The sequence below is a fragment of the Salvia splendens genome, chromosome 3 (assembly GCF_004379255.2).
Source record: "Salvia splendens isolate huo1 chromosome 3, SspV2, whole genome shotgun sequence".
In the NCBI taxonomy this organism is placed as follows: domain Eukaryota; kingdom Viridiplantae; phylum Streptophyta; class Magnoliopsida; order Lamiales; family Lamiaceae; genus Salvia; species Salvia splendens.
In genome coordinates this window covers 39,611,391-39,680,900 of record NC_056034.1, presented here as the reverse complement: position 1 = coordinate 39,680,900, position 69,510 = coordinate 39,611,391, and the positions used below count along the sequence as shown (strand labels likewise).

Genomic DNA, 69,510 nt, shown 5'->3' with positions numbered 1-69,510 from the left:
AAGGTGTCACTCATATATATTACCTAGAGACTTCGTGGAGCTCTTCCTTGTGTAGCATTTGCAATAGATTGTAGTCCAATTTAGCAAACCTCAAGAGAGATTCATTCTTGTGTTGATATTGTTCATAGATGGAGATAAAGTTACGGGCTTCGATTCTTGGATTTCCATAGTGCAGAGGTTGAATTAGAGCATGCACAACTTGTTTGGTAAGAGGAGAATCGAGGTGTGGCGCTATGGACTTGAGAGTGGCAGTGGCAAATTCAAGAGCATCGTCGAGTATAGTTTCTCCACGTGTTCTCAGGTACGAAGCTTCATAGAGACTTAGCAAGCCCTTGCCGTCATTCTTAAGGCCTTCATGGAATTTGCCATTCACATCGACCCATCTTGCAAAAATGTCTGCTTCACCAATAGTATGTTAGTACTTGGATTAAATTTAGTTTTCAGGAGAGTAAAAAAGATACGTACGAGAAGATAAACGGTGGCCATGTTGCCTGAATAATCGGAAATGAAGTGCAACAGTGTACAAATCATAGGATTCATCATCGCTATAATCTGTATTTAGATTGAAGAAATGCTGCAGTGTTTCTTCAATCTCCCTTTCAAAGTGATAAGAAATGCCAAGACGTTCGAGCGTGTCAATAAGGTTCATTGCTTCAACCAGATTGTTTCCAGCAGCTGAGATCATATCCAAAACTTCATTCTTACAATCCTCAACTGCATTGGAATGGTTTTCTGCAGCCTATACAGTAAACAATGAATGAAACATTTAGTAGTACTTAATGTACGAAGATTGATAAAGTTTTTAGTATATATATAATGAGGAATGTACGTTGGCTCCAGAATCCTGATTGATGAACTGATCGCCCCACAGGCTCGGGGAGAAATTGGCGAGGGGGCGCTGAATTTCTGCTTGTGTCTGAGACATTTTTTGATGAGGAAGTTTGTATGTTGCAAATTAGTTGAAGCAGAAGGTGATGGTGCAGTGGAAAATGAAGAAGCCGAGTGCTCTATTTATAATACAAAGTTGAGGTTGAATTTTCAACTTTTGGTGGCAGCCAACTTTGCCGATTGCTTTCTTTTGAAATACTCCCTCCGTCCCCGAATAAGAGTCGTTAATTTCCATTTTGGGCCGTCCCCCATTAAGAGTCACTCTTCATTTTTACCATAAATGATAGTAGACTCCATATTCCACTAACTCACTTCACTCACATTTTATTATAAAACCAATATAAAAAAGTGGGTCCCACATTCCACTAACTTTTTCAACCAACTTTTCTCTATATTTCTTAAACTCGTGCCCGGTCAAACAACGACTCCTATTAGGGGACGGAGGGGGTATGTTTTTAAAGATTTTAAGTTTTGTGACAGATGAGAATACTCCACTAAATAAGTATATAAGGCAGAATATTTGGGAGCTCGATAAAATTGACCCTAATAAAAAAATAGCACAACCTCAATATTCATTTACCCACCTTAAAGAACAATATTACTACTTTATACTAGTAATTTATAATTTAAATATTAAATCTAATGCAGTCGAATGAAAAATTATCTCGATCGAAATCGAGTGGATTAATTAATGATCCAAAAACGAATGGACAAGTAAACAGAGTGAAGATTGGACAAGGAAAAGTTGTTTAGCAACAACAAATCTATTTTTATTTGTCTACTGACAGGCATTTGTCTCTACTCATTGATTTTACTTTTTGTAGTTTCATAGCCAGATTACCCTAACATTCTCTACTATACATAGGTGGGGCCCGTTCATCTACCTCCTCTTCTCTATGATGTTTATGAGTATTTTCTCGTGGTGTACATAGTAACTTAATTTATTTGAAGTTTTGAGATTGTAGTAATATTTAAGAAAAACAATTTTCTCATTAATTGTAGGACTAATAATTCATATACAAAATACCCAATAATCAATTTCACGATTTTAAAAAGAAAATTTAAAATTGACTTTTGTTTGGTGGGGTTTGCCCCTTGTCTCCACATGTGCAATTATAGTTATAAATGTTGATATAATTGAGTGAACAATTATATAAACCTCTCTATAATGATTAACCAAGAACGATGAAAAAAGAGCACAAACTGTAAAGCGGAAGCGTACCTTGATCAATCTAGAACAGAATGGATCTAGAACAGAATGGCGGAATTGCATAGCAGCAGCGGCTATGAATCTTTCAAATGATCATAGACGTTCTTCACAATAGTCTGTAGAGGGAGTACAGAGATATCGAATCGTTCTTCTGACGTCTGGGGACCATAACCTAACTTATATTTATAAGTAATATAAGTTCCTTGATTTTTTATTTGGTCCCTCAACAAATAGAAAATCACAAATTGGTATCTACACTTATTTCCATAACAAATAAATACACTTTAGCCCAAACTTTAATCTTTATAGAATCACTTTAATTTAGCAACTGAAAGATAGTCATACACATTAAATTAGTTACGTGGAAGCACAAATTCCTAACAATAAATTCTAATTGTCATTTACAATGTCCGATTTAAATATGATCCTCATGCGTCCTTCAAGTGAAGAATAGTCACTTGCTTTCGTTGATATGTAAAAAAATCTATCGGAATCATTATATAATATGCTTTGACTAGTAGACTTAGACTAATAATTTATTTTTGGATGATGCATCACCTGATACATATTCCCTTCATTCTTTGTGAACAGTAGCTAGAGATTAAGAAAATATGTTTTATATATTAATTTGAGAAATAATAAAATAGTAGAAATAGTAGTATGTAGTAAGTAAATAAAAAACAAAGTAAGAGTAATAATAAAATATAATAAAATAAAAATAGTATGTTAAAAAGTCTCCATAAATTGAAATTACTGAAACATTTAAAAAAATGTACTAATATAACTGTTTAAGTACAGAATGAAAGGAGTCCTATCAAAGTCCATATTTTGTATTGTTTCAAATGCACGTTTTAAATTCTTCGTTCGTTCCGTCTTAATAGATGTGTTTTATTTTCTGCACTCATTTTAAATAAAATAAAAAATAATTAAAATAGAGAAAAAATAAAATAAAAAAGAAAATATTATAGAAAAAACTCTTGTACATATTAATGTAAGATATGCATTAAAAGAAATAATCCATTGTGACTGTTGTTTATTGTTGATGATATTTAAGGTAAAAGAAATTGATAATTAAATGCAAAGACGGATGGAAAAAAAAGTAAATAAACACGAATTCGTCACACGTTATTATCATTATCAGACCCACCCCCATTTTCGACCAATGAAAACTGCGACGTCTATATTCATAGAACTTCACCTAATGCATTGAAAAACATACTTCTCCTTTCATGAAAGTATGTACATTTCTATTTTCATAAATTCCATAAAAGTATACACATTTTTATTCATAAAAAGTCGTCTCTAATTTATTATTCAGATATTGTAGAAATTAGTAATGGGTAATTTCATTCTATTATATTCACTGAAGAGTATTACAGAGACATGCCTTTATAGGCTAATTTCATACTATACAAGGTAAACCTAATTTACAATAAATGTCCATCTATTCTTGACAAGATATTCTCTAAATCAATTACACATTCATGCCTGATTCTAAGGGATATTATTCTAACACTCCCCCTCAAGCTAAGTAACGGAGTTTCCGATACTTAGCTTGTACAGTACTTCTCGAAAAAACTTCGAGTCCACCGCTTTCGTCAAGATGTCGGCCAGTTGATCTTTGGATTTCACATATGGCATCTCCACAATTTTTGCTTCAAGATTCTCCTTTATGAAGTGTCGATCTACCTCCACATGTTTCGTTCTATCATGTTGAACTGGGTTTTCAGAGATACTTATCGCTGCCTTGTTATCACAGAACAATTTGCAAGGATGGACCGACCGAAGGTCCAATTCTGTCATGAGTCGTCGTAACCATAGAACCTCTGTTAATCCACTCTTGATTCCTCTGAATTCCGCCTCTGCACTTGAGAGTGCTACAACCTTTTGCTTCTTGCTTCTCCATGTGACAAGGTTACCTCCTACAAAGGTAAAATACCCTGCAGTCGACTTCCGATCATTCGGATTCCTGCCCAATCTGCATCAGTGAAACCATGTATCTCCAAATGTCCGCGTTTTCCAAATAGAAGTCCATGCTCAGTTGTTCCCTTCAGATACCGAACAATTCTCAAAACTGCTTCCCAATGTTCCTCTTGCGGTGCGTGCATAAACTGGCTGACTACTCCAACTGCATATGCAATGTCTGGTCTAGTATGGGATAAATAAATGAGTTTCCCAACTAACCTCTGATATCTCCCCCTATCGGCCAAGTTTGCTCCTTCCCTTATCTGTAATCCATGGTTCTGTACCATTGGAGTATCTGCGGGCTTGCAGTCAATCATTCCTACTTCTGCTAGTAGATCTAGTATATACTTCCTCTGATTTATAAAGATTCCCCTTTTTGACCTTAGTACCTCTATTCCCAAGAAGTACTTAAGAGGACCTAGGTCTTTCATCTCGAACTCATGAAACAAATTCTTCCTTAGTTCGGCTATCTCCTCCTCGTCATCTCCAGTAATGATCATGTCGTCTACATATATGATTAAGCACGTGATCTTCCCTTTCCTTTTCTTGAGAAACAGAGTATGATCTGAGTTACTCTGCCTATACTCATACTTCTTCATTACTTCTGTAAATCTCCCAAACCATGCTCGTGGAGACTGTTTCAGTCCGTACAACGTCTTCTTAAGCTGACAGACTTCCCCATCAGAAAACTCTCCCGTGAACCCCGGCGGTGGTTCCATGTATACTGGTTTCGTCAACTCACCGTGTAGGAACGCATTTGTCACGTCGAACTGGTAAAGAGGCCAGTCCTTGTTGGCTGCGATGGAGAACAATACTCTCACGGTATTAATCTTGGCAACTGGTGAGAATGTTTCAGCATAGTCCACGCCGTATGTCTGGGTGTATCCCTTCGCCACGACTCGTGCCTTATACCTCTCGATAGTCCCATCTGGTCTTCGTTTGATCGTGAACACCCATCTACATCCGACGGGTTTAGCTCCTTCGGGCAATTTTTCCTTAACCCATGTACTGTTCTTCATCAACGCTTTCATTTCAACGAGCATTGCTTCCCTCCACTTCTTATGCTTCATTGCTTCTTCTGCTGTCTGTGGGATTTCCTCTTCTTCGTATAGTGCAGCTTCAAATGCCCGTGCCATTTTTGTTAAGTTTCCCTGAACAAAGTTCGCCACCCCATAACGACTCTTCTTCCCTATCTTTTCAGGGGAATACTTCTTCGGCGGAACTCCCCTTGTACTTCTATGAGGGAGCACATATCTCCCGGTATCTCCATCCACAGTGTTATCTTCCTCTCCTTGATCTGTTTCCACTGGATTAGTAATAACTGGACTTTCAATAGCACAAGGCTCAGAAATTACCTCGGATATCGTCGGAGAAGGATTGCTAGGGGGCGGATGAGATGGCTCTTGTGGTGAGACTTGCTCGGTAGCAGCGACTGTCACTGGGTCTTGTGGACCCCCAATCGAGGAGCTTGACAATGGCACAACCCAACTTAGATAGTCCTCGGAATTAGAGTTATCTAGACCATTCTCCCCCTGACTACTAAGGTGGGTGTCATAGAAAAATTCGGTTTCAAGGAAGTTACAGTTCATAGTGGTAGTGATTTTTCGAGTGTGAGGATCGAAGCATTTGTACCCTTTTTGGTTCACCCCATACCCTACAAAGACACATTTGGTTGCACAGGGAGACAATTTGGTTCTCTCATGTTTAGGGATATGGGTATAGACGGAACAGCCAAAGACTCTGGGTTGGAGGTTCAAGTGTTCGGGTATCTTGGCTTGTTTGGATAGTGCATCAAGAGGGGTTTTCATGTTCAGGATCTTGGTAGGGAGACGGTTAATGAGGTAGACGGATGTAGCAATTGCTTCAGGCCAGAAATATGTGGGGACTTTAGAGTCAATCATTATAGCTCGGGTCATTTCTAGGATTGTCCTATTTTTCCGCTCCGCCACCCCATTTTGTTCTGGTGTATAGGCACAAGAGGTCTGGTGAATTATGCCTTTTTCTTTGCAAAACTGGGTCATATCATTGTTAACGAATTCCCTCCCATTATCTGACCTAAGGGTTTTAATAGTGGTTTGGAATTGTGTTTGGAATTGTGTATGTACTAAGTTGAAAAAGGAGTTAAATCTATCAAACACATCAGATTTGTTTTTCAAGAAATATATCCATGTCATTCTAGTGCAGTCGTCAATAAAAATCACAAAGTATCGAAAACCATTCCCACCAATAATTGGTGCGGGACCCCAAACATCAGAATGTACTAAAGAAAACATGGATTTCATACGAGTGTTTGTAGGTTTAAAGGACTGTCGGTGGCTCTTGGCCAAAACACAAGTTTCGCAAGGAAAATCAGAAGGAATTGAAAAGTTCGGATAAAGTAATTTAAAGTAACCAGGAGATGGATGTCCTAGTCTTCGGTGCCAGAGCCAAGTTTCCTGTTTCGTGGATCCGTGAGCCAACATTGCACTGCCAGTTTGAGCTATCTCGTCCACATAGTAGAGTCCATGTTTCTCAGTGCCACGCCCAAGAATCCTCCTCGTCAGAATATCCTGCAAGATGCAAAAGTCGGGTTGCATTAGAAGTGTGCAATTCAGTTCTTTAGTCACATGACTAATAAACATCAATCTCTGGGATAATGTGGAAACATATAAACAATTTGTGAGCCGGAGAGTAGGTGATATTTCAATAGTACCCGCCCCCATAACGGTGATAAACTCCCCACTCGCAGTCTTAATATAAGATTTAGTAACATCATGTAGTTCAACAAAATCACTCCGATAGGGTGTCATAGTGTCAGTTGCCCCGTAATCAAATATCCAACCAGTAGCATTTGTATTACTAGAAACATGAAACGTAGCGGAAATATTTCGTAGGGGTGCAAACTGATTAACATGCACAAAATTAGGGCAGTTATGCAATTTCTGGGTATCTGGGGGTCTATTTTCGAATTTCAGGAAGTTGGGTGGATTGACTTGAAAAAGATGGGGTTCTTTTTTTAATTTCAAGTAACTTAAGGCTTTATTCTTAAATTGACAAGAGTGTGTAGGGTTTGGCATAACACCAAACCCGTTACCTCCTCTCCCGCCGCCAGTCGGCTCTGTCCATTCCGCGAAATTGTCGGTGCCCCGTACGTTGCCGCCGGCCGGCGGACTCGCCTGATGCTTCCCAGACCCCGGTCCAGTCGTTTCCCCATGGTTGTCGGTTTCAATTCGTCGCGGTGCTCCGTCACCGTTCACCCCGACGGCCATCTTCGCCTGAGTTTGGGTAGCCCTAGCCTTTTGCCTATCCTCCCACCATTCCGGGTAGCCTAATCGCTTAAAGCAGGTCTCCCATGTATGTTTTTGCCTCCCACAGTGGGAGCACCATAGCTTCGAGGTATCTGGGCAATTTCCCGTCGGTCGGCTGGTGGCTGCGAAGCGTGGTGGTGGCTGGCTGTTGCGGTGTGATGGGCGGTTGCTCTGTGCGACGAAACCGTGGCCAATTTCTCCCCCAAGTGATGAATCGGTGTTTCCACCGTTGGCGTCGGTGGGTGAGGACGACGTCGGTGGCATGATGCGACGTCGAGCCGCCTCCGTCTTCACCCATCCATATGCCGCTTCTACTGATGGGGTTGGGTCTTCTTTGAGGATGTCCCTCCGGATCAAGTCATACTCTTGATTCAATCCGGTTAAGAACTTGATCAGTCGTTTTGAGTTCGAATGGGTTCGAAATTGATCGATCCCCTTGTCACAGCAGTTGATAGGTTGTTTCTGACAGCGATCTATATTGATCCATAGCCCATGAATCCTTCGATAGTATGTTTCCAGATCGAGATCGTCTTGTTTGATATTGATTGCTTTTTCTTCTAGATCATAGATGAGATAGCGGTCTGCCTTGTTTTCGAACGTGACCGCGAGGCTGCCCCACAAAGCCTTTGATGTCAGATGGTGCGCGAAATCAGCGACAATTTCGTTCTCAATATTGTCGACGATCCACGAGAACACCACAAGGTCGTTCTCCTCCCACTCGTCGAACCCCTTGCTGCCCGCTTCCGGAGGTTCGTTCCTAATGTAGGAGTAAGCTCCTCTTCCCCCAATCTTGACTTTCATTAGTCGAGACCATAGAGGGTAATTCTTCCCATTCAATTTGAATGCCACGGTAATACTTTTGCAGTTTCGTAGACTCTTTGTCTGATCTGGATTGGGTTTCTCCTCCTCCGTGTCTGACATGTTTCGATGCAGGTTATGGTTTCTGGACTTGATTTTTGGTTGGAAAGGTCGAGAATTTGGTAATGGCTATGATGAAATTTTTCTGAACCTAGGATCGTTCTTCCTGCTCTGAGGCCATGTAGAAATCAGTAATGGGTAATTTCATTCTATTATATTCACTGAAGAGTATTACAGAGACATGCCTTTATAGGCTAATTTCATACTATACAAGGTAAACCTAATTTACAATAAATGTCCCTCTATTCTTGGCAAGATATTCTCTAAATCAATTACACATTCATGCCTGATTCTAAGGGATATTATTCTAACAGATATAATTTATTTATTACTTACCTCATTATATCTTACCATTATAATTCAATAAACACTAATAATATAATGATTTTACTATCAATTAATATTATATTAAATATTTTTTTTACACTCTCTTACTTTATTAATTATATATTAAAATATGTGTCGATCTAAAATGTATATATTTTTGTGGTTTAGTTGGAAGGAGAGTTGTACTTTTTATAATCAGTTTGGAGAGAAAAGAAAGAACAAACCATTACTACGTACAATCAAATCAATGGGTCTTTATCTATTTTATATTTTGATTTTTTGGCGCGACATTTATAATGATTAAAATAGTTTACATTCGTCTATTATATAATGATATACTATGAATTGAAACTATGAGATAGTATATGCTAAGACCATCTTTAAGATAATACTATAACGTTTGAGATAATTTTGCATGATCCATTTTTCATTAAAATGGTACGGTTGGATTAATTAACTCCCCCGTCCCTACTTAATTAATTGGAGTACAAGAGTATCTCTAAAGCGAGAAACAAGGTAAATGGAGAGTAAAGTCATATAACTATCATATTTATCTTTTTTCTATGAAAAATTATTCTCAAGGAGATAAGAATTTGAGAATGTATTATACATTTTCCTATTTTGAAGAGGTATCTTTACCTCTCCACTTATAACTACCATATTTGCATTCCTTTCATATAAAACCATTCTCCAAAGGGAAATGTATTTTGAGAATGTATTACACTGTATATTTTTTAATGCATTTATACTATTATTTTAATTTTTTAAAAATAATTTACCTTTCTATATACATTTTTCCTTTGGAATGTGTTACTATGAGTATATTTTACTTTTTTAGAGGGTAAATAAGTGATATACCTCTTTCATTTACCTTTCCTTTATTCATTTACCTTTCCTTTTTGGAAATGCTCTAAAAAATAAAAAAAATGTAAAATGTGGATTTTTGAGTTTTTATTAAAAAACTTTGCACACTAATTAAATATATATTTATTTATCTATAAAAAGTATAGGACACGCAATAACAAATTCCTAGTTTTAAGTTACTCCATTAAATACTCTTGCACCATTTTTTATGTGGTGAAGCAAGCAGTTATATTTGATCACCATATATATATTTGAGAATCATAGGAAATCAAATAAGCCTGCATAGAAATTCAGAATAGATTTACTTAGTTCAATTTGAGCCGACAAAATTTTTAACTAGACTTCAAATTTGAACATATATAGTTTAAATTTGAAACATTATATAAGGTCGAGATATACTATAATCTTAGGACCCACATGCGGTTAGGATGCATACAAAAATAAGCGTCTTAAAAATAAGTCTAAACTAGCCGCTAGCTGGCTTAGATGTAATGTAATGTAATGTAATGTATCAATTTCGATGTTAACTTATTTCTAGCATATAATCAAACTAGACCGACCATCTACTATTTTTTAATTTCTAAATATGACGCAGACAACTCTACCGTCTTGACTGCACTGCACCCACCATTACCATATATATTTGGATCGTTATTTTATGGCAACAATTTTATTACATAAATATAATTGAATTTGTATTAAATTAGATTAGTCTAATTAGTTGGCCACTTTAATTAGTTTATATAAATATAAATGAATTTGACCATGGGACTAAACAAGTGGAAAGAGAAGGAAAGAGATGGCCTTATTTAATTAATTAATACAACATGAGATAGAGATAAAGATAGCACATAAATTTAAGTCTGGTAGAGTTGACCAGATGATTTATTTTTGGATGATGCATTTCCATCCATTCTTGTGATAGATCAGAGTCCAAATTGTTTGCTGCTAAAGTTCAAAGAACTCGCATATTAAATTCCTTCATCTAATCAGTAGTACTAATTCAAATAGATACTACAAGATTATGTTGTCTTCTATTGTTGAGTAACTATTTAGTGCTAGTTGCAGTATATATATATATACGGCAATTTCTTAGAGCATCCACAATCGGGACGGACACCAAAAAACACCTCCTGCCACGTCATAAGGACATCCACTGCACAATAGCGGACATCCCTAAGGGCATCCTGACGGACATCCACAATAATAAAAATTCACAAATTCACAAATATGCAATTTACGGAATTAAAATTTCGACACGAATACGGGGAAAATGCAACGATTTTATTTAAATAGTAAAAAACATGCATAATTATTTAAAAAAAATACATAGTTAAAAAAAATACAACTCAAAGCTTCGACAAATGCGGCCCCCGTCTCACTCCTCCTAGGCAGGGGTGGCATCCCCAAATCGCGCATTATATTGTCGATGACATCCTTCAGCATTAACTTGTATAAGGGGTCAGTCGTTGTCTGCCACTTTTCCATGGTGTCTAGCAGACTCTGCTGCAGCTGCATGCGGGCGAGTTGGGTGAGCTCGGGATAGAGCTGGGTAGGAGCTACTGATTGGACCTCGTGGGACCTGCTGGCGCTTCCCCTAGCCATCCGCATCGCGGTCTTTTGCCCAACCGGGCGACGGCGGCGGGAAGACGATTGAGGGGTCAGGATCTCTGCGGCGGCGTCGGGGAGGTCGTGGGAACCGGCACTGCTGCTGTACTCGCCGGAGGAGTTGAGCTTCGTCCTCTTCGGCCAGCCAGCTTCAACACCCGCACAAAACTAGGCGAAATTCTCCACCACAAGATAGACCTCCTAATAGTTGAAGACGTCGAACTTCTTCGACTTTTCGGGTACTACTGCATGGACAAAGTCTTCACATCCTCCATGAACATGCTATTGGTTGTCGTGCGGAGGTTGTTTTGGTAGATGCCGACAAATCGGCTGAGGGCCCTCCTCAGCCGTTCACACTGTTTCTGGCATTACTCTCCACCGTGAGGCTTCCCACTAGGCGGTTTGAATTTGAGGTAGCTCTGGCTAATGCGCCAACATTCTGTCGATATGTTGGTTAGCCTCGATGTAGGGATCCTCGACTATACTGACTTAGGCCTTTACCAGAGCGACACACTCTGCCTCGCTCCAAACGGTCCTCTTTCCCTCTCCGGCCTCCCCCCCTCTCATCCCTCGCTTGCGAGGACGAGGTAGTGCCCTTGCCCTTTCCTTTGCCCTACTTCTTCAACCTCCCTACCACCGGTGATATCTCAGTGGGAGACTCCCTGACCGGAGATATCCCCAACTCCTCAAAAGAGAAAGTCTCAATGCCGGTGAACTGTGTCTCCAGAGGAGTACTCTGAGAATCACTAGACAATAAATCCATGTAGGGTGATAGACATTGTCCCTAGGTGATTGGGGTACCCCCATCCTGTTACCCCCGCAGCGGCAGACATGCCCTGCATCATCCCGGGCATCATTCTCCCATCCCCGCCGCCATTACAGGCATTATTCCCCCTATCATCCCGGGCGCCATCCCCGTCATCGCCGCACTCACCCCGGGCATTTGGGGCACCATCCCACCCATCCCTACACACTAAGGGTACATATTGTAGTACCCGGGCAGCATTCCTGCCATCTGGGGTTGGGGCATCATCGGCGCCATCCCGGGCATCATCCCGGACATCCCTGCAGTTCCTCCGGCATTTCCCTCACCTCCAACGGGAAATGTCTGTGTTTGTGACTCGCTCGTGGCGGGAGAATCACTGTCTTGCTCTATTTATCTTCAAAAGAAATGAAAGTAGAGAGAGAGAAACTAGTTAATACAAGTGGTGCGAATGAAATGAAGTTCAACGAGTCGTATATATAGAGTTTTTTTTTAAAAAAATAAAAAAACGGGACGTCCGTCGTGGCACCACAATGGCGGACGTCCGCCGACGGCCGCGGATACCTCACGTCCGCCTCTTCCAACCCAATGGCAGACTACCGTGCGAACGACCGGCACGCCGGTCCGACGTCCGACGAGAAGTCCGCCATTGCTGATGCTCTTAATACATTAAGAAATCCAAATATTGACTGTTGTTATGAATCCTATCTATTGCTAAAAGCTTCGGCTTCTCCATTTGTTTGATGCAATATATGAAATATAATACATCCGTCTCACAAGAAGTGTCACATTTTGCCATTTCGGTCTATCCCACAATAAGAGTCACATTTCACTTTTACCATAAAAGGTAAGTAGACCCTACGTTCCACCAATCAATTCTACTCACATTTTATTATAAAACTAATATATATAAGTGAGATCCATAATGCACTAACTTATTTAACCCAATTTTCTTTACATTTTTTAAAACTCGTGCCCACACTACATGTGACATTTAAGGTGGGATTGGGGTACTAATATAGACGTGGGCCAAGACGGCTACTCAAATTGATACTATCTTCAAAATTTCTAATTATGTTTTCTTCTCACCTATTGTATTTGTCCTTTGTTATTCCGAGTTAAGTCAACAATTGCCATAAGAATTCACTACGATAATAAGAATATACAAATACAACTTTTTAAAGGTATATATCTGTATTTTACATCTTCATATTTCATTCATTATAATTATAACTTATACTATAAGACTTCCTCTAAAAAACAGCTGTATAAGATTTACTATAATCTTTCATCACATCACTATTCCTATTTTTTATAATATTATTAGAAGAAATATAAAAAAGCTCTAGCTCACACTTTTATTAGAATTTTGTAATTACAGTTAATGACTCATACGTACACTATGCCTCTGTAATAACTCGAATCCCACACTTATTTAATTTGACAATTACCTAGGGGTGTGAATTCGGTTATTCGGTTCGGTTTTTACCCAAACCGAACCGAACCGAAAAACCGAATTTCTTTGAAAATTAAAACCGAACCGAACCGAAAAACCGAAAAATCGAAAACCGAAAAACCGAAAAACCGAATTAAACCGAAAAACCGAAATTTTTAATAAAACCGAAAAACCGAAAAAAAAATATGTAGTATATATTAATATGTATATATATATAATTTATTTTATTTTATATATACTAATATAATATAAATATATAATATAAAATTAATAGAATATATATAATACATATTATATAAAATATATTTAAAGAATATATATTATATATATGATATAATATATTTAAATTAATAGAATAAATATATATAATATTATATTTAAAATATAAATTCGGTTTTTCGGTTATTCGGGTTTTTTCTTCACCCGAACCGAACCGAACCGAAAAACCGAAATTTTTTTATTTTCAAAACCGAACCGAACCGAAAAACCGAAATAACCGAACCGAATTTCAAAATTTCGGTTTGGTTCGGTTCGGATATTCGGTTTCCGGTTTTTTTGCTCACCCCTACAATTACCATCTTACCAAAATTTCCATTACTAATCTAGAAATATCCGAGAATCTAGAAAATTTATAACTAAACCTAAAATAAAATCCAAAATATTCCAAAAGATCCAAATTAATCTATAAATCTGAAATAAAAAAAAGTTATTATTTGCATGAGGTTAGCATTATAGTTAAATAAAATATAATTTGAATAATATATTATACATAAAATATATTAATTAAATAATTTGTTATATTAAATATCATTTGCATTTTTTTTATTTAGAAAATCAGTCTGAAAGGAAGACAAAATTCAAATTTCTGAACAAAATAAAAAAATCGATATGATCATAAAATTTAAAATATCGAAACCGCATTTAATAATTTCATTTAATTAGTTTTATTATTGGGATTATAGATATTTTATACGCTTCTATGTCTAACTTGTAGTATATCCACATAATATCTAGAGACATAGACCAACTGTATTGTATCTCATTCCATGTAAAGATGTACTTCATGTCCATAAAAAATAATTTATTTTATTATTGTAGGATGTCTGCATAATTACTTTTATTTTAAAAAGAGATATTGACACCTAATATCATGGAATTTTTAAAAAGTTGATTTTTTCCCACGAACTTTATCACGAATTTGTTATTTTTCGAAAAATAATATCATGATATGGATTTTTTTCATAATTTCTCAACAACAACTTTGAGAGCTTCGAGTTTTTCAATCTTTGAGGATAGTTTTTCTTGAAGCACACCTCCAAAATTGTTCTTCAATCTATTAATATAGCCAGAATTTTCTTTATTGGTGGGAAATAACAAACTCAGGGTAAAGTTCGTGATATTATTTGTCAATTTCAAAGTTCGTGGGAAAAACACAACGTTTTGAAAGTTTCATGATATCAGGTGTCAATATCCCTTTTAAAAATGTAAACTCTTCATACTTTATCCACTTTTCATTTTTCTCTTTCTTATTTTTTCTCCTACTTTTTTTTCACCTTTCCTACATCATCTACTTTTTTTCATCTTTCTTATTTACCAACTTCATATTAAAACCCGTGTCGTCAATAAATTAAACTATTTTCTATAGACATGGAGAGTATAAAAATTATAGTTCATTAATGAATAAATATTAATTTTATCTCACTAGCATAGCAAAAAAAGTGATTCTATCATCGTCTCACAAACCACTACCTTCAGATTACAAGCGTATCAAATGTATGGTTGAAGTTAGATAAAAGGTCTTAACTTGTTTTAAGAATATTTGAAGAATATGTACGAGCTTAGTAAGCTTATGTGGTTACAAAAACCCGAAAAAAAATTAATGGGCCTCAATTCAGTAAATGTGATGCATCAAACATGAAAATAACCAAAGAAAAAAACTTTTTAATAAGCATTACCTACCAATCAAAGCCCGTATAAAACAGAAAATATTCAATGGTCAAGACATACCAATGTATCAATCCTACTTGGTATATCCTACCAATAGATCTTTGACAAATGTTAATATATATATATATATATATATATATATATTCATGTTTCCAATTAGATATATTAACAATGGAACACTGTAAATTATATGGAAAGCTTCTACCCATTCCATATATAGTTCATACACTATTATGTATTTCAATATTTAACCATTTTCACAATTATTGTCAAAGTCATTTTACACATGATACAGAAAATGATCACGTTATCCATTTTTAGATTTTAGGAGATTACTTTTTTTTCTCTTTATATATATTAAAAAATCTAAATAAATAAAATATATAATTATAACTGCAAGTTTATTAGCACTGAATACAAAAAATTAAATTAACAAAATAAATAATTCTAAAGTGTATAAATTTAATTAATTATATGACTATTTATATAGTGTAGTTTTTGTATAATTTTTTCATTGCACATTAATTGTATGAATATTATATACACGTATTATATTAAATTAAAAATAATTAAATAATAATAAGATGATCTTAAAACCACATTTTATACTTTTCAATATACCATCAAAAAATTCCATAAATAGATAGATGATATATTGTTTCATGAATAACATTTAAATTTAAAATTATAAAAAACTAAAACAACTAAGTATTATAAAAGTGATAGTGATCTCCAATAAAAAAATTTTATTCTTATCAAAATTACTTGATAGTAGTTAAAGCATGAAATATCTCCCAGTTTCATAATAAAATAAACAACTAATAGTTCTAATATAAAGCTATCGTGTTTTATAGGAGTGGTATTTACGTATAAAATGATTAACGATAGTTGTGAGTGATGATTAAATATTTAAATAAATAGAATAATGAATATCTCTTTCCTATATAGTGCATTTATTGTAATATATATGGAATACGGAGAAACTTTCTATATAATTTATTGTTTCCATTGTTTATATATCTAATTGGTAGTGTGACATATATATTTCCACTTGTCAAATATGTATTAGTAGGGTATACCAAATAGGATTGACACCTTAGTATGTCTTGACTAGTGATTTTTTTCTCCGTATAAAGTGCCAAAACTTATAAATGTATAAGCGAAGTGAAAGAATCAACGAAGCCAAAAATATGCACAATTAAAAATTTTATAGGAATCAATTATTATTGTTATTATTATTAAAATTTTCGAGACAACATTAAACAAAGACAGAGAGAAAATCATGAATAAGGTGTGGTCTACATCTCAATAGGGTCGACAAACGAAGCAATGATGTGAGGCTTGAGAACCTTCTCAGGTTGAGTGTATCCATCTTCGTTGCCTTTGTAAGTAACATCGATTATGCGTTCAAGATTTAGAATCCGCATCAAAACATCTCTCGAATATGCAGATGGCCTCATACACTCCTCATTTATATCCTTCCATGCGTCTGTTGCTATTTCGAAGAATTTAGCGATCGCTTCTTCTATTGTGGCGTCATTGTCTCTCATATACGATTCTATGCCTGTAGCACTCTGACCTCTTTCCTTTTCCACCTCATAAGTAGCTATGTCATCAATGACTCGACATATGAGGAGCCCTGCCACAAGCATTTTAGGCTTCTCGCTTAGCCATTCCAAGTCTTCCTTGGTGGCAGATTTATCCCCCAGCAACGCCGTTGTTGTGTGGTAACAGTAAGTGCAAGTGATGAGGGCATTCTTCAAATACTCCTCAAAAGATGGTAAATATCCTTGTATGAACCACTTGGCCTCAACATGGTAGCTTCTCACCAATTCCTTGAGCTATTTTTGAAATGTAAATAATATTATCAGTTTACATAAATCCATATGATATTTTATAAGCGCATAAAGAATTAATTAATGTTTGAACTCATACAGATTCTATGGCATAGTGTGCCGCCTATGATCTTCCTTCTTTACCCAATTCTTATAAAAATGTGAATGAAATGTGAGATCCATTTTTATACGTTAATTTTATGCTAAAATGTGAATAAAATGAGTTAATAAAATGCGAGATCTATTAACCATTTATTATAAAAAAAGAGGAACCAAGACTTCTAATTATAGATGGATTAAAATGGTAAATCGAAACTCCTAATGACCAAAGGACCGAATACTACCGATAATCAATTTCACCAAGATAAAGAAGAAAATTTAGACTTGAAATTCTAGTAATTGGCAATTTACTAAGTCAATTTTAATATGATTCTCATGCGTTATTAAGTGAAGAGTCACTTGATTTCCTAGACATGTGAAAATTCTACCTGTGCTTTGACTAGTAGACTTAGACCTAACGATTTATTTTTTGGATGATGCATTGACCTCGTACTAATGTTTTATCATAGTCCAAATTTTTGCTTCTAATTGAAGTTGGAATACACATTTTAAATTCCTTATTATAGATGCAAATTTTGACTTTTGATTTGAAACCTATCTATTACCAAATTGCCTTATGTTTGAGAACAGAGGATATACATATAGATAGAATTTTAGTATAAAATGCGAATTTATAAACTTAAAATCATATAAGTGTTCGGATATATGAATATCAGTTGATATCACAAAATATATTAATTACTGATATTGAGACGGTAACTAACTCGTGCTAATTTAGCAATCAAAAGCGTCACCCGCTAGTGTACGGGACATGTAGCACGTGGCAAGTTAAAATTATCGATCCTCGAAGACTAAATGCTGGAATGAATACTATGATGCAATGTCAACCATTATTTAGACTAATGAAGGGGGTTTTTGGTTTTTGTTATCTAAAGACAATAATAAACTAAGTAACAAATACAATTAAGATCAAATAATCATAGAAAGCAAATAAAGAAAGATTTTCAAACAATATAAGAAAGATAGGGATATGGATTCGTTGGTATGGATCACGGGTGTCACCTAGGGAGTATGCTCATCTATTGGGTCTCATGCATGATTAGGAAGGTCGGGACGATTGGATAGACCCCCTCTCGGGTGCATCTAACACGTTGATCCGACTCTAATGTTGGAGTCTCCTCCCAACACTTCAATTCTGACTCCCTAATCTACAGACTCAAGCCCTCTCTCTACCTATGCATCTCTCGATCACATAAAACGCACAGAGTTGTTGATTATTTAACAATCTAATCAAGCATTTCTCAATGACAATAATTAGAACAAGATATATCAAATTAGTAGCTAAGCAATTGAATAATAAGAGCCCAATAACCAACGAAACCACATAAAGAGATAGATAAACACAAATCAAGGTTCAACCCATGAATTCCATACAAACTTCACCAAATCCCTAAAGAAATCTAGCTACTCATGGTTAAAGACAAAACAAAAAGAAATACAAAGGAAATGGAAAAAAAAACATAATAGGAAGATAAACTAGAACTCCATATAGGTGGGATTGATGGTGGGGAGTCTTCTCCTTCAATCTCTTGAGAGGAGAAGCTCCTTGGCCTTCAAATCCTCTTCATTCTCTTGTTTCAACTCTTGATTTGGTAGTGTGGGAGTTAGGGTTCGAAAAATGTGAAGTCCCTTTTATATTTGGGGTGAAAATGGGCAAAATAAGGAAGCTGTCAAATTTGCCCGACCGGGCGATTTGCAAGTGTCAAAACGCCCGACCGAGAGTTTTGTCTGGAACCCGCAATTCACTTCAAAACGCCCGGGTGGGCGTTTCTTCGGAAGGAAAATGCCCGACCGGGTAAACTCTCTGTATCTTGATGTGCAATTCCAGCCAGAACGCTCGGGCGAGATCTGTATTGTCCCGTTCAACTCTGTTTAAGCTCGTTTTAGACCTGTTTTTGCATCAAAGCTTCGACAAACTTGTTAGCTCTATAAATAGCAAATAAGTGGATGAAACCTAGACTTTATACCTCAAATTAATCAACAACGTGTGTTAATCACCCACCTAAACATCCTAAACTATGAGTTTGTCAACTGATATTCATGAATCAACAAATTGATAAAAAAATGGTATATTTCATAATGTCAACTGATTTGTATCTGTGTTTTGACCGTAAGCAAACATTTTATCATGATCTATCTCCGGTGTGTATATATTATTGAAGTAACAAAATTGGGGACTCTTCTTTTTTATTATGGAATAATTAGTTTCTATTTAGACGGATAGACTCGTTAAAGAGAGTCCATACGACATTGAAGACAGAGTCCAGCCAAAGTAAATAAACTAAAACGATATAGTATTATTAGTTCATACGAATACCATCGAAACAAACATGAAGAGTAAAAACAAATGAAATGGAATTATTAACTTTTAGTGCAAGATGAAAATAAGCAATCTACATCTCAATAGGATCGACAAACAAAGCAATGATGTGAGGTTTGAGAACATTCTCAGGTTGAGTGTATCCATCTTCGTTGCCTTTGTAAGTAACATCAATTATGCGTTCAAGATTTAGAATCCGCATCAAAACATCTCTCGAATATGGAGATGGCCTCATACACTCCTCATTTATATCCTTCCATGCGTCTGTTGCTATTTCGAAGAATTTAGCGACCGCTTCTTCTATTGTGGCACCATTGTCTCTCATATACGATTCTATGCCTGTAGCACTCTGGCCTCTTTCCTTTTCCACCTCATAAGTAGCTATGTCGTCAATGACTCGACATATGAGGAGCCCCGCCACAAGCATTTTAGGCTTCTCGCTTAGCCATTCGAAGTCTTCCTTGGTGGCAGATTTATCCCCCAGCAACGCCGTTGTTGTGTGGTAACAGTAAGTGCAGGTGATGAGGGCATTCTTCAAATACTCCTCAAAAGGTGGTAAATATCCTTGTATGAACCACTTGGCCTCAACATGGTAGCTTCGCACCAATTCCTTGAGCTATTTTAGAAATGTAAATAATATTATCAGTTTACATAAATCCATGTGATATTTTATAAGCGCATAAAGAATTAATTAATGTTTGAACTCATACAGATTCTATGGCATAGTGTGCAGCGTAGGATCTTCCTTCTTTACCCAATTCTTCTTCAAATTGCTCGTACAGTTCCAGAAGAGCTTTGTAGAATGGCTTCACATACTCAGGTAGTTTATCCATCTCTTCAATATTCCACCTGAATAACAGAGCAATTGATCAAGTTATGCACCATCCAAGTCAAGAAGAGCTGAAACACAAAGTGTAGGTCTAAGTTAATTTACCTCTCTATTGCCTCGGTAAAAACGTCGAGTTCTTCAATGACGCCGTAAGCATCATAAGTGTCATCTATGATTGAGGTCATGGCGATGGTTTTAGTGAGCATGACACGAGCACGAGAGAACTGTGGCCCATGGTATACTCCCATAGCCCAAAAGAAGCACTCCACCACTCTATCTCTTGCATATGGAAGTTTGGAGACAAGGTCCAATTCTTTCCACCACCTACACATATATACATGTATATATATGTACAATCAGTATTAAGTATTTATATATAGATAATCAAGGCGTCACTCATATATATTACCTTGAGACTTCGTGGAGCTCCTCCTTGTGTAGCATTTGCAATAGATTGTAGTCCAATTTAGCAAACCTCAAGAGAGATTCATTCTTGTGTTGATATTGTTCATAGATGGAGATAAAGTTACGGGCTTCGATTCTTGGATTTCCGTAGTGCAGAGGTTGAATTAGAGCATGCACAACTTGTTTGGTAAGAGGAGAATCGAGGTGTGGCGCTATGGACTTGAGAGTGGCAGTGGCAAATTCAAGAGCATCGTCGAGTATAGTTTCTCCACGTGTTCTCAGGTACGAAGCTTCATAGAGACTTAGCAAGCCCTTGCCGTCATTCTTAAGGCCTTCATGGAATTTGCCATTCACATCGACCCATCTTGCAAAAATGTCTGCTTCACCAATAGTATGTTAGTACTTGGATTAAATTTAGTTTTCAGGAGAGTAAAAAAGATACGTACGAGAAGATAAACGGTGGCCATGTTGCCTGAATAATCGGAAATGAAGTGCAACAGTGTACAAATCATAGGATTCATCATCGCTATAATCTGTATTTAGATTGAAGAAATGCTGCAGTGTTTCTTCAATCTCCCTTTCAAAGTGATAAGAAATGCCAAGACGTTCGAGCGTGTCAATAAGGTTCATTGCTTCAACCAGATTGTTTTCAGCAGCTGAGATCATATCCAAAACTTGAGTCTTCAGCACTTGAACTGCCTTTGAATGTTGCTCAGGCTCAGCAGCCTAATATATAGATAAAGTTAGAAGTAGATAGTGAAAATTGTGGATTAATGATGAATTATTATGTACCTTAGCACCAGAATCATTGGTGATGAACTGATCGCCCCATAAACTTGGTGAGAAATTGGCGACGGGCCGCTGAATTTCAGCTTGTGGTGCAGCCATTTTATGGATTTTGTATTGCAAACACCTTAAATTAAGCAGAAGATGATGAGTGAGTGTAGTGACAAATACAACTCTATATATAGTGGAAATTAACTAGACTTTTCAATTCAATTGTGCATGCCAACCAACTTTGAATTTTAGAATTTTATTAAGTACTACTAGTAGTACTTACTATTTTCTTTTTCCCTGCTCTTTTTAGTGTTTCTCTCTCAATTGAAATTTTAATTTTCTTTGTCTGGACTTTAGTACTATTTCTCTCTCAAATAGTTACTGCATTAAAACTATATTCTGGAATAGTGATAGACTGATAATTAATTATATGTTTGAGCTCTAAAAAACAAGTCATATTTCTGTAATTCTTTACTTTTAATTTTAATTAGTTAGTTAACTATATTCATGTGCACAAATTAATTATATATAATTCCATAGTTCTAATCCGTAATTATAAGTTCATAAAAACATTTTAAATAAACCTTTAGTTATGGGTTGCTAAACTCTAAACTTAATTATAGAATAAACACTAATAAAATTATAAATTGCATATTCTTGTGGGACGGATTAAAAAATGAAAGAGACATATTCTTATGAGATGGAGGGAGTGTAAAATAATAAATTTCTGTCCAAACTTATATGTTAAATCTATATGGTTGGTTTACATCACTTAGTTCAAGCCATGGATGATGTTCAGTAGTTTAGACCTTCTTTGACTTTATAAGTACCTTTATTTGACTAAGAGTAAATTAATGTGACTGTGAAGACAAAATTGCACTCTTATTGTATCTTTGAGCACAAGTTGATAAGTATTTCGTCAAAATTCTTCTCTGAAATTTCAATTTCCATTCAAACTTCGACAGTTACCTGAACATGTTTTACTTGTAAACCATGATTCATATATGTGTAGGCACGTTTATTATATCGATACAACTTAAAATGACTTATTACAAATGTGGATGAACTAATTAATGTTGGTTTGGATTTGAGAAATGAGATGAATAAGAAAGTTGAGCTGATAAGATGACTTTGTGTTGAGGTCATTTTATTCAATTCTATAACACAAGCTAGCTTCTCAAGATATTAATAGTAATTTAAGAGGAATAATTAGTACAGATTTGAAAATTCAATTATACTCAAATACTCTATAGAAACGTGTTCAACTAAAATGTATGAAAATTTTGAAGCATGACCAAGAAAAGTTACAGCTTATGCGGTTTCTTAATGATTTGATTTAGAATAATTTTGATTTTATATTTGGAACCTCATACAATGAGAGACAGTTTACGTTCAATTAAAAGTTTTTCAGAAAAAAATTTGTGATAGTATATATATTTTTACGATTTATATGTATTGCCTCCTAGGTGGGTTTCGTGTAAAAATCATGATTATAATGAATAATATTTGCATACTATATATATCCTCCTAAAAAAACAGTCGCGTTTTTCATTTTTTTATAGTACTAAGTTTCTATTTCTAATAAAATCGATTTCATTTTTCAGTAACAAATTTCAATTGTTATACACCCAAGTAACTATATACTTACTATTAGTTATTACATTTACATATATACATGTGTACATCCTATCGACTAGTGGTATTAATAAGATATTATACAGTGAAAGATATTACTTTAGGTACACAATATATTATACTATGTTTCTTAAATTCTATTTTGACTGCATAATAAACTAAAGCAGATGTTTTTTATGTTCAATTTGGACTGCATAATAAACTAAAGCAGATGTTTTTTATGTTCAATTTGGACTGCATAATAAACTATAGCAGATCTCACTTATTTACAACTGTAGTTGTTTGAATTGTGAGAAAAGTCAATCAAACTCACTTTACGAAATTAGAGGAGCACCAGGTGGATTCATTTAGTGTGAAGTATTTGGTGTGACGTACATTAAAATAGGATTACTTTCATCCATTGAAAATAGAAAGTATTTTTTTTCTTGGTTCGTCTTTTTAAAATAGGAACTTTTTAATTTTTATTATAGGAAGTGGACCTTTAATCCACTAAGGCCATCTGTAATGGGGCGGACGATGGTACGCCCGATGGCGCGAATCGTCCGCCCCATTGCGGGTGCGTGACATAGGCCGCGGACGATCGTAGCGCTCTATACTAAGGGCGCGGAGTATAGCGCGGACGATGTCCATCATCCGCGCCATCATCCGCCCCTTTGCGGCCTACGCGGACGATGGCCGCGGACGATAGGCCATCGGCCGCGCCATCGTCTGCCCCACTGTGGGCTACGCGGACGATGGTCGCGGACGATGGCACGCGCTTTTGATTTTCTTTTTAAATCTCGTTTCTCATTCATTTGTACATACGAACATATCGACTATCTCTTTACATATTCTCTCTCAACATCCAACCAAAATGAATCTCGGCGACGACACCAATAGTTCTAGTTCGTCTGAGTCCGGTAGTTCGACGTCAGAAGCATTAGATGGAGCCGTTGAAGAGGCCATGGCGGCATGCTATGCAGCAATGCAGCGCGAGGAGGAGGCGGCGGCAGCGGCGGCTGAGCAAGTCAATAGGCCTATTCGACATAGGACGTATGTCCGACGCGACCACCCGGAAGCTCACAGGCGTATGGTTGAAGACTATTTTGCTGATCAACCACGATGGGGCCCGACTGTTTTCCGCCGCCGGTTTAGAATGTCGCGGTACCTTTTTCTCAGCATTGTTCGGACATTGTCTTCACGTGATGAATACTTCACGTTTCGGGAGGACGGCATCGACAAACCCGGCCTTACACCATTGCAAAAGTGCACGACTGCTATTCGTCAGTTGGCATACGGCACCACGGCGGACCTTTTTGATGAGTACCTCCACTGCGGGGATTCTACAGGCCGCGAGTGTCTGAAGCACTTTTGTCGGGGGATAGTAGAGGCCTATGGCGACACATATTTGCGCAAGCCGACTGCCACTGATTGCCAGGGTCTGATGCAGATGCACGAGACGGCGCACGGGTTTCCTGGGATGCTCGGGAGCATCGACTGTATGCACTGGCAGTGGAAGAATTGTCCGACGGCGTGGAGAGGCCAATTCACAAGTGGATACAAGGGCAGCCACCCGACGATGATCCTCGAAGCCGTCGCTGACCATCGACTCTGGATCTGGCATGCTTACTTCGGCGTAGCCGGGTCGAACAACGACATTAACGTCCTCAACTCGTCCACCCTCTTCACCGAGCAATGTAACGGCAACGGCCCGGCCATCGAGTTCACTGCCAACAGATGCCAATACCATATGGGGTACTACTTGGCCGATGGCATCTACCCACGGTGGCCAGTTTTCCAAAAGACGATCAGCTGCCCAATTGGTGAGAAGAGGGTTTTATTTGAGCAAAAGCAGGAGTCGGCGCGGAAGGATGTCGAGCGGGCATTTGGTGTGCTCCAATCACGGTGGGCAATTGTGAAAGGGCCGGCTCGTTCCTGGTACAAGGAAGTCATCGCTGATGTCATATATGCGTGCATAATCATGCACAACATGATAGTCGAGAATGAAGGCGGAAGCATCACCGATTGGAATGAAGATGACCGTGCATCTAGCTCGTCCGGCACGTCGACCGAGACACCCGATAGAGGGTTACCGTTAGGCTTCAATGAGGTTCTATCTAGACAGGCCTCAATGCGCAACCAACAGTATCATGCGCAGCTCATGAGCGACATGATTGAAGAAGTGTGGGCTCGTAACCGCCGTCGCTGAGTTTGCGTTTTTTTTAATTCGCATTGTAATGTATTAATTTTTATTAAATGAAATGAAGTTTTTGAAATTCGTATTTTAATTTATTAGTTTTTTTAAATTCGTATGGATTTTGTAAATATTAAAAAAATGATGATGTGGAGCGCCTTAGGGCGCCCCACTGCAGGTGGGGAGGTAGGAGAATAAAACTGATGACGTGGCGCGCCATAGGGCGCGCCTTAGGGCGCCCCACTGCTGATGCCCTAACATTACTTCCACTATTTGTTTCTCTCTTACTTTACTCATTTTTCTCTCATACTTACCAATTATTATCTCTTAATATTTCAATTATGCATTAAATCTCGTGTTGTTTCAAAGGTTTTACTTCATCCGTCCTGAAAATTTGTCACTTATTTTCATTTTCGTTCGTCCCCAAAAATTTTCATATTTCACTTTTATCATATTTGGTAGTAGACCCCACATTTCACTAACTCATTTTCACCCTCATTTTACTATAAAACTAATACTCCCTCCATCCCCAAAGAATATGCACTTTGGGTTCGACACGAGTTTTAATGTAAAATTGGTGTAGTAAGAGAGATGTAGAGAGAAAATGTAATTAAAGTATTGTGAGTTGAGAATTGATCCCACCATATTAGAGATAAAAGACTTTCCAAAATAAGAAAATGCATATTCTTATGGGACGACTTAAAAGGAAGGAGTTCATATGATCATTATTAACTTCACTCATCTACTAGTCACGTACCCCTATTTTAATCAATGTTGTACTAAATTATTCATGTCATTAAAATTTACAAGTTTGGTAAAATAATACCAAACTCTGTCTCAATTAAATTCAGCTGTATTTTTTCTTTAAAAGTCCATACTAAGTTGAGTCATTTTCTTTTTTAATTAAAAAATAAAACATCAAATCGCTCTTATTTTATTCTCCTACTTTACTCTCTTTTATCTCTCTTACTTTATTCTATCTCCTATTTTTATTTTATCTTCATTTAGTTCATTTAACACAATTTCTTAATCTTCATATCCAAATGCCTAAATTTAGTTGGGATGGAAGGAGTAGATAGTTAAAACTAATATTCACTCTGTGTCTCTGTCTCAATAAACAATGAAACGTTTTCCTTTTTGTGTTATCTCATTTAAAATAAAATGTTTCCTAAAATGTAAATACTATCGTCTCTACTTTTGCCCTCTCTGCTTTAACTCACAAAACAACATTACATTACTGAAAAACAAATGTTTCATATTTAATGGGATGAGAGAGTAATAAGCCACCACTTAAATTAATGTGCGGTACGAGATTTTATACAACTTTATTTTGTGTGTTAAGTGAAGTGAATAAAGTAAAATATATAGAATAAAGTAAAATAAAAGTGTTTCAATTTTTAATAATGGATCATCAGACAAACTAAAAAGAAAAGTGAATCATCTTCAGTAGGACAAATATACTGAACAAATAGAGTAGTTAATTTTTGCACAAAAATAACCTTCAATATATTTCACTTTCTATTTATTTTTCTCTTTTGTCAACTTATTTCTCTTTTCAACTTATTTTTCTCTTCACTTTCTTTGATTATTTTGAGAGACTCCATCCAAAATCATTGACGTCGGTCGATGCACTATCAATAGCGGAGTTCCGAAGTTCACCATGTAAATTTGATTTTAACACTTGGGCCATGTTTGGTTGGCGGAAAAGTAAAGTTAGCAAGGAAAATGATTCCTGGGAAAATGAATCCCGGGAATATGATTTCTAATAACTTTACTTTCTCGTGTTTGGAAAATATCAAGATTTGAAAGTATATATTTGATTTAAACACTAAACTAAAAATATACTTATCATTTTTTATTTATAAAAAATAATAATACATATTATTTAATAAATTATTAATTACAAATGATAATAATTATATTATTTTATTTATTATTACGATGGATAGTTTAAATATGCATTATACTCCCTCCGTCCTCGAATAAGAGTAGCTAATTTCCATTTTGGGACGTCCCCCCGTTAAGAGTCACTCTTCATTTTTACCATAAATGGTAGTAGGCCCTACATTCCACTAACTCACTCCACTCACATTTTATTATAAAACCAATATAAAAATGTGGGTCTCACATTCCACTAACTTTTTCAACCAACTTTTCTCTACATTTCTTAAAACTCGTGCCCGGTCAAAGAGCCACTCCTATTAGAGGACGGAGGGAGTACATCATAATATATAATAATATAATAATAAATAAGATTATTATTATTATCATTATATTTACTTAATTTTTAATTGAATAAATTTTATAATTTAAAATTTCATAACAATTTTATTGTTAATTACTAATTTATAAATTAATAATTATTATATTATTATATTATTATAATTATATTTAATTATTTAATAAATTATTATTATTATTATAAAAATAAATATTAATAATATAGTTATAATTATGATAATTTGAATTATAATTATTTATTATCCTAAAATTAAGTATGATTTTTACTTTTAAATTATTTTAAAACATTGTAATAGATGATGATGATGATAATAAACCGTACTATATTACATTAAATATGTAAGAATCCTAAAACTGGGAAAAAGAATACATAAGAAAAGTTAGGATTCATAATCTTGAAAAGTAGTACTAAATTTATTTGTTTCAGGATTTTGATTACTTTCACAGTTTGATTAAAAACGGAAACAAACACAGGATTTTAAAATTTAAGAAATAAGATTACTTTCCCAGACAGAATCCTGGCAACCAAACATGGCCTTAGTATTTTCCAAATCTGGAATGTGAATGATATTTGTATGATTTAATATGCTTTTCTGTCCCATAATAGTTGGTTGGACATGAATTTTAATGCACAATTGGTAAACTAGGAGAAAGACAGAAAAAAAATTAAAGTATTATTAATAAAGAATGAGTAGAGAGAAAATACATTCTATAATTAGAAATTGCATACTCTTATAGAACAAACTAAAAAGAAAAGAGGGTATACTTTTGCGGGGCTAATAGAGTATTTGGTTAGTATTCATACCATTACATGATATGTACGCTAGTTTTGAAACATCTGCAGACGTGCTAATAATAAAGATATAATGAAAAAACAATTTAGTGATCGAATTGTTAGCAATTTAATCAAATCTAACACAACCTACAAAATTTATCAATTATATCACAGTTCATATATATAGGTAAAAGCTCGAAATATAGGATTTGATATAAATAGGTAAAACTTTAAATATTTTTCTAACGGATGGACATAACCCCAACTAAGTGAAAGTAGAAGGTTTTTATTAGAACTTCACATTATGCACTACCCAGATATAAAAAGAATCTAAGATTTATTTGGCACTTGAAAGCTCATGAAAAAATTGGAAATCTCTGCTCACCTGAGGCGTAAGATATGATGTGTCTCTTTAGCGGTGAAAGATTCTGTACTCCTTGGAATGCAGCGGCACGCAACACGTTTAATGGTCCGAGATCAACAGAGTACGCCTTTTGAAAGCCGTCTAGGATCGCCATCATTGTTAGGTTCGCAGGTTTCCTATCCGATTCATATCTTCTCAGCAACGACACCTGAGGGACATATATGGGCATTAGGAAACCAAGCCGGAGAACAAAATAGCTCATGAACACAACGAGAAAATGAGTTGATTCTGAGCACTTATGACGGATTTCTATCCCCTAAACTGGATATCAAGCATCAATTTCAGAATCAACAACCATTTTGGTTAGGTGGCATCCCCACTGATCAAAATATGCTCTCGAACGGGCAAACCACAAACAACTCATAAGAAAAAGTCTCATCACTGGAGTTGGAACTGAGTAAGAATACGGGCTTACCTCACCGATATTAGATCCAACTGCAATGCCTTCAGCAATAACGTTTGAGAGAGAGAACGCATCTCCAAATCCCATATTAACTCCTTGACCGGCCAAAGGATGAACAGTGTGTGCAGCATCACCAATAAGAGCCACGCGTTTCGTGGCATAAGTGTTTGCATGCTTAAGAGACAAGGGGAACACCATTCTTTCAGAGGCTAGTTTGGTGATCCTTGGTGGGATTTCAAAATAATCATAGGCTGATACTGCTTTTTTGGCAGTTAACCAAGAGAATGGAGATGCACCCCCCGACGATTGAGATTTTGGACGAGGACCATAGCCACTGTCCAGAGCTCGGTTTACTTCTTTCACAAAATCAACCTCAGACATTGATTTGCGATTTAACGACTCTTCAGGGTCCATTGTCCAAACGATATTGCTGAACTTGTCTCCTACTGGGAGAAGGGCAATTGGACCATTAGGGAGAAATCTTTGCCAAGCACATCGGTTTTCCTCCATGTGCTCCACGGTACATATAACTGCATTTTGAGAATACTTCCATCCAGTTGAGCTTATTCCAGCCAACTCCTTGACACGTGATTTGGACCCATCTGCTCCGACCTGAAGTAAGCACAATGGAGAACAGCTATATGAAGCACAACACCACAAATCTAATTTAACTGCTTTTGAGCATAACAGGAATAGAAATATGTATATTTATGCAAGCAAGCAGTTTTACATTGACTATACAAAACATTTACCACTAGTTTTGCATACAAACTATTCCCATCACTAAGTTCCAGTTTCGCTAAAGATCCATGATGGCTTGATGCAGAAGCTGGTTCCAAGTGCATTGAGCTTAATCTGAGAGGGTATAGTTTATGCTGGGAACCTGAATCCTGTCACAAGCATAACATCAACAGAGAATGATGACATCATTAAATACAATCTGCATTATAAGACAGCAAATGATAAGGCTTCATCAAAACAGTACAAGAAAAAGTGATTGGTAAGAGGATACATGTGATCAGAAAAGTGATTGGAATCATAATAAAAAAACACATGTATGAAAAATAGAAAACAAACACCTACTAGTATTATCAATTCAATCCAGTATATACTGAAAAAGCTACAAAACCTTTTATATTTCTACTTTATCTTTTTGTTTGGGGGGGGAGGGGGTGATATGAAAATACATTATAACTTATCAGTCAAAAAGTGTACAGAGTGAGCAAAATCGTGCCTACCATCCACTCCAAGGAGAGACCAATGAACTTAAAGTAATAAACTCCAATCTCAAGTTAAAATATCGTGTCAACTGGTGAAAATTAAAATGACCACCAATCAAACAGATCATTATTGGATTCTATAATCCATGGGAGTGAATACAAATCAATAAAAGGAAACTGCTGGTTGAGAAACATTTCGATTAGTGAGGATAGATAATAAGATAATTAAAAACATTGGGAGTGTTCAAACTTCAAACATACAGAATATGAAATGCTAGCTCAGAAGCGGAAAGGGAGATTACACAGTGATGTAACAAAGAGAATGGTTAAGATAGAAATATTAATCATGTATTGAGCTCTGTTAGCTAAATATCAAACAATGATGACACAATGGGTTAGTTTAATTTGATTCATTAATTTCAACCTATTTTTTTCTCGCAAACATTAAAGAAAACTTAACCAGTTGGGAAAAAATTGATAGAAGATTTGTTAGAGTAAGCTTCCTTCCAGAAACTGAAATGCAATATTCTAGCATCTAAGTACCTGGAGGCATGATAACAGAGATTTAAGAAGCACTTTATTCTCCACCACGCACCTACATAAAATCCAAATAGGCAAGATATTACTGTAGGATCAATGTTGTCAAATAGCGGCTATAGCGGGGATATTGCGCTATAGCATATCAGTTTTTAATGAAAACGCTATCGCCACACCGATATGTAGCATTTTTCTGTGGCGGCCGCCATACCCGTGGCGGCGCCATAGCGCTACCATATCCCGCAATAGCGGTATTTTAGCCCAATTTTGACTTTTTGGTGCTAATTTTGACTTTTATTAGGCTTTTTATTTTTTAATTTAATTTTGCATAGGCCCAATCAGCCCACCCCAATAATTCTAACCCCAATAATTCTAAAACCTAATTCCACAACCCCAATCTGCCGCTTTTCATCTCTACTCCTTCAGTCCTTCCACAATCTGCCACCCACCGTCGCGCCGCCGCCACTGTCCCGCTGCCCCCGCCTGTTGCAGCCTAGCCAGCACCCGCCAGCACCCTCCAGTCCCACTCAGTGACTCAGCCACCGCCCAGCCATACAGCCTCTCCTATTCACAATCTGCACCCTACAGCCCCTCCTATTCACAATCATCCCCACTCAGTGACTCAGCCACCGCCCAGCCACTTGACGCCGCCACCCCCGCGCCGCCGCCACCCTCGCGCCGCCGCCGCCGCCACCTACAGCAGCCGAGCACCTTCCAGCTGGATACTTTCTGAATCCAAGCATCTTCTATGATAACAGGGAGTTGAACTTTGATAGTGTGGAGACTAAAGGGTTATATGCATGTATTAATCGATTGGCGACATCAAAAGCAGAGGAAGATAGGGTGCTTCAACAGTTGAATGTGTACACAAACGCTGCAGGCGACTTCTTTGGTACCGAGGCTGCGCAACGGCAAAGGAAGATTGTACATCCCGGTGAGAAACTTTAAACTTAGTCCTTAAAAATTTTTGAATTCTATTTTCTAATTTGGAAACATATATGATTGTGTAGCTACTTGGTGGTCTATGTTTGGGAAAGACACTAGGCTTTTGCAGAAGTTTGCAATCAAAATCTTAAGTTTGACATGTAGCGCTTCCGGTTGTGAGCGCAATTGGAGTGTCTTTGAGCAGGTTAGTACTTTACTACTTAATGTACTTTTTTTTAAAGATTACTTAATGTACTTATAGTGATTTAGTTTCTAATAATATTTATAAATAACAATTATGTGATTAATTATATTTATTTTGTAGATTCATACAAAAAAGAGAAATATGCTCGAGCATAAGAGGATGCAAGATTTGGTTTATGTGAAATATAACCAAAAATTGCATGATAGGAACAAGCTTAGTGCAACCGATGAATTTGATCCTATTATTCTCGATGATATTGATGAGTGCAATGAGTGGCTAGTTGGGGAGTTGGATGATGATGATGATGATGATATTGATGGTGGTAATCATTTGGTTCATGATGACGATGATACACTTGATTGGAACATGGTGTATAAGGCTTCGGGTGTTGGAGAGCCTAGGACATATACTAGGTCAAAGAAGAGGAAAGAATCTTCTACATCTAGTTCAAGTTGTCTTAGAGTTTCTAAGAAAAAAAGAACCTATCATACCTAGAAAAGGGAAAGGGAAAAGGAAAAGGCTTGCGCTTGTAGATGAAGAATCGGAAGGGGAAGAATTTGAGGATAGTGTAAGTGGAGATCAAGAGGATGAAGCAATGGAGGATGAAGATGAAATGATGTCGATGATAGTGATGATGATGAGCTAGAAGACTATGTTGAGCTTGATGATTGATGTCTATTGAGCTTATCATGGTTTTATGTTTTGTTGAACACTTGAACTAAAGACTTTAATTGCTAGACTTTTATATAATTGTTTTCTATTTTATGCTTTATTACATGTTTTTAGAGTTTTTAATGTTATATTTTTATTATTTTCTAATTTTTTGAATTATATATGAATATATAAATATTATTTTATATATTTAATTAATGACCGCTATATCCCGCCATACCGATACGCTATATCCCTGTGGCATTTTTCGGGTGAACCGCCATGAACCGCTATACTGCTTTGACAACATTGTGTAGGATTATGAAAGGAATCAAAGTGCAGTTTCACTCTTACCCTAGTACTTCTTTATTCACATCTCTTGCATGGTATTTTGTATAGCCAAGACCAGTATAATCCCAAACCTGCAAGGATACAAAAAATGTAGATTTAAGTTGTTTTAAAACCAAGTGTGGGACCTATTTATAGCTACGAGTAGTTTATGAACATTAGGATTCTCCACGTCTAATAAAAAACAAAATGAAAATAGTTACTTACCACCTAACTAATAAGGTATGAGAGGTACAAACAAATAATACCCCCAAAATCACAAGCTTTCAAGTATTGTTACCTGCATCTTATCAAAGTAAGCATGCCTATGCTCTTCCACATATTTCCACGCACCAACATCTAAAAGGAACAGATGAACAGTTATCATGCTTGCATAATCCTTGAAATTAAGCTTTTCAACTCATTCAACCAGTACTGCACCCCATTTGGTTAATGGGCTTTAATAGAAATTGTATATTTGTGAAGAGGCCTACGGTTTGCACCGATTACAAATGATCTCTCTTCAATATATGACTCAAATTCTCTCATAGAATATATAGGAGTATCCCACAAAACTTGCCGTAATTGTAACAATCAATTCCTAGTTTATTTCTAATCAATTCAAATCATGACCCCTAATCAGCCAAGATTTTTTTCTTAATTTAATGATTATTCATGGAATTGATATCAAATACCTTGAAAGAGAGCTCTAGTTGCTGGGGTGACAGTACTAACTCTCGGATCTGGGGGAGCCTCTTTCTTGATAGATTGACCTCTTTGTAGTGCTGGATTGCTATCAATGATGGCAACGTTCAGATGGTTTGTCAATGGTAGCTTTGCTGCAAACATATTACATTAATCTTGTGTTACCCACTTTCAATTTCCACTACGCGATAAGTATAAAGATGAATTTCCTGTCAAAATTAGGCAAGAAAGATTTTCAGTAATTTATGTTTTACTACATTGCATCACCATGCAGAGAGGATTAAGAAATTTTAGGTAGAATATCTTTATGCGTCATCCTACGTGTACACAGGTTCTGTAGCTCTATTTCTCCTCATGTACGTCTAGTAGTGTACGCATTTGGCGATAGGTGATAAGTAACAAAACCCATACATGACTTTGCACACACTCAGTTAAGTTCACAGTGTCCAAATCACTGATTTAGAATAATATATTCAACAATTTGACTTAGAAATTTAGAATACGGATATATCATCAGAGAAATTGTTATAGATAAGGTTCCGAAAATAAGTTGAACTGTGTAACATACTCCATATAATTTGTTCCACAAGGTTATAAGAAAAAACACTTACCTAAAGAGCAAGCCAGAGCCATGCCAACCATGCCACCTCCAACAATAGCAACATCATGCACAGGAAGATTGCTTTCAGATCTTTGTTTGTCTGCTGATCCCTAGGTATAATAATTAAAAAAATTATGAGCCAAATAATCATGCAGACCATCAGGAAAAATAAAGTGTGGTTACTGAATATTCAGGAGATACCAAAAGAACATCAGAATTATCCTGCATTAATCACCCTGCTACAAGGAATCACTTTTCTGATTCTATTTCTCTGGTTATGTTGGAGAGTTCAGTATGGACTAAAGAGCTAAACATTGCAAATTCTTCCCCCCAGTTAAGTATCTTACTGGTCATAATTCTTCCATTTTCAGACAAGGCAAACTCATTTGCATTATATTCCAAAAATAAGTACTAATTCTCTTATATTGTTGTATAAAATCAGGAAGTACTGTATCTGATATCTCTAGAACTGCACTCTTTTTCTTTATGTGGAGCAACCAAATATCTTATTTCTGCCACACGACCAATATATCAGTCTCAAGGGGTATAAAAAGAAAGTCAGAGAGTCATATTATAAAGATATCCCATAGCTCTGACAAGGAAAGGCAGATGTGATGATAGACAAGGATTCATTATCACCAAAAGGAAGCAAACGCTAAATAGCAAGAAAATACCAAAGTAACGATAGCAAAGTAAAAAAGACAGAACATAAACTTATATAGTAGATTCACTATCCTACTAACTTGTTCAATGGGTGCACCAGGGAACTTGGCTTCTGCGCCACTGGATAACGTTCTATTTGCCGATTTCCAGACATGCCTGTGGAAAGCCCATTGTCTTGTACATGTCCTGCTTCAAAATTAACAAAAATTATACTTCATGTTTACGATCATATATCAAGAAGTAATGAAAGTCCAGCATACCAACAAGCTCAATCTCAATATACACCCCACCACCATTTAAAGCCAAAAGCATGAGCAAACGAAAGAAAAAGATTCTTGGGATACTTTTATCACTCCATTATCGAAACATGCAGTGTGTCACTGTCCACATTTTTTTTATCAAAAATAGTTTACGGAGAAGCAGCTCCAAGAACATTGGAATTTAGGCAAGTTATCAGCAATTAGGTGCAAATGTTAATTGTATAAGTCGGCTATTTAAGCAATTGACAAATAGTGCAACTTTAATCCTAGTCTGGTTTCTTACTACCGTTTCTCTCTTCTCTCTAAAAATATTTTAGCATCAGATAGTTCTCTCGTTCCTTCTCTATTTTCTTTATACTCAGTACGAAATGCATTATCATTCATCAATATCACAGATTAAATTTGACAAAGAGCCATAAATATTATCATTTGAATGGGATCATAACAAAATCAAATAAAACTCCCACACCCCACTACAAATCATTTCGATTCCTCCTATTCAAAGCATTTAAACGTGTATATTAAATAGATATAGACACAAGCATCAAAGCATAATCGATGAAGCTCCATCCTGAAAAGTGCGAATCCGCAACATATTTAGCCCGTTTTACAATCAAGCAAAATGGAAAAACGCTTTCCACACATAAAGTTATAATGCAAAAAAGTGCAAATATATATACTACTGCAATTAATTTTCATCCAATTACAGCTCAATTCACACAGCACAAGACAACAAAATCCAAAAGCATCAATAAAAAATGAGTAATTGTAAGGACTTCATTTTTATGATTTTACTGAAAACGAAAGAAAACCCCATACCGTATCATTTTTGTTGAAAGTTTGATTTGGCTGAATCAGAGATGAATATGTGCGCGTAAGGAATGAAATTGAAAATGCAAAGATTTAGGAGGATTAGTAGGGTTTTGTGAGAGCTTGTGGCCGCTTAAAATGGTCAATAGGCAAAAGCAGGTTTTGAATTGTCTGCTTCCTGTGAAGAATGAATGAGAGGAGAGTGGCGATAGTGAGCGACGCGGAGACTGTAGAACGGAAACGCTTGGAATTAGGTGGGAGACGGTCGGCGATGGCGCCACGGCGGCGAAGACGATTGATTCAGCTTGGCCCCTTTGCGAGAGGAACCGTTGTTTGTTTGTTTGTTTTGCAAAACTGAAAATCTCATATGACTGGGTCGAACATACTGGGCCGAACTGTAAACTTCTAGTAGATTGAGATGGTTTACTGGGCCGGCCCAATTGGTTTTGAACCAATATAGACATATTGTCCACCATCATATAAATTTGTGCTTGGTAAATAAATCAAAGCACAAAAGTGGAGAATATATTCTGTTATATTGCCTAATCGACACATTTTGCCTTTCTATTATTTGTAATTAATTGATCACTTGATTGTTATATTATGATTGATAGCTCATAAAATTACATGTAAAATGATTTTCTTATAAATTGTTAAGTTTTAGTTAATGTATAGTAATAAAACCTAAATTATAAAATATATAGTCTAGATTCGATTATGACATTAGACTTAGTAGCATGTGTGCGAATCAAATTTAATAACTGGCACGTATAATGAAGTTGTCAATGTTATTCTACTCATCATGCAAATATTAATATTGAGATGATATAGAGACAACATTATTGTGGCACACTATTATGAATACAAAACTTTATATCAATATTGCACACGCGCGCGTGGTACTTTTTCTAACTTTTTAAGTTTCACTTTATAAAAGTAAAATCATTTATAAATGTAATAGAAATATGAAAATCAGAAAAGAAAAATAAAAGACCAAAGAATATAATGGTCTTACTTACATGTATGGGGTGCATACGGGGATTTTAAGCAGATAATATGATTTATTACAGTTTTAACTAATAAATTATATTTTTCGTTGTGAAATTTATGTTTATTGGGCCAAAGATGATATTGTCATGCTAATCACCTCAAACGCTATATCGTCTATACTAATTAGCGCCACATACTAAAAGTTTACCTATAAGGCAACTCAATTTTTTGGGCTGCAAGCCTGCAACATCAATTATTGGTCGAGCTACATAGTTTTTTCGATGATATAAAGATGCGAACCACATATAAAATGGATGAGCTAATCAAAAGATAATTCAGCTTATGAAGCAAAAACCTATAAAAAAAACACAAAATCTTGACGAAAGCAACACAGGCACTTAAATCAACAAGATCGAACTATAAGAAAAAACAAACGCAACACTTTAACACCCAACGCTCGCGGGTGAAGTAAAAGCAGCAAACTCGAAGGCACGAGTACAAAGAAGAGTCACCTTAGCAACAACCATTAACTTAAGTAGTACGTGCAAGTAAAACGAAAAATCTGGTCGCCAAGCTTTAACCTATAATCCCACATTATAGGTTAGAAATGAATAGCAAGATCACCAACACAATGATATCTAAACAATGTAGACATTTAATCATGTATTAAACCAAGAGAGAAAATATAACACTGGATCTATTGGCAAACATAAGAAAATGTTCCAGCCACTGTAACAAATACTTCCTCCAACCTCCATTTTTTGTCCACTTTTGTAATTTTTCTCCATCCCTCATTTATTTTTCACTTTCACTTTTTATCATAAATGATAAGGGGAATATAGAATCTACTAACTTATTTCACTAATATTTTATTACACAACTACCATATAAAAGGGTGAAAAAATACTACTACATAAAAGTGAGATTTATATTCCACAACTTTTTTAATTTCCTTTTCACTATATTTACTAAAATTGGTGCTCAATAAAAAGGACTAAAAATGGGGGAGTATAGTATCACAAGATATAAACAACTGTTTAAACTCTTGAAAGTCCAACTTTACTAGAAACATTTTGAGGCCAATAATTTAATTTGAGGTGTGCATTCATCGTCATTTAGTTGTTTGTGTTTTAGATATTCTGTCGGCAGCTCTCCAAATTAGTAGTAGTACTTATTTTTTGCGAATTAAACAAAATTTCATGATCCAATCAAAAACATGCAAACCGAATTTATGCTTTGAGAAACTCATTACTCGTAAATCGTAATAAGAAAAGGAACTTTGATTTATATTTTCTTGGACTAGTCGGTAGGGCATGTGAATTTAGAAATTGCTACTCTATGAAAAGATAAAGTAATAACGGTATGACCTTTATTGCATGCTAAAATATTTCCTCTATATTTTATTTGTGTTATCTGTTAGTATTTTATATATATTCGGTTGCTTTTACCAAATTCACCTCATTAATGAGTGAATAGCAAAAAGGAAGAGAAAACAAATGATAGTGGACGCAAGGCATGAGTACTTAGTGCATGAGTGTGTGTTATTACTCAATCTAAAATCCCATCTATTTTTATTTTCCACTATACCATGATTATCTTCGCGCTTCATTTTCTGTTTTCTAAATAGTTGAATTATCTTAAAATATAACCAAACCATATCTACTAAGCTAGTGATCTAAAGTTGCATGTAAACTAAGAATTTCGAACAAATCATACAATTACAAGAATAATCTTAAAATATCAGTTAAGATGTAGTAGTTGAATGGGAAAGTAACTTTATATGGTTTTCGTAATGATAAAATTCTTTAAAGAGCCTTAAGTTTTATTTGGTATAACTAGATGAGCCCTTGAACAATTAAGTAGACTTTATATACCCACCAAGTTCGCCAAGAATATAAATTGGAAAGAAGATGATTGATTCTAATACACTGTCCATCATGCAAATAGACTCATGATCCAAACTTCCTTGATAAATATATCTTTGATTAACTATTTTTATTCTTATTATTGATAAATTTCTCCAATCTCACTCTTGTGATGTAAATCAAACAAAAATATAACAAGTTATCAAGAATATTGGATATTCGAAAAGTCCACTAAGAAATAGCTAGCATGTGGTATTATTATCTATATATCTAAGCTAACTTTCACCTTCCCTTGCAAATATACTTCACTCCAATGATGAGTGGATTGATCCACCACAAAGTCTAGGTAAATAAACAACCAAACCCACTATATATCTTTATTGTGAAGCAAAACCATGCATGTTATATACATAAGAGCCCTTTAAAACTTCACTTCCCATATCCTTCTTCATCAAAACCATGACCAAGGCTACATAAAATTAAGCAAAGAATTTATAGTTACAGTCCAAAAAAAAAAACTTGGATCCTGGCGGCGCCGGCGCATAATAGGTGCAGCTCTCTAGTGTGCTCATGTTATGTGCCATCAAGAAACTCTGATAGCAAGGAAGACGAGAACGGTCGAAAAGAGGCCTATAATGTTGGTGGAGGAAGAGGAGGAAGAAGAAGAGGAAGTAGAGAGAAAGGATTCATGGAGTCATCGAAAGGTGTTGAAATTGAAGCTCACCCTCTTAAGAGTAATCTCAAGAAATCTACATCAATGGTGGAATTCAGGAAAGTTAGCTGGTCTGATGCACATGGCAAAGACATTGCTCATGTTCAAGAATTTGAACCAAGGTATTTTTTTAAAAAAAAAATTTGTGACTTCAGTTTACTTCTATGATTTAATAATTTCAATAATCAAACGAATCAGATTACAATATTATGATTTTGTACATCTAGCTCGATTTTATTTGAAAATATTGGGGTGTGAAAATATGGAACGTTGGGTGAAATATAACTATTTGGTATATAAATTAGCAAACTATACAGTAGTTTTAGGATCTTCGAATTTTCTTTTTTATTCGATATATATGATCATCGATATTTGTGGTATATTAATTAGAATGATATATTCGAATTGTTTTAGATGTTTGATTTTTCATTAGTTTTAATATATAGATTTTGTCAACAATGTAATTGCATGTAAGGGTTCATATTTGCATTTCTCAAATGAGTAGTAGTATTATTTTTTGGAATTTAAGATATTATAATGTGGTCAAAATATGAAGTGAGAATTCGCCAATATTATCATTTATCATTACATATTTATGTTTACCTCATAAAAAATCATTACATATTTATGAATATACGGTAGCAACATATTTTACATTATCACAATAACTTTTACAATTAAAGGGATTTTCAATTAATTACCAACACGTATAAACTACAGTGAAAATCTCCCATAAAGTAGTAGCAATTATTAGCATCAATCGTGATCACTTATGTCAAGATTTATGATTGACAACTTCAAAACACCGATCTTATAATTGATAACTACGAAAAAAAATATAGATTTGAGTACTCGATTTTTCTCTCTTCCTACTCTTGAAATATCTTCTTGGGTAATTTTGTTTTCGTAAATAGAATATAAACATTATGATCACTAACATTTTTATAACATTTTTACAGCGAAGAAGGAGAGCTAGCAGGAGTAGGGAAATCATGTAAATGTTCCATCCAATGATGAAGGTATAAAATTCTCAAGTCCTGAATTTCTAAATTAATTCCACCAAAATGTAAAATTCAGTTCAGATATTCTGTCCTAACAATGTTTTGTACCGGTCTAATATATTTATAAATTTAATAATATTTACCACAAAATTAATAGACTCTAATTCATATTTCTCACTAAAATTTGAAGCTTAAAATTTTTTGTTACCGATCTTAATTATAAACTACCAACTAAAATAGAAAACTGAAATCCCATTGAAACAAATAACGACAATCTGCTGTTCACTTTCTTTAAATAAAAACAGAGCAATTACAGTACTGATTTCTCAAACTGCATGGAAGAAATGATAGTGATAGACTCAACGAATATACAATATCCTTCAATCTGTTAGTAAAGATGCTCAACTGAAAAGTTCATGGATCGAAAAGTCGTGCCAAATGAGAATGGTAGACTGTCCGCCCAAACATGAAACATCGGTCTTTATGGTTACAAGAATCACAGATTCATACTTCTATAAACCCCCCACAATGATATAACAGAGTCAAACTATTAAAACAGCCAACGATGATATTCGTACCCCGATGCAATGCAATGCAATGCAATCTGTTGTCCGTCTAAGTAACTGAACTGGACTTTCAGCAAGATGATCTATCCCGGGATATTGTCAGGAAGGGCTACTTTGGAATTTTCGATTTCTTAGATTTGCTCCTTTCCTGCATCTTTTTCTTCTTTGCTTCAGCGGTGATCCATGAATACTCGGAAGGAATTGCAAAAGGATCTTGAAGATTATCAATCCTGCAGCTAGACCCACCAGCAGAAGAACTGGGCCGTTGATATGGAGATTTTATCCACTGGAACCAAGACGAACTTGAAGATTGCACCATAGGGCTCTCCTTGCCAACACCAGTTGGACTTGAAGGGGGAGTTGAAAACTCATCTAGTGGCTGCAACTCTTCAAACTTTGTAAATGTAACTATCACTCTTACAGTAGGAACTACTGGAATAGCAACCTGAAAATAAGCAGCAATTAGTTAAAAAGAGAAAAAAGTGAAGAGGACATGATAGAGAATCACAGTTACTAAATGCCTCATTAAGCTGTCCTGTAGATCTGAACAGAAGAATACTACTTGTAAGTAAAGAATTGAAGTGTAGAAGTTCATGTTCTCATATGTGTACCACAGCAAAATAATATAAGAAGAGCTTCACAAAATTCATCAAAAGTAAAGCTCTCAAAGCCTAATTAGGTTTTCAAGTGAATTCCAATTTTTCAAAATATAATTATAGTACAAATTGTCAGCATATGCATGTCATGAGGGACTTTAGTTCGCATTATATCAGGAAATCAACACTGTCTTGCTGTAATCATGACGACAACCATGCTTTGGGTAAATCGTAAGGCTGAAATCCCAAGCCATGAATAATAGCAAAGCCAAAACCAAAGCTGTTTGGTAATGTTAAAATAAGACTGATGGTGCAACAAACACATAATAGACAGAAGGCTAATTATGCTAACAACACTCTTCTAAACCAGCCATCTTCACTTATTCATTTACAGATCCTCAATGTAGAAAATTAGAGATGACACAGATAAGCAAAAAGGGTCATACTAAATATAAATTAAAAATGAATGGGAATGCAATAAAGCATATCTATCATTTCAAGGAAGATCTTGTGGAAGAACCATACCTTCACAGGAAAGGTCCCCTTTGGTAGTTTTGTAGTGAATAACTCCCTTAATCGTCTTATAGCTTTGACCTTGTTAGCTAAAATGTCGAGCAGTGGTAAGAGTTCTTCAGTTCGTAATGGAAAATCTGGAGAGAGCCAAAGAACGGGCCTTAAACCTTTTTTATACTCATTTTCCCGACTTGCATCCTTTCTTCGAGTTCCACTGTCAGTACTTGTTGATGAAGAAGCTTTAGAGTCTTTTCCTCTCCGATGATCATCCCGTTTCACGACCACTTTGACAGAGTGCCTACCTGTCCTATTTTGACTTCTAGGAGAGTCCTCTAGAAAATCACTAACTTTATCTTCAACAGACAAAGAGCTTCTAGGGGGAGCAACTTTTTTCTCATCGACCGGCTTATTTTCCCTTCTCCTCCATCCATTGAACCATCCTTTCTTTTCTTGCTTAACTTCTCCATTCCTACAACTGTCTATGTCCTCGATGGATATATCCCTGTGGTCATAACAACTATGACGGTGTGGTATGATGTCATCACCATTTTCGTTGCCCAAATCTGATGAGTCCATCTTAAGAGCAACCTCAAGTTGCCTTCTTTCTTCCTCTGTCAAGACATCATCAAGCTCATTCTCTGTTTCATTCTCATTGCAAGAAGAACTAAATAACTCGTCATCTGTCATGGCCCCTGGCACCTTCCTTGATTTGATACTAACAACCACATTGTGCATATCATAAACTTTAGCTTTCCAAGGTCCCACCATTTCTGTTTTCTCTACTCTCCTCCATGTTGTTTGAGGTAAAAGAACTGCTTGAGTCACATCAATTCCAGGCCTGAATATATTGGTCTGAGACATTGCAGTAACTTCTTGCTGCACTTCTGCATCAGCTGCTGGAGCACCAGCACCATCCAAAGCATTCATTACCTCTTTGTCTTTGTGTGAAATCATGCATAGTGAACCTGGAGGAACTTGACCATCCTCAGAGCCATCACCAAGGAAAAGAATACTCTGATCAGATCGTTGTATTCTGAAACCATCAAAACCAGCCAAAGTCATATCAGCCCTTAAATTTGCACCCCTCTTCCAAATTTTGTAAGTATCAGAAGGGGCAATTCTTGATATGAAAGGGATAACTGAGCTCTCAAAGTGAAATGTGATTTCCATATAAAAATCTCTCATCCTTCGCATTGTCCCAATCAACCGAGGCAGCCTTCTGCACCATTTCGCCCAGGCCAGTGGCTGGTAATGCCTGACTATGATTCTCGCAATCCCTTCTTCTCTATTACAGACTGCTTCCTGTAATGCACTCCAACCCTGATCATTCTGCAAGCTCCAATCTGCACCAGCAAGCATAAGCATCTCCGTCGCAATCTCATCACGATATTTAACAGCCAAATGAAGTGGAGTTTCTCGGCTAGGGACATCACGTCGATCAATCACAGCAGCTATTGCCTCAGCCTTAGCTTCTTCTGCAATTGAAACCGATTCTGTATGTATCTCAGACGGGTCAGCAAGTTTGGGAAGGCCCGCAATAATTCTCCTGAGACCAGCATAATCCTTCAAAATGATGGCCTTATGGACAGGACTATGTTCATATTTGGATATATCAACAGCCGACATGCCTAACGGTGTACTGGAAGTTCTGGAACAAGTATGCTATGGTACTAGCAAAGCCAACTCAATCATCCAAAGTTCCACTATTCCAATAAAACCAAATGCACCACAGCCTGTCGAAGAATAAAAGATGAAACTAAATACCTCTTGAACCTCTAATTCTAAACAAAACAAAAACAGCACATATTTCAATATTACAAGGAGCTGGAACTACGTTACCATTGTTTAATCACAAAATCTAGCCACCTTGAAGACTTCGAATGGATCTATGATCACCTTTTCATTTACTCTTTTGTGCTTTGGCTAGCCGCAAAATCGATCCACTTAAAGGTCTCTCAGCTATAGTGATCCACTACTAGGTCACGTGGTTTATTGATTTTTACTAACTTTTATCATATCAACAGACATGCACATAGAGATGAACCAAATTCAGACATCTGCTCCATATATAAAAATAAAGAACAAAGAAGAAGAAATTCCTTTAAATTAAAGAAAACCTAGTGCATCCATGAAAGAAAGGAAGGAACAGGCAGCGAAACCAGAATCTGAAGAAGGTGGGGGCTTTAGTTACCTGAACACCAAGAAAGGAATTATTTCTAGTAAGGTGAATGAAGCAAAGGTACCAAAACCTAGTCCAATAAACCAAGCAATACTTTTTTGAAATGTTATTGGCAGAGGAGGCTGAAGAAACTTCTTCCAGAATCCAGTCTTCACAAACACTACCAGTTCACTTTTCTAGTTATAGGCATAAATGAGTTTATTTATGTTCATTAACTGTTGTTCAGATTCATTGACATATTTATGGACGGCCCGATAAATAACACAGGCCCGCACTGTTGAGGGCATATATGTGCGATTTTCAAAACTTCCAAAGGAGGTAGTAATTGAAGCAACATAGGAAAATGTGTCAAGAAATGAAGGCCAAATGACGTCTTAATCCCTGAAATTTCATCAATTGTTCCAATCTGTTCATGTGTTGCCAATACCGAGATTTAAGAAATGTTTTAGGGCCATTTTTGTCAGTTTACATGACAAACAGAAAAAATAAATTAATTTTAAAAAGACACCAACTCAAAACAGAGCCCAAGTCTTGCTCACCGAACATGACAGAAAAGTTGTAATTAAGTGGGCCCATCACATGCAATTCTAATCTTGTTTCATTTCTTAAGAACCAATATCAAACATACTGAACAGACCCTTACTCTCCAAATTCAACACTCATTTGTTTCATGGGAAGTGTCAGGAAAAATAAAGAATGTTTGAAAAGGAAGGAAGTGGCAACGACTTAAGCCAAGCAACTCCAGAGATGCCTTTTCATTGTTCAATTGACCATTTAGGAAGAATAAAAGCTCGTCTCCCTTAAATTGTTTGTCTTATATAAACTTGCATCGAAACTATAAATTATCTTTAAACCTAGAAACACATACTATCGAGTTGAAAAGGTCTGCATAAACTCATTACTGCACAAAAGAAAATTTAAACCCACAGAAGTGGAGAATCATCCATGTAAAATGTAGCTTCAATTCAGATCCTATAACCAGTATAATATCTAGTTTATTCATTATTCAAGACTTCAATGCAGCATCAACTATGAGGGATTCGACTTGAAAATGCATATAACTTCATTGTATCATGTCCACAGAGATTTTAACAATTACTACTATAAATCTCCCAAACATCAATTGCATCTGCTATTTCTTCTAGAGCAGCCCAAATCCCCCCATATCAAATCAGCACCAGAAAAAAGGAATCCAATACCTGCCCAAGCATAACCCAAGTTCAACGATGCAATACAATACAGCATTCCCATTTCCCAGAAAGCCCCAATTTTTATCATGTTTTTCGTAATCCCAATATTCCGCAGTAGTTCAATGACTTTAATCAACAAAAATCAGAACCATTCACAAATCGCATTAAAAACAGTATACAATCATTACAGTAACATGAATTAATAGATATCCAATTACTATAAGGAAAGCAAGCACGGATCAGAACAATTGAAGTAAACTGTAGGAAAATCGCATTACCTTGATTCAAGTGGTTGTGTTAAAGCTCACGAAATAGTTCCGTGTAAGAATTTTGTAATTATAAGGAACCACTAAATTTCGGTGAGATCGGACCACGAGAGTAGTTGAGAAATGAGGATTTAACAGAGAAATAGGGGTAGATTATGTAAAATGAGAAGGGGTAAATCAATTAATTGATGTTATGAAGGAAAGATAGCTGACAATCCGGTGTGATTTGTGTCATTTATTGTGCAGAAAGAAAGGAATTATACGAAGAGTATAGTGCGTCAATGAAGGTTGCTGTTGCTATACAGATGGACGATGTGGATGCCATAGCCATCTCATCTCACGGACAGAGTGAAATTTGCGGGTTGATCCGAATAATCCACACCCGAAATTTAATACATTGGTCCTGTAATAAATTCTTTAGTATATATGCATGCGTTAGATTTTTAAGGTGGTCTTCGGTTGCTTTCACAACAAACATTATACCCATATAAATTTGATTCTCAAATTTATAGAATTTGAAAGTTTTCAGGTTTGTGATGTTTCTTTCTTAATTCGTGACTTGATGTTGCAGTGTTTAGACTTCGTTTTGATTTGAGCTTTATTTTTTCATCACAGAAACAATTCAGAACACTAATGGCTTATGAAAAATCCCTGCAAAGTGTTCAAATTCCTAACAAAGTAGAGGATAAAAATGTCCAAAACGTTAATTTGAAGCAAGATTATTTCTGTTGGAGGGGTGCAGCTATTCTAATCGCCATATGTGATACAAATACAATCTTGAGATTGAGTCTTGTCAAGATGATACAGATTTAGCTTTCATCCCTCAAATCGAACGGTGCCTATAAGTCTTTAGCTTTCATCCCTCAAACCGAACGGCGCCTAATAGTACTAATAGTATAATATAATAGTAAAAAAAATTACATTTATTATAAATAAATATAATGAATTACTATAAATTATATAATTAAAATTTGTCAAAATGTATTTATATTTTATTTTAACTACAAATTTTAAATTTAGTTTTGCACATCAAATTTTATCTAAAATGTTCTTATTGTTGAATAATCAAAAAATAAAATACTATTTAGCAAATGTCATTCTTATTTTGTAGTACTACTCCAAGTAATTTATCAGTATTAAAATTCATTATTTTGTGAGAATTCTTCGCAATTAATTGCAGCTTATTTTTTATGAGAATTCTTTTCTCCCACCCATTTGTCACGGCTTCTTCATTCCTTGAAACCACATTGATTCAATGAACCCATGCTATTCACTGAGAACTCTTGATGTTTTACCGGCAAGAACCTTCCAGCCAACGCCGAGGTCAATTTTCTCTCCTCAAGAAGCCCTCCTATTGCTCCAAAAATGCGCCAATTTCAAACAGGTGAAGCAAATCCACGCCAAAATCATCCGCACCACCCTCCACCACAACCAAGTAATCGTCGCCAGATTGATTCGCCTCTGCTCTTCCTATCGGGAGCTGGATTACGCAGCTCTAGTGTTCCAACACGTCGACAATCCCTCCACTTTCGTTTGGAATATGCTCATCAGAACGTACACCCTCAACGATTTCCCGCATCGTGCTATTCAATTTTATAATTTGATGGTTTTCCGAGGCGTTGCTGTGGATAAATTCACGTTCCCGTTTGTTATGAAAGCGTGCCTCGCGATTTCTTCCGTCGACAAGGCGAAGGAGGTTTATGCGGTTGCTGTTAAATCTGGGTTTCTTGGAGATGTATATTTGGATAACGTTTTGATAGATTTGTATATGAAATGTGGGGCTGTCGATGACGCGCTCAAGTTGTTCGACAAAATGCGGCACAGAAGCGTTGTTTCCTGGACAACTGTAATCGCAGGGCTTGTGCTTAACGGGAGAATGGATATTGCTCAGAAGGTTTTCGACAAAATGCCGACAAGAAATGTGGTTTCTTGGACGGCGATGATCAATGGCTACGCCAAGAGTGACGAACCGGAGATGGCGTTCAAGCTCTACACGGAGATGCAGCGTGATAACGTCAGCCCCAACGAGTACACGCTGGTTGCCCTCCTGACGGCCTCGGCCGAGCTGGAGAGCCTCAAACTGGGCCGTTGGGTGCACGAATACGCCATCAAGAACGGGTTCGAGATTGGGGTGTTTCTGGGGACGGCTCTCATCGACATGTATAGCAAATGCGGAAGTTTGGAGTATGCCAAGCGCGTGTTCATGGAGATGGAGAGTAAGAGCGTGGCAACATGGAACACAATGATCTCGAGCCTAGGGGTTCACGGGCAGGTTGAAGAAGCCATTGCCGTTTTCGAAGAAATGGAGAGGAGGAATGTTCAACCAGATGCCATAACGTTTGCTGGGGTTCTCAGCGCCTCCGTGCAGACAGGCGAAGTCAACACGGTCCGTACATACTTATACTACATGGTGCAACGATACGGCATCGAGCCGAGCTTCGAGCATTATGTTTGCCTCTTTGAAATGTATTTGGCAAAGCTCAATCTAGAGCCCTCTGATCGTACTAGTTCGTGACTTGTTCAAAATGTGCGAATACATGTGATTATTTAGACAACGAGGTCTAGGAAAATACCTTGGCATCACGTCGTCGTTCGTTGCAGTTCATCGCGGACTGATTAAACGAGCAGCAGCAACGGGTACATGTCAGACATTTTTACTAAACAAGCTCATTGCTTCAAGAGAGAGTTACAAGAAAGATTCAACAGAGAAGTGAGGAAATAATGTCAGCTTTTGTATTATATTCTGGTGAGTAAATATACATTTTTTCTTCTTCTTTGAAGTTGACTATACATACAGAATTCTACATTCCTTACGAATCTGAATAATCTATGAGCCGTAGGAGAGGGATACTACTGTGTGTATTATATCTGTCTGCAATTGAATGTGAATACATTGTTTTGCGATTACAAGAGTGTGTCACGGACTACACGAGCTAGTATCCGTGACGACAGCCTGCTGAGCAACTCAGGGAGCACTTTTGCGGAGAGTCCTGGCAAAACAGGGAGTAGCTCTTGGACCACTTGTGGGACATTTATACCCTACAGAAGATACAGAATAATGTCGTGAGTAGTTTTTCCATAAATTTAGACACGGATAGAGGGTGTTGTACTTTTGGTAATAGCTCGTTTGATCATGTAATTCTTTAAATATTATTAGTATCACTAGCTCTAGAAAGCAGCAGTCAAGTAGGATATGTCGTTAGATAACATTTACCTGAGTGGATGAGGCTGCAGTTCCAGCAGCTAAGAATTCGACAACTTTCTGAACGTTGTTCAGTATGACTTTGTCTTCCTCGGTTATTGTTGGAAGTAGTGCAGCTGTCCGGAAAGGCCCCAGAGAAGGAACCAAGCTAAAAACTGGGGTTACATTTCTAATGCCAAGAAAAGCCATTATCTGCACCAGCTGTTCCCTTGAGATTGCATCAATACCCTTAACAATCTGTTAACAGAAGATAACAATAACATTACTGGACTAAGCATAAATCTATTTATAGTAAATATTAATCTAGGAATTTCCGAGGTTGAAGAACTAAATCGTGAGAACCAAGTTACTAATGTCTTGTGCCTTAAAACTAAATGTTACCTCGTCTAGCAAAAACTCTCGGAAAAAGTTCCCTTTATCAGATAGTAAAAATCCCAAGGCTGCTCTTGTTTGGATCGGCTGTGTTTGAGAAGCACTGCCCGTAAAGGCAGGAAACAAACTACTTGTTTGAGGTTGTAGAAATCCAAGTTCTGCCATTCCTCCATTCAAATCTTCCCCACCTCCGCTCTTTGCAGCATCTATAAAATTCTCAAAAGCTTGCATCACATCTATAAATCTTTCAGCATCAAAGACTCCAGATTTTCCATATATTGTGTAGCGTAGAGCCGATCTCAATCGTGGGGATTCATCAGTGAGTAGTCTCTAAAAATCCACAAAAAGAAGTAAATTCTGTTAATCTATTCTAGTTTAGAACAATATAGGTAGCATAAAAATGCAAATGTTCATGGCATACATGTAATAGGTACTGAAGCATAAATATTTTTTTAAAGAAATGGTGACACAAGATATTAGGTTTGGACAGTGCATCATAGTAATAGCATATTTCAGGCAATTGTAGATATGTACCTGTGCAATATACGGATAAGCTTCATCCACGATGGCAAACTCGGGATTGCCCACCAAAGCTATTCCCTCTAGCACCCCAATTGCTCTAATTATAAGTGCAAAGTAAGGTGGTATTCTAAAAGGGTAATCAAATGTTATTTGTGCTAAATCTGATGCTAATTCTTGAAAGTTGATATTTTTGGCTCCCCCACCCTCAAGTGCCTGATCGAAAACTTTGGCCAGCACGGGCAGAATGGGATCTAAATTAACCCCATCTGGAATAAAGCCAAGTTTGACAAAATCTTTTACAATAGCGCCATAATCTCGATGGATTAGATGGGCAATAGCTTCAATCATCCCAAATTTCTGATCATCTGTTAATTTAGTGACCAAGCCTGCAATTTTTTATGCCAGTCAATAAAGTGCATAAAAAATTTACGTATACATATGACATGGGAGAATATATTGGTGAATAGACTACAAAGTGTCGAGATGTTGTAGAATATTTTTATTTCAGAAAGATATGATATCAGAAGAAATAAAAGAGTCTGCAATGTATAAGTTAAATTGTCTATGTTTATGCACGTTGTTGGAAGCTATCCTATTAAATGTATATTTCTCCTACATATTGCATGTACATACCAAAATCCAGTATTGCCAGCTTCCCATCAGGAGTTCGGATTAGATTTCCCGGATGTGGATCAGCATGGAAAAATCCGGTGTCAAGCAGCTGCAGATCCAAATTAAAATGAGAAAGGTTCCTCATAAGAGAGTTAATTGAACAGACCATGTCTTCATCAGTAGATGTTAACATGGGGAGATAGTAATATATTTCTGGATGAGTTTATATAGTTGTACATCTATGGAATATCGTAATCAAATAGTTCTGCCCATTTATAGGTGACATTTGAAGGTAGACAACATAGTTGAGTGCTATATTTCAGTCAAGATTATTACAACAAACTCAAAAGGTATGATAAATTACCTGCTTGAGGTAGCATATAACTCCAACATTTACCAGCTCTCCGACATCACTTTCAGTACTTTGTGACAGCTTCTCCCCTTCAATCCACTGGGTTGTAAGAACCTTCCTTGCCGTGTATTTAGTGTATGTTTTTGGCACAACTACCTATAAAGCAGAACGCCATCAGAGAAATGGAAATCACCAAGCAATTCCTCTATTGTTGGATAGTCATGTGATTTGCTACACCAAAAAATTGAACCATTGCAGAAAAATCACCTGAGGAAGGTCCTTCCTCATCATTTCAGCAAATACTGTTCCATTCTCCCCCTCATTAATGTAATCCAGCTCTTCAAAGAAACGAGCAGCCCACTCGTCAACTAATCCCACGACATCTACGGAGATCTGAAAGAAATTGTGGTACGACTCAACTATTCATTTCAAGGTAATATAAGAATGGAAAAAAGTATAATTAGTACCTGAGGGAATTTTCTAAGGAAAAGACCCAAGTTTCTTATGATGAACAGATCAATTGTCACAGTCTCCAGAACAAAAGGCCTCTGCACTTTAACAGCGACAAGATCCCCATTTTCTTTTAGCCGGCCCTTGTAGACCTGGCCAAGAGAGGCTGCAAATGATTTCCAGAAGAAGAGAAATTATAAGACTATCAGTTATTCAAACATAGCAAGACAATAAGAACCAAAATCAGTAATAAAGGCTCAAATCCTTTGAGATTACCAGCAGCAATAGGAGAAGGAGAAAGCTCGGAGTAGATATTATACCATGGCTCTCCGAGCTCTTCTTCAATAAGAGCCATTGCCATGTCATCTGGAAAGGATGGGACCTATAAACATAATGGATTAGATGGTTGGTTACTGAAGAATGGAAAAAAGAAATAACACTAGCTAAAATATTATCTCTTGAATATCAGTCACTTCGTAAAGCAAGCTAAGGTAGAATTTTGAGCATTTGAAATACACTTAATATCCTCTATGACTAAGTTGACGAACATACGTCGTTCAAATAATTGATACAAAGGTGAAGTTAAACTCAGATCACAGCTAAAAACTATCAAAACCCTGTAAACTAGTAAATATAAAACACAGCATTATATATTTGTTAATGGTATAAGAACACAAGATGAAATTTCTGAATTAGTGAATTGAGAGTCCAAAAGTGCTTTCCTTTGCACAACTTTCCAAATAAACTAGCTGTATCACGATTAGAACAGAAGGGGCTATATTTACAGAAGCTCAAGTATAAGATGTCACCTTATCACAAAGCTTCTGTAGTTCAGTCATAGCAGAAGGTGATAATATATCAGGTCGGATGCTCAATGCTTGTCCAAGTTTTATGTATGCTGGACCCAAAGATGTAACAATTTCCCTCAATTCAATAGCTCGGGTGACTTCATTCTGCATGGAAAGAGAAAGCACATCAGAATAGTTTAAAGAGTTTCTGTAGTAGCACATTTGAATATTGCGAAGGATAATCAAGTTATGAATATCATTCCATTGTATTCCTGAAGAAGAAAAGAATGCACTTTCTTCGTAATCTGAAAATCAGAAACGGGATTGAGTCTTCTTACCTCCTTTATTTTATTGTTTATTAGATCCCAGAGGAGACGGGAGAGAAAGCCTCCAGCAACAGACGTTAACTGAACAATACGAGTGGCAACAGCACGTGGCCTTTTTCCCCAATAAGCAGCGATCGTATCAGGATTATACACCATTGGTAAAAATTCACTACCCTCATCAACCTGAAGAAGTTGAAAAGCTCAATCACTAGATTAAAACGGCAACCCTCTAAGTCTACAATTTACATGCTAAATGAAGCCTTCTAACCCAGTAGTATCAACAAATAAATATTTATACCTAGTAGTTTCGCCAGCAATATGGTCAAAATTAATCTTTGGATATATTTTGAATATCTTCAATGAAAATTTAGAACTTTCTGTGAATTATCAGTAACAAATTACATGAAAATTAACCTTTCATATATTGATCTATTTATTTGAACATTCAGTTTAGCAACTTAGAATTATGACTATTACTAGTAAGAAGGTATGTAGCAGCCTTATATCTTGTATAAATGTGCAGAAAGTTGATTAACTAACTATGCAGAGTAGTAACTTACAATAGTCATCGTCAATAATAATTTTCTGCTATAAATGTGATTTCAATATCAGTTTTTGAAGGGGTGGAGAGAGAGAGGGAGAGGAAACTTAGTGTAGCAATGAAAATAATCTTCAAATTCATCCGACAAACCTCAACTAGACGGAGATTGACATCATCCTCAGCAAACAAAGAGTCCTTCAGATTCTGGCCGCGAAGCCCTCTCATGAGACTGGCCAACTGCTCGTTTTCCTCCATCTGCGCTCTCACCCTTTTGATCTCCTGCGAAACATCTTGCATTCTCTGCCATTTCCAAACCAACCAATGGCAAAAATCATTACCTCAATGCATTAACTGCATATAACTTCTCCTAAAGGTTGCAGGAATTGCATCAAATTACATCCATTTTAACCTTTTTGGTTTCTAAATCTTCTCTATAGACGAGTTCAACCTCTATCAATCTATACCACTAATGATTTATTCAAATATTGATATTTGAAAACTTAATTGTTAGTACAAGATTTCAACCACTCAGCAAGATCAAATTTTACCAAATAAAAAAGGAACGCCAATTTTGTGGAAAGACAAAAAATCTCCAGAAAACGAAAGAGATAAATTGAGGAGAAAATGGAGTAAAAACCTACAGTTGATGTGCCGTTGACCATCTTGAAAGGCGCCGGCTTAGCAGTCCCATTAACTGCAGTGGGCGGCTTGGTATCCGACGGCTTAGGCTCGGTGGCGACGGCTCTCACGACGGCATTCCGCCGAATCCTCGGAAAAAAACGGTGATTTCTGGACCTGCAATTCCAGGCGGCAGCGGAGGAATACGGCGAGGCGAGCTGTGCAGCCGCGTCCATGGCGGAAACCTTTCACAGCTGCAACTCAAATCGGGGAGCAAGGAAAACAAGAATTGGAGAGGTGATGAAGAGCAAATTTGAGTGTGTGCTGTGCGTTTTTTTAGGTAAATTGCTGAAAGTGTGAGTAGTTAAATCAGCAAGCCGGAAAATACGTGGAGGAATCACAACCCGCCCCTTTTTATTTTATTTAACTTATTTTATTGTTGGCTGCGAAATTCGTTGCCGTTCAATTTTTTTTTTTTGGATTTATTTGTTTTTGTGTGGTACACTGCAGACATGCCAAATTTTTAACGAATTGGTGATTCGGTTTGGAGCTGAAAAGTTAGTTGAGTTGCCATTTGGGTGTGTGCATATATACTCCCTCCTTTCCACATTATTTAAGGGTTTTCAATACAAAATTTAAGAAATTTATGTTTATAGATAGAGATACTATTAAAGATGGAAAAGAGAAGAAAGATTAAAGTAGAAGAGAATAAAATTGAATGTTTTATTTTCAATTATAAAGAGAAATGATTCAAGATTTCAAGTAACTTATGACAACTCAAAGTGAAATACGACTTGTGTAATTTGGGTCGGAGGGAGTACAAATTTTACTGAAATGTCTAATTCTGCGGCGTTGTTTGCAATTTGGTATTTTCGTGGCGTAGTTAACAGTCCAAACCGTCTGGAATCTTCTCCGGATTCCAGCAAGTCCGGATGTACAACTTGCTAAGTTTTGGCATTCCACCTTCTTCCACTTCCCATTTCTTCAAATTTGGCCATCTATGAAGTTCCAACCTCTTCACCTCTGGAAATGAGTTTGCCCCTCAAAAACCGACACCTCCATCATCCTCCCCACCTCCCTCCCTTGCAGCCGCGGAAATTTGCCCAACTCCAACATCAAGTCTCCCTCAACCTTGCAATACCGGATATTCAAACCGACTGACTACATTCTCAGCCATCCCTTCCTCGTAGCATGGGAAGCCAGCGCCAACGACGTTGCACGTGTCATTTCCAAGCTCACTAACGAAGGACACATCAACATGTTCTTTAAAACATCCGAGCTGAGATCACAGTGGTTAACAACAAGACGCAACGATGATATGCTCTTCTGCTAGATGATTGCTGATAAGCTATCCATATCATGAACTGTAGCACATACTTCCTTCAGGCTGTTCAGTTTGAGGATGTCTTTCGCCCGAACAGTCTGGCTGTCAATGTGATGTAGTGTCTCCAGCTCGTCTAGACCATCTAGTCTTAGTTTCTCTCTTTCAGTCACTTCTAGCCAGCCTAGTCTTGGCTTCTCTACTTTAATCACTTGTATTTCCCTTGGGAGAAACAGATGCTTTAGTCTTTTCATCTTCCATAACACATTTGGCAATCTAAGAACAACAAACCATGCTCGCAGATCTAAAGTTTGCAAGTATGGCATGTTGCATACGAACTTTGGTAGCTCTTTCACACAGGAACCCGTCAAACTAAAGTATCTCAAAAGGATTAGTTTACCCACCTTGCTTGGTAACATATCTCCCTTAAACTCAAGTATCCTCGAACTATGCAATGTCCGTTCAGAACCAATCATACTATCCTCAGAGCCTATTCTTCGAAAAGAAAGGACACCTTTACTGAGGGGCATCAAGGATCTAACTCTGCTATGAAATTGAAAATTGTTGAAGGTGTATCATTGTGTTTGAAGAGCTTTTCTTCTTCAAGCTTTGATGAGCAGAGCTCTAGCATCAAATCATGAAGTCGGCACGAATCAAACTTGTGAAGTGGAGAATCGCCTTTCTGCACTTGAACCATATGTCTTGTAGCAAGTTCAGTTAGATATCTCTCGGCCACGTCTCTTAGAGTCTCGTTAGGACCTTTATCATTGTCTGAAATGAAGCCTTCTGCCATCCACAATAGATACAATCTCTCTGTTTTAATCTCTTCATTCTCAGGGAAACATGCTAAATAGGGGAAGCATGGTTTCAAGTAGTAAGGCAAGGCATCATAGCTCAACTCTAACGCATGTTTTACTCTTTCGTATTCCTCAACACCTTGACTCAAATTCATATTCACCTTCTTCCATTCTGCCAAAATGTCTTCTTTTTTATGGAGCAAAATTCCTCCAATCACAGAAATTGCTAGTGGTGACAGGCCACATTTTACTACAATTTCTCTTCCGATATTTTCCAATGTTTCAACTGCCATAGTGCAAAATAATTGGATTAATATATTTGTTACTATTAGTCCCATTCTTCCACTTTATAATCTTATAGCAAACACACTTGTCAACTGATAAAATAAACTAGTCTTAACAAATTATGTCTAGAGTTGTCATCACCTATAACTCAAGTGCACATACTTGATCTAAACAGAAGAAATCACAAAAGAAGAGACATAAAAACAAACTGACCTTAACCAAAATCTTGGGGAAGTGCTATTCTCTTCAGTAGTTCCCACCCTTCATCTTCTGTCATAACTCCCAGCTTGTAAAGATGATCACATTCTTCACTACCAACACTCTCAGAACGAGTGATGAGGAACACGTTACAATTGATCGGAAAAGCCTCCCTCATGATCTCCCAACCATCGTTTTTCCAAATATCATCTATCACAACCAGACTTTTCCTCCTCTCCACAAATTTGTAAATTTGTCGTACCAAATAATCAACCCCCTTGCTACCGGGTACATACTCGTTGGGATCAAGTTGTTCCAAAATCTCGGCCAAGACGGCCCTAGGCTGAAAGTTTCAGTGGATGCACACCCATGCTCGAGCATAAGAGTGGAGGTCAGCATGGTTGTAAATCATTCTAGCAAGGCTCGTTTTCCAAGACCGCTCATCCTTGACCATGGAGAGTAAAAGCTCCATGTCCTTCTCCATCCCCACAAAGGGTTGATCAAGAGACATTGCAGTCGAAATCGATGAGGTTTCGGTTTCACGTCCCAACTCCATGGCTAGGCTGTTGGTGATTTAACTAATTATTTTTGGAACAAAATACTCCCCTATCTCTATAAGTGATTTATAGTAGGAGTATTCTTTATTTTAAACACCCCTACATAAGTGCAGTATAATTTATGTTTTATCAAAATTAACATTTTCAATGCAGTAGTTAATTTATTCTGTTTTAATTATTTTATTTCTTCCGTTTAACTTATTAAAATCATTTTACAAATTCTTGTGTCCCAAAGAAAAATGTCACTTAATTTAAAAACCGAATGATCTTCAATTTGGAAAATCTTTGAACATCTTAACTTTGGTACTACTGAAAATTGTATTTGGGCTTCAATACATGAAATTTCGGCCCAATTATATAATTACTTGTCTTGTCCATATTTCTCTCTCCAAACACACATATGACTACGTCAGTTTATACTTTAATCCTCTTTTTATTACTACTAATATTTTCTCCAAAAAATTATCTTTAAATGAGAAAAAGAAGTAGTATAAATAAAATAAGAGCCAAATATTTTCATCTAGTGCAAAATTGATAAATTCATTGAAAACTAATTTACATATAGAATTTAATAAAATAATGCAGCATTAATTTTAATTTAATTTGTTGCTTCAAATTATACCAAATAATTTGTTGTATTCTATGACTCTAGCCGACCAGTTCCCTTGGAATCGATCTTACTCGCTATCGCAATTTTTATATTAAAGTTTATGACTTTATAGAAAATCAAGAGGAATGATATGCTATATTCCTTATGCGAGCTTCTTATGTGAGCATCACTCCCGTTTGACGTACGTTTAACGTTGTTCGTTTTTATTTATATATTTAGTTTGATTCTAATACATTAAAAAAATGTTATTGATAGTTTTAATTTCACAAATTCATAAAAATCTGAGCTCGATTTACTCATTTTCTCTATAATTTCAAAATAAATTAAGGATATAACAAATCGAGCTTTGAATTTTGTGGAACTAAAATTATCAATAACATTTTTTAATGTATAAGAGTCAAACTAAATATATAAATAAAAACGAACAATGTTAAACGTGCATCAAACGAGAATGATGCTCATATAAAGAGCCTACGTGATATATGTATAACATATCATTCAGAAAAGCAGTTATTTTTGTTGGATTCGGCACTTATCAAATGACACAAGGCAAATGTACATATGATTTCATGTATTTAGCAGTGCCAGTCACGTGCCAAATTCAAATGCAATATACTTGTACATTTTTGCAACTTTGAACTATACAGTAGTTCTCTTCATTCCGCTTTAATAAAGACATTTTATTTTCTGCACTCGTTTTGAAAAAAAAATAGTTAAAGTCAAAAAAGCCTCTATTATTCACAAACATAATTCTTTTGTAAAATTGCATTCAAGCCCTTTTTGTTGTGCTTTGAAAATGAGCAGAAGAAGGGAGTGCAACTTTCTAAAACCGGAGCTGACAGTTCCGAACCGTAACCACCGGTTAACGAACTGTGGGCACCTCTAAGTGCAAGTGTGCAGCATAACATTTGCCCGAGGCCCCGAAGAAGAATTTAGGAAAGGTAACTATTTTTGTATATAAATTTATATACAATCTTTGAAAGACTTTCTTTCTGATAAAAGTACTAAAAATTTAATGATCATACACCATTACTCGGGACTTTAGTGGATCAAGTCTATTACATAAGAGGATTCTTTCTTTCTTTCTTTTTTAACACATCATGAACAAGTATATATATCTACAGTCATGACATAAATAGTATTATTCGTCCCCAATCTCGCAAATTGATTTTGAACAAAACAAAACAGAAATAGAGAAAGGTTGAAGTGCTTTGAAGCCGAGCATGTGCAAATTAGGGTAAAATAACCCTAGCAATTTTTTTAATTTAATTGGCCTTTCTAAATGGGCTCTAAATAGATTTATCAATCCAGATGGCTTCTCTTTTTCACATTATTTTACATAGTACGTTTTAGTTTTTCTCTTTGATTTGTTTTCAAATATAAGCATATTGATGAATGATAATGCACCCCCATCCCCACACATGTGATCCACCAGAAAAATTAATAAGTCTATTTAAACACCATCTTTGTTTATATTTCCCCGGCCGGCCCCCTTCTAAATGTCTCACCATCAATAAATACTAATAGTATTCAATAATCTAATTATTCATTGTAATTATATTGGTTTGGTCAAGTAGCCTAATTTAACTACATGGACGTATGGTCGATCAGCCCACGATCATCCCATTTATCTAATTGCAACCACCTAAAATAATATATTTAATATGTGAATTTTTTACAGTAAAATCTTATTATAGTTTTTTTATAAGAAATTATTGGTAAAAAAGTATTGTGAGATTAATATGCAATTTAGATAAATATATATAATTATATTTGCAAATGTGTATAAAATAAGTAAAGAGGGAATACTCTTTAGGTTTATACTTTAATGTAAATTACTAGAGTAGAATTATTATTTGATATATTTATTGGAAAATGAGTTTAATTTAGTATGGATAATTGGGATCCTATGTTTCCATTTTGCTCTTTTTCTATTCCAACAAATGACAAGACTATAAAAAAGTGCACCTATCTCAGTGACACACCACTTCTTTAATGAAAACGTAACTTAGGTTGTTCGTGATACTAACTTGAGCCGACCTACCAGCTTAGACTGAATTTTGTATATGGTGTTCAATTTATTTCAACGACACTATACAGAGAACGTGAATTCTTTGGTCAAACAACTGTAGAGTTATTGTTTGCGATAAGTTTTGGTTTATTAATATATAGGGATGTTAGAGATGTTAGGGCATCCACAACTGTGCACTCGCCAACAAGCACGGTTGTGGGCCCGGCCCCACTTTTTCTTTCTGCTCTTAGGCAAGAGCACAACACCCACAGTTGTGCTCTTCCGCAAGGACGAGCACAAGGGCTCCACCATTCTATTATTCAATTTGAATAAAAACATTTTCACAAAATTAAAATGCATTAAAAATATCCGGAATAATATTACAAATTACAAATAAAATAAAAATTACATAATTAAAATCCTAAAAAATAAAAATTACATAATTAAAATCCTAAAAATTAAAAATTACATAATTAAATTCATAAGCGACCGAATTTCGTCCAAATGGATGATGAATGTATGTATTTATAGATGGTTTAGGGATTAAATTTTTTTAAAAAAATTTCAAAAAAAATTAAAAAAAAGCAGTAATAAAACGGCTATATTTTTGGGAATCCGGAAATATATTTTTTAAATTTTTAGTATTATTTTCAGTTTTAAAAAAAAAAGAAAAAAAGAAAATGCCAACGGCCAATAGAAACACGCCGCGTCGCAAGGGCGGACGATTGAGCTTGTGCAATCAGTAACATGAATAACTTCTTAAATTTGGAAGATTAGAGTTTAATTTTGGTTTATTAATATATAGGGATGTTAGGGATGTTAGTGCAATCAGTAACATGAATAACTTCTTAAATTTGGAAGATTAGAGTTTAATATATAGGGATGTTAGTGCAATCAGTAACATGAATAACTTCTTAAATTTGGAAGATTAGAGTTTGATATTTCCTGAAAAAATTACAATTATATTAACCCAAAATCTGAATAGGGCTGATCTAGAACCCGATGGCTGGTCCGATGGATTGGACCTAGATATAGCTATTGTCTATTGATTTGTCTATTTAACATCTAATTTGACATTTTCATTGACTATTTTTTTATATAACAAATACTTCATCTGTCTCTGAAAAGTAAGAACATTTGGTTCAACACGAGTTTTATTCCATAACTGGTCCCACCTCTTTAGAGATAAATGAGTTTCCAAAATTAGAAAGTCCATACTCCCTCCGTCCCATTAAAAATGAAACATTTGATTTTCGGCACATGATTTTATGTAATGTTGTTTTGTGAGTTAATGAAGAAAGAGTAAAGTAAGAAATGGGAAAAGGTAGAGAGAGTGTTGTTTCCATTTTTAGAAACGTTTCATTTTTAATATGACAAACCAAAAAGAAAAACGTTTCATTTCTAATGGGACAGAGGGAGTACTTTTCAAGGACGAACTAAAAAGGAAATAGTTATAATTTTTAGATGGAGGGAATATAAATAAACAAAAAAAAACCTTCAACTTTATATTTAATATTAATAATTATTGATATAATACTCTCTCCGTCTCATAAAAATAGCGACTTTGGAGACGACACGAATTTTAATGCGAAATTGGTAAATTATGAGAGATGTCGAAAAAAAAATGATTGAAGTATTGATAGCGTGGAGAATGAGTTGGAGTCATAGTTGTAACTATAAAAATAATATCAGTATTTTTATTTATAAAAAAGAATTTTATATCTTCATTAGAATAGATTGTAGTAAAAAAAAAGGAATTGTTAGTTATATTTATTGAGACACATGAAGCAATGCGTAGTCTATATATATAGGGATTTCAAAACCATCAAGTTAACCATCCCATCCCATTCCACTTTCCAATATGGATATGCTTCTTCTCGTCTCATCTCTTGCTGTTCTCATCATTTTCCTCCACAAAAACCTCCGACAAACCCCTCGTCGGTCCCCCCGGGCCAAAAGGGCTTCCCCTCATTGGCAACATTCATCAAATCAACATCTCAAAGCCCCATATCTGGCTCACAGAACTATCATACAAATACGGCCCTCTCATCTACCTGAAATTATGTCGATTGCCAGTCGTCGTGATCTCGTCGGCCGATGCAGCGAAGAAGGCTCTCAAACACAACGACGTGACCTTCGCAGGGCGCCCGTACACCTCTGCTTCGCTGAGACTAACGTACGACCACAGCGACATAGCCACCTCATTCTACTCCGATTATTGGAGGAAGATGAGGAAAATGGTGGTTCACCACCTCTTCACTCCCCACAAACTACGCTCCTATCGCCCCATTCGTCACGATGAAATTTCTACAATGATTTCTAGGGTTTCGAGCAAGGCCGACTCGAGTGAGGCCATCAATCTAGGGGAGATTATGTCGTCCTTCAACTGTAACGTTCTGTGTCGTGTTGCGTTTGGGAAGAAATTGGATTCACGGTCGTGGACAAAGTTGGAGAGGCTTTTTGGTCGATTTTGGAGGGTCGTAGCTGAAACGTTTTTGGCTGATTGTGTACTGTTTGGTTTCATCAATAAACTCCTCGGCTCCACAAAAAGAGTGGACAAGATTTTTGAGGAGATGGATTCGTTTTATCAACAACTCATCGATGAGCATCTTCATCCAAATAGACCGGATTCGATGACCAATGACATTCTTCATCGCCTCATTCAGCTTAGGGTAGACCATTCCTCTGAGGTTCAGATTGATTGGAACCATGTCAAGGCAATACTCATGGTAATTAACAACTTTTAATTTCTTTATTATTTCCACCGTCCTCTAAAAATAAGGTCTTTTTGGGATAACACAAGTTTTAATGTGAAACTGGTAAAGTATGAGGAGAGAAATAAAAAAGATATCGAAATAGTGTTAATAGATAGTGTGACTCACCTTATTAGCAATGTAATGTGTGATTAAAATATTTCCAAAAATAGAAAATTGACTAATTTTATAAAACAAACTAAAATGATAAAATAAGACTATTTTTGAAGACATAGAGAGTATTTCGTATTTAACATGAATGCTATTTTGTAGGATGTATTAATTGGTGGAACGGAGACAACTGGAGCATCACTAACCTGGGCAATGACAGCTCTAATAAAGAATCCGAATGCAATGAAAAAAGTGCAAGAAGAGATTAGAAGCGTAGTGAGAGACAAAAGGTTAGTAGATGAAGATGATATTGGAAACATGCCCTATCTAAAGGCAGTGGTGAAAGAGACTCTGAGATTGTACCCACCCGTACCACTGGTACCAAAGGAGACGATAAAGGCGTGCATCATAGATGGCTACGAGATTCGAGAAAATACGTTTGTGTGGGTGAACATATGGGCCATTGGTAGAGATCCCGAATACTGGGAAAATGCAAATGAGTTCATGCCTGAACGGTTCTTGAACACGAGCATTGATTTTAGAGGGCAAGAATTCGGATTCATACCATTTGGATCTGGAAGAAGAGCGTGTGTGGGAGCGTCTCTAGCAGTGGCCAACATGGAAGTGGCGCTGGCCAACCTTCTCTACTTTTTTGATTGGGAAACTCCACAAAAACAAGAGATTGACACTAAGGCATCCGCAGGATTCGTTCTACATAAGAAAAATCCACTTTACTTGCAACCCATATCACATGTTTGACCCATTGGGAATTTCTGTTTTAGTTTGTTGCCTTTTTTACTTGGCCTAAATAAATATAATATGACAATGTTTTGTGTGTGTACATACGGATTAAACGTGCACCTACTCAAACTAGAATTCTTAGCTAGCATTTTTGAGCACCGAGTTAAAGTGCTCGGTCTTTATGGCACAAAAACGTCGAAAAGATATCGAGAGGTTACCGAACAGATCAGTGCTCAGTCATTGTCATAATTAGCGAGCATTTTCCTAGCACAAAGGCTAGTGCTCGATAAGTTTTGGTGCAAAAAAACAGTGAGAAAATTTGAAACAACTTAGCAAGCACGTAGGTGCTTGCTAAATGCGTTGATAGAATTCGATGGAATTTTCTTTATATTGTTCTAAAAGTAATATATATATATATAGATCATTTTTGTAGCTATGATCGATAAAGTTAATCACACGATACAAAAGGACTCATTAGTGTACATCCAATAATTAAATGAAATTACGATACCACTGGAATAATTATAAGTTAATTTCAAGTTTGTTGGGTGAGAATTCTTCAACTTGCTTTGGAATCATCAACGGAGCATATCTAAAATGGCGTAGTACATGATCAATAGAGGAAGAGATGCGATAGTGCCAAAAATGACCCTGAAAAATTGAAGAGCATCCAAATTAGATTTACATGACTAGCAAAGAAGTTATTATGATGTGTTTAGGGGTAAAAAAGGAGTTACGCAGTGCTGAGTACGTTAGCATGCAGTCCATACTCTTTTGCAAAGACGAAGGAGGCGATAGCTTGTGGTAAAGCTGCCTGAATTAGCAAATGTAATTAGTAAAATAATTAATACCCTTTGGTAATTAATAAAATCATATAATTACCTGAACAATAGCAATACGCAGAGTATTGGAGCGCAGGCCTAAAGCAATAGATCCAACAGAAGTGCAAAGTGGGCCACCCACAAACCTCAAAACCATACTATAAATCGTAAGCCGCACACCACAAGCTATTACCTTCTCTTGCAACGCCATGAACAGCCCTGATTGCATTTTAATCAAATAACTATAATTCTCCATTTCTATTTATTAAAATTTATATCTCTCCTTCCTAAAATTAGACCACTTACCCATGCTGAACATGGCCACCCCACTTCCTGCCTTGCCCATAATCAAAATTGATCCCTCCATTATGCTTGGCATTTCAAAATCCCACCTAAAAGTTAACACCACATTTTTTACACAAACAAAACATAGTAAATATTTTCCTGAGACCACTATAAGTTGTCCCGGTAAGTCATTTTAGTCCATCTGCGATTAAGAGTCATGATTCATTTTATTATACATAGTAGACGAAGGGAGTAGAATTAGTACTTTAATGAATTACCTTTTTGCCAGCAGAGCCCAAATGAAACCAAGCGCACACGCATAACAATTCGGATTCTTTCCGAGCTTCGCGCCAACTTGCTTCATCGTTGATCTCAAATTCAACGGCGCCACAGCGGCTCCGCCATCAACAACCACGACAATCGCATTATTTGAACCATCAGCATCCATAGAAATCGGCTGCGGCTTTTCCTCTTCCACAACATCGTTGGAGGAGCAGGAGCTGGCTCGCCAGAACTCGAGCATGAATAAGAGGATTGGGAACCAAACAAGAGACTGGATGACCGATGACTGCACCACCAGATCCTCGCCGGCGGCGCCGTACATGGCCTTGAGCAACGGAACCCCGACGACGAGCGTGTTGTTGAAGCTGGAAAGATTGAAGGAGGTTATGACCCAAGCGAAGCTGCTCTTTTTGGCGAATTTTGCCCAGAGAGCTAATGCGGTGGCGGCGATGGCTTTGGCGACGACGTCTCCGGCGAGGAAGCGGAAGTTCATGGCGTAGGGGTCGACGCCGGAGGTGAACTGGAAGGTGAAGAAGGGGATGATGAAGTAGCAATTGAAGCGGTTGATGGCGTCGCATTGGTCGGGCTTGAACATCCGCCACCACCTCACGGAGGAGTAGCCTAGCACCAACGCCACGTAAAGCGGCGTCATCGCCACCACCACTTTGTATATATTACCTAATTCGATCATTGCATAAATATCTCTCTCTCTCTTTTAATGTTGATGAAGGTGAAAAGGAAAGCGGCTGAATTTATAGTTGTGGAAACTTTCTAGGTATTTTTGTTTGGTTAATTAATTACTATTATTTAATTCATTGATTGTAAAAGGAACACTCGAAGAAATTAGTCTTCTGTTGTTTAATGCAATCTGGTTTTGGTTATAGTGGCCATTATGATATGGTTAAAAAAATTCAATATTTTCATCCTTTTCCACTTGCATTAATAACCGTTCAATTGGTAGTGAGTGACTCTTACCAAAATCATAATGACACAATTAATTGCAAGAACAAAACAAAATGTGTTTTGTTTAGCAACTGTGAAATTGAATGGGAAGATCCTCTACAGTGGTGAAAACCATTCCACCCCATGCTGTGTGCCAATTCATTAAACGGCAACAAACATTTATTAGAGCATCTCCACTCCTTGGAGATGGGTAAATGAAGTGGTAAAGTCATATAACTATTATATTTACTTTTTTTTTCATGAAAAATCATTTTCCAAGAAGAGATGTATATGAGGAGGTATTATACATTTTTCCATTTGAAGAGATATCGTTATATCATCTCCAAGGGGAGAGATAAATGGAGAGGTAAATTTGGATAACTACCATATTTACCTTTTTTGCATGAAAAATCATTTTTTAAGAGCATCTTCAAGGGGAAAAGGTATATTGAGAAGATATATTTCTCATTTACCTTCTCAAAAAGGTTAATATACATTCTTAAAAAGTAAAGGACTCCAAGGAAAGAAGGTAAATTAAAATCCAAACAAAAATAACTAAATTTTTATCTTTTCTATCAAGAAGAGGTTAGATACCTTCTCAAATACCATTTCCATTGGAGCATGAAATTTTATGGAAAAAGATAAATATGATAGTTATTTCTTTTTACCTCTTCATTTACCATTTCCTTTGGAGATGCTCTAAGGGGAGAGATATTTGAGAAGAATAATGCTATGCAGCCATAATGTGGCCAACCACACAATGACATTTTTGTAAATAATTATAAAAGTCAATGCAATAAATTAATAGTAATAGTTAGTGCTAAGATAATTTTACTTAATTACCCTTTTCTCAATTTTTTTACTTCAAATTTCAATATCAACTGAGACTCGTACATAAAACAACTTATGCTATGAATATAAATTATTATGCTAAATGATCATTATATTTTTATGTACAATTGAACTATAAAATATTATTTTTCACATTATGTCATATTGTAATTTTGCCTTCTTATTTCACCGACCCTTTAACAGAATTTGAATCCGGAAAATATATTGGAGATTCAATTTAAAAAATAGAAATTCGATTGATATAATATTGTAGTTTTAAATTACTTTTGTTTACACTACAATAAAGATTCATTGCTTTGAAGGAGTCTATAGTATCATACTTTATACTACTAATATTTATAAATGTAATACCTCACATAGTAACAACTTATTTGGTATAGTTTATTTATTTTTAATAATATTTTTTTAAACAAAAATTTATATATTTGTTTTGTTTTTTGTGTTTAAGAATTTGATTTCCGAATGTCTTAAAAGTTGTCCAACTAGAGTGAGAGTGCGCACTAGCAAAAAGGTACTTATATAAGGTCCAATTGCTTATGTTTTGACCTATTTATCTCCACCATAAATTTTATATTTTAATTAAGAATAATACTATGTTTTTCTATATATACTTTTAATATTGAAAATATCTACCTAAAAATAATTGTACAGTTTAATATTTACATCTATTTTATTTATAAGTTATTTAAATGTTAATGTTAAGTATAGTAGTATACTTTAAATATTTATAAAACTTTAGTATCATGAAGATATTTATATTCTGATTTCAAAAGTAATTTATACATATTAAACAATTAAAATAATAATATATACTAGAAAACAAATAACTGTAAAAAAAGAAAAATCGAAAAGTAAGCAAACATAAAAGAAACGTATACTGACTTGAAAAGTAACTATACATACAAAGCAATTAAAATAATAAATAGAAGTATAAAATAAATAGAAGAAGAAAGTAAACATAAAAGAAACGAAAAGGATTTACATGTAGTATTCAAAGTTCAATTTTCCAAGATATTTAATGACTTAGTTTGTTATTTGTGCACAAAGGTATATTAGTCTCAGAAATATTGATACTTTTAAGATGAACTAATTTCAAGTAAATTAGCATTTAATGTACTATTTTTTACTATTTTTTTAAGTTTAATGTCCAGCCATATTATGACCATTTAGCATCACTCATTTGAGAAAGTATTATATCTTTTTCCATTTTGAAGATGTATCTTTACCTCTCCATATAACTACCATATTTGTCTTCTTTTTATGAAAAATCATTCTCCAAGGCAGAAGGTATTTGAGAAGGTATTATACTTTATATTTTTTAATGCATTTTGTAGTATTATTTTATTTTTAAAAAATCATTTACCTTTCTATATACCTTTTTCCTTTGGAATGTGCTACTTTTTGAAAGGGTATATTTCATTTTTTGAGAAGGTAAATACATGATATACCTCTTTCATTTACCTTTCCTTGTTAGAGATGCTTACCTCTCCATCAATGGAGAGGTAAAATCTTATAACTACCATATTTGCCTTTTTTTCATGAAAAATCATTCTCCAAGGGGAAGGTATTTGAAAATGTGTTTTTAATGCATTTTGTATTATTATTTTATTATTAAAAAATGATTTACCTTTTTATATATTTTTTTCCTTTGGAGTGTGTTATTTTTTGAAATGGTATATTTGAAAAGGTAAATAGATAATATACTCCTCGTTGGAGATGCTATTATGCTATTCCTTTAGTCCATTTGATTCACTACTATGCATTTAATTCCCCACCACAACCCATGCAAATTTTCTTTAATTCATACAAACATTTTGATTTTACATACGTGAAGATGCGTACTATTGAATTTTATTCTTTATTAGGATTTCTTTTGTTATCTTTTCCTCCGTATATTAAAATGTTTTTTTGCTAATCCTTTTAGTTAGTTATTTTAATAATTAAATTTATAGATTTTTTTATTGACAATATAAAAGTTGTTCCATGAAAAATATTACTACAAGAAAAAAAAATGTGTTGCTTCATTAATATTTTTTTTCTTTTTTTATGGAATATTTTATTTATTTATGTAGTAAAGACCCCTTAAATCCCATGGATCAAATTCTGTGGTTTTGCTAGTCATTTTTATTTTAACACATTTTTTATGGTTGAATTTAAAGTGTTTTTACTATATAAGATAATAATAGTATAGAAAAGAAGTAAATTTTTACTAAGCCACAGCACACACTTTTTTATTTTAATATTTTTTTATAGAATATATATTATATTTTTAATAATAAAATCCATAAATTTATATTGCTAAAGTAACTTATAACTAAAAGGATTTGAAAAAAACATTTAGAATTTCTAATAAAGAACAAAAGGATTTAACGCACCTTTAAAGTATTTATAAATATCACGTAAATGGATTATTGAATAATTATCTTGTAAGTAAAAAAAATACTTTTGTGCATCCCAACGTGTGATATGAATCAAATTGTAGTCCTTTATTGCATTAATTTTAACATACTCTTTTAGGTGAAAAACGTACTCATTTCGATATATTATTGAACAAATTACCGAGCTCTAAGAGAGAGCAAAAAAGATAAAAAGGTCAGAAGAAAATATGGAAAATATGACTGTTTTACGAAGACTGTGCATTGCAGCAAAAACCGCGCGACCCGAGTGTTTTAGAACTAGAAAAGCTCAACCGACCGATTTGGGCGTGCCGCGAGTCAGAAAAACGCATGGGTCGGACAATTTTTGAGCCAAAAATGCCTGATCGGGCGAAATGTGTCTAGGTCTATTTTTCAAGCCCTAACTATTTAAATAGCTAAGGCACGACTCGGAAATGGATATTCCGGCGGCTGGAACACATTTTGGAAAGAGAATTGAGCTTAGACCATCCACAACGCGTCTCGCGCCGGGCTCGCGTCTCGTCTCGGAGAGACGAGACCCCCGCGAGACGCATTGCAGCGGCCATCTCGTCTCCAGCTCGCGACCGTCTCGTCGCGTAGCTCGTCTCGGAGAGACACGAGACGAGCTGTCTCGCCACGCGCCCGAGACACGTGGCACGTCCCCATGCGTGCGTGACGCCCACTCGCTGGCCCGCGAGTGGGCGTCGTCACTGATGACGCAATAATTCATTTTTTTTTAAAAAAAATCGATTTTTAATAAATTTTTTTTTCAAACGGTAATATTACTGTTAAATATTTATTTTCATTTTTTAAA

General features: G+C 35.9%; 11 protein-coding genes and 1 long non-coding RNA gene across 17 annotated transcripts in view; 4 read left to right on the top strand and 8 right to left on the bottom strand.

The window, feature by feature from the left end:
* The window catches only part of LOC121793826 ((-)-5-epieremophilene synthase STPS3-like), a 2,230-nt gene extending 1,262 nt beyond the window's left edge, over positions 1–968 (bottom strand). The window contains exons 1-3 of the mRNA XM_042191863.1: positions 830–968; positions 466–739; positions 24–396 (exon numbers count right to left, since the gene is read on the bottom strand). Of these exons, the coding sequence (XP_042047797.1) occupies positions 24–396; positions 466–739; positions 830–925 (743 nt within the window). The 5' untranslated portion in view covers positions 926–968. The remainder of the gene's footprint in view (positions 1–23; positions 397–465; positions 740–829) is intronic.
* Positions 969–16,531: 15,563 nt separating this feature from the next.
* On the bottom strand, positions 16,532–17,251 carry LOC121797011 ((-)-5-epieremophilene synthase STPS1-like). The gene is made up of 2 exons (XM_042195753.1): positions 17,213–17,251; positions 16,532–17,074 (listed from the first exon to the last, which is right to left on the bottom strand). Exons 1-2 carry the CDS (start codon positions 17,249–17,251, stop codon positions 16,532–16,534), a joined length of 582 nt encoding a protein of 193 aa, XP_042051687.1.
* A 2,233-nt stretch (positions 17,252–19,484) lies between these two features.
* Positions 19,485–21,661, bottom strand: LOC121793824 ((-)-5-epieremophilene synthase STPS3-like). The gene is made up of 6 exons (XM_042191861.1): positions 21,535–21,661; positions 21,189–21,468; positions 20,747–21,119; positions 20,443–20,661; positions 20,219–20,357; positions 19,485–20,124 (listed from the first exon to the last, which is right to left on the bottom strand). Exons 1-6 carry the CDS (start codon positions 21,628–21,630, stop codon positions 19,582–19,584), a joined length of 1,650 nt encoding a protein of 549 aa, XP_042047795.1. The 5' UTR covers positions 21,631–21,661; the 3' UTR covers positions 19,485–19,581.
* Positions 21,662–28,421: 6,760 nt separating this feature from the next.
* Positions 28,422–36,427, bottom strand: LOC121796006 (ubiquinone biosynthesis monooxygenase COQ6, mitochondrial-like). Of its 3 annotated transcripts, none has more exons than XM_042194695.1 (10): positions 36,083–36,427; positions 35,084–35,192; positions 34,351–34,450; positions 33,730–33,873; positions 33,336–33,394; positions 33,062–33,129; positions 30,934–30,985; positions 29,923–30,060; positions 29,183–29,782; positions 28,422–28,915 (listed from the first exon to the last, which is right to left on the bottom strand). In XM_042194695.1, exons 1-10 carry the CDS (start codon positions 36,088–36,090, stop codon positions 28,700–28,702), a joined length of 1,494 nt encoding a protein of 497 aa, XP_042050629.1. In that variant the 5' UTR covers positions 36,091–36,427; the 3' UTR covers positions 28,422–28,699. The 3 variants fall into 3 exon arrangements, with proteins under 3 accessions (XP_042050629.1, XP_042050630.1, XP_042050631.1); XM_042194696.1 differs by having other exon boundaries at positions 35,084–35,189; XM_042194697.1 differs by lacking the exon at positions 36,083–36,427 and having other exon boundaries at positions 33,730–33,948; positions 35,084–35,123.
* Positions 31,016–32,828, top strand: LOC121796008. Its single transcript, XM_042194698.1, has 2 exons — positions 31,016–32,056; positions 32,177–32,828. The coding sequence occupies exons 1-2, from the start codon at positions 31,952–31,954 to the stop codon at positions 32,549–32,551; spliced, it is 480 nt and encodes a 159-aa protein (XP_042050632.1). The 5' UTR covers positions 31,016–31,951; the 3' UTR covers positions 32,552–32,828.
* A 2,882-nt stretch (positions 36,428–39,309) lies between the features above and the next one.
* LOC121796005 lies at positions 39,310–40,805 on the top strand. The gene is made up of 2 exons (XR_006049684.1): positions 39,310–39,762; positions 40,600–40,805. It is a non-coding gene; the product is annotated as an uncharacterized LOC121796005 (long non-coding RNA).
* A 168-nt stretch (positions 40,806–40,973) lies between these two features.
* LOC121796004 (ankyrin repeat domain-containing protein 13C-like) lies at positions 40,974–46,322 on the bottom strand. 3 transcript variants are annotated; one of them, XM_042194692.1, is made up of 5 exons: positions 45,964–46,322; positions 44,434–44,507; positions 44,156–44,322; positions 42,329–44,049; positions 40,974–41,652 (listed from the first exon to the last, which is right to left on the bottom strand). In XM_042194692.1, the coding sequence occupies exons 4-5, from the start codon at positions 43,940–43,942 to the stop codon at positions 41,317–41,319; spliced, it is 1,950 nt and encodes a 649-aa protein (XP_042050626.1). In that variant the 5' UTR covers positions 43,943–44,049; positions 44,156–44,322; positions 44,434–44,507; positions 45,964–46,322; the 3' UTR covers positions 40,974–41,316. The 3 variants fall into 3 exon arrangements, with proteins under 3 accessions (XP_042050626.1, XP_042050628.1, XP_042050627.1); XM_042194694.1 differs by lacking the exon at positions 44,434–44,507; XM_042194693.1 differs by lacking the exons at positions 44,156–44,322; positions 44,434–44,507.
* An 814-nt stretch (positions 46,323–47,136) lies between these two features.
* On the top strand, positions 47,137–48,731 carry LOC121796003 (pentatricopeptide repeat-containing protein At3g26630, chloroplastic-like). The gene has a single exon (XM_042194691.1). The coding sequence runs from the start codon at positions 47,207–47,209 to the stop codon at positions 48,464–48,466; it is 1,260 nt and encodes a 419-aa protein (XP_042050625.1). The 5' UTR covers positions 47,137–47,206; the 3' UTR covers positions 48,467–48,731.
* On the bottom strand, positions 48,663–54,121 carry LOC121796002 (uncharacterized protein sll0005). Its single transcript, XM_042194689.1, has 13 exons — positions 53,758–54,121; positions 53,267–53,416; positions 52,588–52,758; positions 52,271–52,414; positions 51,738–51,843; positions 51,479–51,627; positions 51,279–51,404; positions 51,024–51,167; positions 50,681–50,768; positions 50,060–50,433; positions 49,535–49,855; positions 49,166–49,390; positions 48,663–48,990 (listed from the first exon to the last, which is right to left on the bottom strand). The coding sequence occupies exons 1-13, from the start codon at positions 53,968–53,970 to the stop codon at positions 48,856–48,858; spliced, it is 2,346 nt and encodes a 781-aa protein (XP_042050623.1). The 5' UTR covers positions 53,971–54,121; the 3' UTR covers positions 48,663–48,855.
* A 2,230-nt stretch (positions 54,122–56,351) lies between these two features.
* LOC121797010 (probable disease resistance protein At1g59620) lies at positions 56,352–56,891 on the bottom strand. Its single transcript, XM_042195752.1, has 2 exons — positions 56,787–56,891; positions 56,352–56,678 (listed from the first exon to the last, which is right to left on the bottom strand). Exons 1-2 carry the CDS (start codon positions 56,889–56,891, stop codon positions 56,352–56,354), a joined length of 432 nt encoding a protein of 143 aa, XP_042051686.1.
* A 4,246-nt stretch (positions 56,892–61,137) lies between these two features.
* Positions 61,138–63,136, top strand: LOC121797009 (cytochrome P450 83B1-like). The gene is made up of 3 exons (XM_042195751.1): positions 61,138–61,146; positions 61,325–62,242; positions 62,540–63,136. Exons 1-3 carry the CDS (start codon positions 61,138–61,140, stop codon positions 63,134–63,136), a joined length of 1,524 nt encoding a protein of 507 aa, XP_042051685.1.
* Positions 63,137–63,502: 366 nt separating this feature from the next.
* Positions 63,503–65,214, bottom strand: LOC121793769 (auxin efflux carrier component 5-like). Of its 2 annotated transcripts, none has more exons than XM_042191805.1 (5): positions 64,503–65,214; positions 64,246–64,331; positions 64,001–64,158; positions 63,856–63,932; positions 63,503–63,769 (listed from the first exon to the last, which is right to left on the bottom strand). In XM_042191805.1, the coding sequence occupies exons 1-5, from the start codon at positions 65,195–65,197 to the stop codon at positions 63,697–63,699; spliced, it is 1,089 nt and encodes a 362-aa protein (XP_042047739.1). In that variant the 5' UTR covers positions 65,198–65,214; the 3' UTR covers positions 63,503–63,696. The 2 variants fall into 2 exon arrangements, with proteins under 2 accessions (XP_042047739.1, XP_042047738.1); XM_042191804.1 differs by having other exon boundaries at positions 63,870–63,932.
* Between the last annotated feature and the right edge of the window lie 4,296 nt (positions 65,215–69,510).

Coding starts and splice junctions, on each gene's coding strand:
- LOC121797010 (XM_042195752.1), bottom strand. CDS start 56,891: ATGGAGTTGGGACGTGAAACCGAAACCTCATCGATTTCGACTGCAATG. Junction 56,679..56,786: donor TGGAGCTTTTACTCTCCATG/GTCAAGGATGAG, acceptor TGAAACTTTCAG/CCTAGGGCCGTCTTGGCCGA.
- LOC121796004 (XM_042194692.1), bottom strand. CDS start 43,942: ATGTCGGCTGTTGATATATCCAAATATGAACATAGTCCTGTCCATAAG. Junction 41,653..42,328: donor AGGGGACCTTTCCTGTGAAG/GTATGGTTCTTC, acceptor GCTTATTTTCAG/GTTGCTATTCCAGTAGTTCC.
- LOC121793769 (XM_042191804.1), bottom strand. CDS start 65,197: ATGATCGAATTAGGTAATATATACAAAGTGGTGGTGGCGATGACGCCG. Junction 64,332..64,502: donor TGGGCTCTGCTGGCAAAAAG/GTAATTCATTAA, acceptor GTTAACTTTTAG/GTGGGATTTTGAAATGCCAA. Junction 63,933..64,000: donor TGCGTATTGCTATTGTTCAG/GTAATTATATGA, acceptor TTGCTAATTCAG/GCAGCTTTACCACAAGCTAT.
- LOC121797009 (XM_042195751.1), top strand. Junction 62,243..62,539: donor ATGTCAAGGCAATACTCATG/GTAATTAACAAC, acceptor GCTATTTTGTAG/GATGTATTAATTGGTGGAAC.
- LOC121796008 (XM_042194698.1), top strand. CDS start 31,952: ATGTTTGGGAAAGACACTAGGCTTTTGCAGAAGTTTGCAATCAAAATC. Junction 32,057..32,176: donor ATTGGAGTGTCTTTGAGCAG/GTTAGTACTTTA, acceptor TTTATTTTGTAG/ATTCATACAAAAAAGAGAAA.
- LOC121796006 (XM_042194695.1), bottom strand. Junction 30,061..30,933: donor CTCTGTTATCATGCCTCCAG/GTACTTAGATGC, acceptor TGCTTGTGACAG/GATTCAGGTTCCCAGCATAA. Junction 29,783..29,922: donor GTTTGTATGCAAAACTAGTG/GTAAATGTTTTG, acceptor TGCTTACTTCAG/GTCGGAGCAGATGGGTCCAA.
- LOC121797011 (XM_042195753.1), bottom strand. CDS start 17,251: ATGGATCTCACATTTCATTCACATTTTTATAAGAATTGG. Junction 17,075..17,212: donor CACATTTTTATAAGAATTGG/GTAAAGAAGGAA, acceptor TTTCAAAAATAG/CTCAAGGAATTGGTGAGAAG.
- LOC121793824 (XM_042191861.1), bottom strand. CDS start 21,630: ATGGCTGCACCACAAGCTGAAATTCAGCGGCCCGTCGCCAATTTCTCA. Junction 21,120..21,188: donor TGGCCACCGTTTATCTTCTC/GTACGTATCTTT, acceptor TTGGTGAAGCAG/ACATTTTTGCAAGATGGGTC. Junction 20,358..20,442: donor TTTACCGAGGCAATAGAGAG/GTAAATTAACTT, acceptor TCTGTTATTCAG/GTGGAATATTGAAGAGATGG.
- LOC121796002 (XM_042194689.1), bottom strand. CDS start 53,970: ATGGACGCGGCTGCACAGCTCGCCTCGCCGTATTCCTCCGCTGCCGCC. Junction 52,759..53,266: donor TCAATCTCCGTCTAGTTGAG/GTTTGTCGGATG, acceptor CAACTTCTTCAG/GTTGATGAGGGTAGTGAATT. Junction 52,415..52,587: donor TAAACAATAAAATAAAGGAG/GTAAGAAGACTC, acceptor CTTTCCATGCAG/AATGAAGTCACCCGAGCTAT.
- LOC121796003 (XM_042194691.1), top strand. CDS start 47,207: ATGAACCCATGCTATTCACTGAGAACTCTTGATGTTTTACCGGCAAGA.